The 71,207-nt window shown below is 39.7% G+C and overlaps 3 protein-coding genes across 3 annotated transcripts; 1 reads left to right on the plus strand and 2 right to left on the minus strand.

Moving 5' to 3' along the window:
* The first annotated feature begins 775 nt into the window (after positions 1-775).
* Positions 776-31,845, plus strand: CCDC93 (coiled-coil domain containing 93). The gene is made up of 23 exons (XM_056496446.1): positions 776-917; positions 1,906-2,019; positions 3,716-3,810; positions 6,322-6,433; positions 8,851-8,949; positions 10,008-10,064; positions 13,281-13,381; positions 14,450-14,489; positions 15,839-15,931; positions 16,401-16,451; positions 17,415-17,501; positions 20,492-20,608; positions 21,987-22,049; positions 22,219-22,292; positions 22,851-22,932; positions 23,541-23,612; positions 24,680-24,751; positions 25,021-25,129; positions 26,539-26,621; positions 27,715-27,752; positions 28,652-28,736; positions 29,393-29,506; positions 30,681-31,845. Exons 1-23 carry the CDS (start codon positions 876-878, stop codon positions 30,732-30,734), a joined length of 1,854 nt encoding a protein of 617 aa, XP_056352421.1. The 5' UTR covers positions 776-875; the 3' UTR covers positions 30,735-31,845.
* A 3,625-nt stretch (positions 31,846-35,470) lies between these two features.
* On the minus strand, positions 35,471-43,931 carry LOC130255570 (5-hydroxytryptamine receptor 5B-like). Its single transcript, XM_056496447.1, has 2 exons — positions 42,965-43,931; positions 35,471-36,284 (listed from the first exon to the last, which is right to left on the minus strand). Exons 1-2 carry the CDS (start codon positions 43,736-43,738, stop codon positions 35,952-35,954), a joined length of 1,107 nt encoding a protein of 368 aa, XP_056352422.1. The 5' UTR covers positions 43,739-43,931; the 3' UTR covers positions 35,471-35,951.
* Positions 43,932-49,080: 5,149 nt separating this feature from the next.
* Positions 49,081-58,428, minus strand: DDX18 (DEAD-box helicase 18). Its single transcript, XM_056496624.1, has 14 exons — positions 58,191-58,428; positions 57,900-58,088; positions 56,789-56,926; positions 56,144-56,279; positions 55,744-55,844; positions 55,445-55,644; positions 55,244-55,358; positions 54,272-54,411; positions 53,900-54,061; positions 52,926-53,078; positions 52,150-52,263; positions 51,637-51,693; positions 50,456-50,633; positions 49,081-49,818 (listed from the first exon to the last, which is right to left on the minus strand). Exons 1-14 carry the CDS (start codon positions 58,306-58,308, stop codon positions 49,676-49,678), a joined length of 1,944 nt encoding a protein of 647 aa, XP_056352599.1. The 5' UTR covers positions 58,309-58,428; the 3' UTR covers positions 49,081-49,675.
* Between the last annotated feature and the right edge of the window lie 12,779 nt (positions 58,429-71,207).

Genomic DNA, 71,207 nt, shown 5'->3' on the forward strand with positions numbered 1-71,207 from the left:
AGGATGGCAATGCTGCACTTCTGTTCCTTCACCTTATTGAGATGCTTCCAGCCACAGTTGAGTGCAAGGTTATTTTTTTTAAAATATTCTGTGTGTGGAAAAGAGTCTGGAAACAGAACACCTGTGATAGACTTAAAAAGACATCCCTGTCCAAAGGGTATTTCCAAAGCCTTTGCCAACAAGAATGTTACCCATTAAATGCTGCCATGGTTTGCTGTCAGGCTGTTCAGCCCATCAAATCCCTGTGCATTGATTTAGGGAAGTGGTGGAGCCACCGTCCCTGGAAGTGTTTGAAGAAAGCCTGGAAATGGCCATGGTCCAGTTGACATGGTGGTGTCACCAAAGGAAACACGGCTGGGGGTCATGAGAATGTGTCACGAATGAAGAAGTGTCAGCGCCCAGCGGGGCATGAGCCGCCGTGAAGCGCCTCGCAGTCAGAGCACTCAGTAACTTGTCCTCCATGCTGGGGGAGGCCCCAGGACCCCTTGCAAAAGGAAAAAAGGAGAAAGCGGCGGCGGGCGAACCGCAGCGCCGCGCGGGGGAAGCGGCCGCGCTCCGCGGGCAGGAGCCGCGCTCTGAGGGGCCGCGGGCACGGGGACACCCGGGGGCGCCCCCAAGGGCGCAGCCCGCGGGAGGGGCCGCGGCCGTTGCGCTCCGCGCAGCCCGTCGGTCACATGAGCCGCCGCCCTCCTTCGCCGGCACCCCTCGGCCGCGAATGGCACGGCCCGGATGCGCTTGTACGCAAGGAGGGTGCGGGCGAACCATTGAGCGGGGGCGGGGGAACCCGGCAGCCGCCGGCCGGGAACACCCCTTCGCCGGGGCGCTGCGGCGGCGGGGAGCGGACGTGACAGCGACGCGGCCGGCGGCGGAGGGCGATGGGGGTGCCGCGGGGACAGGAGCGCCAGGCCCCGCAGGAGGTACCGGAGCCGCGTCTCTCCCTGCCCCCCGTCCCCCGGGCTGCCGAGGCGCGGCCGCTGTTCCTCCGGCCCCGCTGCAGCGGCGTCCCCGGGACCGCCGGCCGCTCCTTGCCCCGGCTGCCGGCCCTGGCGGGGAGCGCGGGGCCGGTGCCGCGCAGCGCGCCGGGCGCGGGGAGGCCTGCGGGGCTGCGGCAGGCGCTGTGCGGGTCACCCTCGGGGCTCCGCGCCCCTCTGCCAGCCCGGCTCGCCGGGTTCCGCGGCAGGAGCGGGGAGGAGCGGGCTGCCCGCAGGGTTGGAGGTGGGAAGGGGGTGCAGCTGGGTGCCTGCAGCCCCGTTACCGCCTCTCCGGCCTAGGGCCGGGGTGCTCGGAGCTCTGTGCCTCTAGGAAATCACGTATATCCCCGGGGCTGGGGGGTTTCGTCCTGAAATATGGGGACAAAAGCCCTGGGACGGGCTGGCTGTGCTGGTGAGGCTTCGGAGCACTGAGGCTGTCCCGCTGCCCGTCACACTTTACTTTTGTCACTGTTGTGCTTTGAAATTACACTGCCCAAAAACTGGAATTCCATGTGAGTGTCCCCTCCTGTTTTTGTTGAAGGATTAGAGAAGCCTGTCCTGGTTTCAGCTGGGATAGAGGTTAAATTGAGATGTGTGATTTTATGAACCCTGAAATTGAAAGAAATGTGTGCAATGGAGAATAAATTAACTGGCTTATAGCAATAGGACAATGTCAGTAGCTGGAGGCAAGCAGCGGACCAGGAGTTTGAACAGAAAAAGTAGATTAAAGTATTTAACCAGGTGAAAATATGTGATGTTAAGTCCATGTAGAAATAAATGTAGTTACCTGTTTCTTTAATGTCTTTCAAAAATTAATAAACAAGTTGCTAAGTGGAAGGCAGATTTTCCCTGATACATGGTCTGTGCCAGGGTTAGGCTCAGAAAATACTCTTCAAATGAATGAGAAAAGCTGAATTAGTGTTTTGTTTGTCAGGTTGAAACAAGAGAAGATGAGGAACAAAACATCAAGTTGACTGAAATCTTGGAACTGTTGGTGGCTGCTGGGTATTTTCGAGCAAGAATCAAGGGGTTATCACCCTTTGACAAGGTGAGGCCAGTACAATATTTTTAAACCCCTCTTTTAAGCATAAAAGTTTTATATGTTTTGCTGGTTTGCTTAGCAATTCTAGGTGACTTTATGATAAACAGTTGCAACCTATGAGGCTTCTCTGTGTGAATAGTTCTTCAAATGACCTAGTTTCAGACAGACAGGACCTCCTCAGTCTTGAAAGATGGTTTTGTGCAGCAAGGCCTGTTTTAGGGGAGACAATTGGAAGCAAACTAAATGCTTCCTGGTTTTTTTGTGGGTGCTATGGCCTTTGCTAGAGTTGTGTACAGGGAATTTTCCTTCCTCTCCCAACAGCAGTTAGAATACCTGGTCTTTGGATACTTGGAGTCTTTGGATATTTGGTGATAGCATGGTAATTTTAAAAACAACATTGATGAGAAATGAGGAAGTGTCTGTGTAAGAATGGAACAGTTAGCCTGGTGAGATTATTTTGAGGCTGTTTTTACATATATTCAGAATGTCATATTTGTTAACCTTTCATTGTCCTAGACAGGAAGTATGTGATACTGACAGTGAGCAAAGTTCAGGTTCAGGAGATTTCTGAATTGCTTTAATGCTGACTCTGTGAGAAATTCCTGAACCAAGGCTTGAAAACACAGAACTGCAGCTGCCTTCAAATAGATCCTTCTGTTTTCTGCTCTCTCTTTGATCATAGCACAACCTGACTTTGTAATGATATTTTATTTTGTTCAAACTCCTTGGTATTGCTGACAGTCACTGCTCAGGAGCATGTGCTCACAGAGTAGCTTCAAGGAGACTGCCATAGGATGTAACATTGTTGCATTTATGTGCAAAAATCACTTACAGTTACTTAAATACAATTGCAAAGTTACTATTTCATTACAGCCCTCAACCTCAGCGAAATGAGCCTCACTGCTGGAAATGATCAGGCTGCTAATGCAAAAGGGATAAGTAGGTTATCAGTTCCAGAGGGGAGGGTGAGAGGGGTAATGTGTCAGAAACCTTGTTAGAAACCAAGGTTCCTAATTTGCTGCACGATGTTAGCAAGTTGCTCCACATTTTAATCCCTTTTTCTGTTCTTTGCCTTTGCATGCATTTAGGTTATCTTGCACATGTTTATGCAAGGTTGTCTTTAAATATTCATGTAAAGTTGATGAAATGGCTCAGGAGTTTAAATATTCCTGTGTCAGAATAGGGCCTGAAATAGAGATTTCTGCAGAGCTGGGGATTTCCATTTCTGTGCTGATACTGTGTCTAGCACTTTGTCTTGCATGTGTCAGCAAGCAAGAAATGAGGGTAGCAAAGATGTATATAAAAAGGTAAACATAAAGCTGCATTGATTATGATCCTTGATACAATTTTGATACTGGTCACTTTTTAGAGGGTCATGACATTTAACATGCTGTTGTGTTTTATCCTTTTTTTTGTGTTTGGTTTTCTTTTTTCAATCTGAAAGCTGTTTCAAAACTAATATATAAAGCTAAGGGAGGAATTTAGATTGTCAATTACTGCTGGGTTGGTTTCTGTCTTCTTGTAAATGTGTGTTTTGTGTAGTATTGTATGAAGTTGGTATGGTTATGTTATCTGAATCTGTTTTAGGGCAGAGAGGATACTTAAGGTAGAGAGATTACTGAGATGTAGTCTCTTGAAGATGTGTTTGGGTTCATCTCTTCTGTTTAAAATGGCCCTGACCATGCTGTTTCTCCTTTGCCAGGTGGTGGGAGGCATGACATGGTGTATCACTACCTGCAGCTTTGATATCGACGTGGATTTATTGTTTCAGGAAAACTCTACTATTGGTCAAAAAATGTAAGTTGATTAAATTTTTCTTCTTCTTTGCAAATAAAGAGTGAGCAGGAAGGGGGAAAGTTAAGTGTTGTGTTTCTAAAAGAGAATTTCAGTTCAAATTTCCTGCTTTTGAGGACTTTTTGCAAAGCATTGCACAGATTTCTGGGTTTCTCAGACTGTAGCTCCAAAAATTCTAAATCCAGAAAGAAGCTTATTTCAAAAAAGGCAGGGCTATTCCCCTTGGGCTGCCATGTTCCTATATCTCTGCTAAGCACTGAAAGCATTTATGTGACTCCACACTGAACTGAGTGGGGAACTGATCCAGATTAAAATCTAACAAAAAATCCCAAAATAAACTGAAATCCAAAAAAATGAGGTTTTTTGGAAGGAAAAAAAAAAAAAAAAGAAATAGTTTTAACATGAATGAATTCCTGGATCCAGTTCTCTGTGCAGCTGTACAGATGCTTGTGCTGGCACAAGGGGATGATGCAGAGGCCAAAGCAAAGGGCAGAGGGAGACAGACCACGCTGCTGGAAACTGGAGTGCAACATTAGAAGACCTTCCCCAAGTTCCCTGTTTCTGCAGTCCTGCTGTGTAAATAACCTCTGACTCCTTTTTATGGTTCTGGGTTGGAATTGTAGGCATCAGCAAACAGAATTTAAAGCATGTGACTGCTGCCAAAATAGTTACCTGCCCCAGACTGAGGAGGAGGATTTCCTTCCTCAGGGTGACCCAATGAGAACATTTTGTTTTGATTCATTTCTTATGCATTGAATTTGCTCATAAGCCAGCTAATTCCTGTACCAGGGAGGTTATAGATATTGTTTATGCTGGGAAAGAGAACACATTCTAAACTCCATTATTTCTTTATGTGTATCTGTGATAAAAGAGCCATAATTTAAATTTGCAGGAAATAAAATTAGCCTGACAAGTTACAGTGGCACGAAGAGACTTATTTACTCAGTGTAGTTAAAAAGAACATCTTTCTGTATTTTCTTGAAAGTGATAGAGCATTGGCAGGGCTTTTCAAAATAAATATTTGTGGGTTTTGCAATTGTATTTGGAGACACTCAAATCATCACAGATAACTAACTACATAAAACATTGCTTAGTCAAAGAACTAAGTAAAGACTAGAAATAAAAATGGTGGTGGTAGTTTTTATCTTCATTATCGTTAAGAACAACAGGGTAGGAAGAAGTTAAGTTGTTCTCAAAATATTCTGTTATTTTTCCAGCTGACTGGATGCACAACTGGCAAAACAAAAACCAGGCTCCTCTCCCAAAAGAGCAACAATGATTTATTTGTAAATCTAAAGTGTTCAGAATCATAGGAGCATAGGCTGTTTTGATGTCCATGTAATGTTTGTGTTGGTAGAGGCTCAGGGCTTCCATGGTGTTTCCAGGATAAAGGAAAGTTAAACTGTGTTTTCTCAGTATTATTCCAAAGGGATGGTATTACACCATTGTGATGGTGTCCTGTTATTTAATTGCTGGCCTGAAATAGACATAGAAACATACATTAGAAGAGGATCTTGCATCTATTGGATAAACAGCTTTTGTTTTAATTGCATTTTTGCTTTGATTGTGCTTCCCTTTAGAAAGTAAACTGTTTCAGGCTTTATTTTGGTCACTGTCTCATATCTCTTGATCCCCTTTTGTTCTTCCAGGATCTTAGTTGTCCTTTTAGACAGTACTAAATACCATTGAGGTCAGTACTGGACAAGTTAATTTTTTTCCTTCATGGGGAAATAACTTTGGTTTTCTGAGTTAAGTTTTCATCCTCAGTAGTTACACCTGCTTTAAAAATGTACTTGCCAACATTGACAGCAAAAAAAAAAAATTCTTGCCCTAAAATTAGATATTCACTAGAAACAGGATGAATTTCTTGCAGATGGGTCCCTTGTGGCAGGGTAATCCTTTCATTTAACCAGCTCTTACTGAGCTCTAGAATGAGATTGCTCATTCTTTCAGTTTTAGTCACTTGAAAAGTATGTGAAGTGTACTGTGTATTATTAGCTTTTAAGTGCAGTATGTATTTAAATAAATAAAGTTCCAGGAATAAAATCAAGATATATTTTGAGAGTTCTGCTAAATAAAGTTTTAAGTCCTTATATTTGATTCTGGACTTTCTTGGAGTGCACATCTCTTATTTAACATTGCTTTTCTTAAAGCTACTGTCTCTTCATGTTGGTTGTACACAATAACCTGCTGAGATGTTTGTAGGTGTATCTAATATGGGTATTTTATCTGTCCAGACATGCAGATTTTGAAATTTTCTGTAATAGTTAAAAGCATTTCCAAGGTAAGATGGGCTGTAAGGGCTGTAAGTGGGGTTTAATTACCTCTCACAGACTGGTGATATAAATAGTGCCTGTAAAAGCTGTTTTGTAAATGAGATTGATTGCTTTTCATTATATATAGTGGAAGTCACTAGAAGGAATCTTTGAACTACTTTGTTTGCAAAAATAACCTGTAATTTACAAAAGAAAATTGTAGCATGTATATATCTATGTTTTTGTTGTTTTTATATAGTGCCTTAACTGAAAAAATCGTGTCAGTATTACCAAAAATGAAATGTCCACATCGTTTGGAACCACATCAGATCCAGGGGCTGGATTTCATTCATATATTTCCTGTTGTACAGGTAATAATTTCATGATACTTTGCTGAAAAAGGCCATAAAATTTGCATAAAAAAATAGAACAAAGCTTTGTATTATTGTTTGGCTCTTTATTTAACTTTGGAATAAATAAGCACAGAGAAGTCATTTGAATTAATGTTTTTAAAGAACAAAGTGACATTATGAATGATAGAATTTTTAAGTATTATTTGATCCACATTTAGAAAGTAAACAAAACAAACTCTTGATTATTTGCAATGGAGTCAGATTGTGCCTACTGTGGAATGCCTGCTTAAAGAAACCAAAGTTTAATCTTGTTGTGGAATCTGATAGTCTGCTTTGACAGAGTAGGAAACAGAACAAATACCTTACAGTCTGTGTTTTAAGTTTATGGAGTAAGTTATGCAGATAGACCTTGAATCAGAAGGATATGAGTAAGGCAAAAGCCATTGGGGTAATTTCTTTAAGCATAATTCATCCTTATTTCCTATTGCTTAAAAACTGTGCTTTGACATGTGATCCCCTTACTGTGTATTTGTTGAACACCACTAACTCACCATGTGCATTGTTCTCAAGTTTATTAAGATTTAAGCTAACTCTTGATGTGTTCCAGGTACATGTGGTATTTTGAGAATCCTTGGAATGTTATCATTTTTTGATTTTCCTTTCATCTGTACATGGGGAGGTATCTTTGACAGGGAAAATGAAGACTGTTAAGCAAGCTTCTTTTCCATTAAATATCTCCTTACCTCATGCCCATGAAGGAATTTAGCAAGTAAGAATTGCATCTAAATTTCAGTTTGTAAGAATTGAGGAAAACTTCCTGGTGCTCTTTCCTGTTATCTTTTAGTTGGAGGCTTCTGAGAAAAACCACACTTAACTGCACTCCCCACAGAACATTCTGTGGCATGTGCTACTCTTACACAGCTTTCAGGCTGCCTAAGTTGGAAAGTTTGTATCTTGCTAATATGAGTTTTTTCTTCTCAGCCCTTATTTCCTACACAGAAAAAAAGTAAAATTCAACCCATGTGAGTTTCTTGCCCTGGTCACTTGATGGCAATGAATGGTTACATTTATCAAACACAAGGCTTCTTTCATAGAAAATTTATTCCTTCTGTAAAAACATAGCACTTCTTTTCTCTTACCTGCTTTATCCCAAATCCTGGTTTGGGATATTACTTCTGGAAAGGAGAAATATTAATTCTAAACAGGGAGGAAATCTGCTTCTGGGTTTCCCCAGGAGCAGTGACTCAGTATTTGTAGCTGGCCAGTAGGTGGTAGAGCTGACCCATACATGGTGATTAAGTCTTTTTTTGATGGGTTTTTGTATGTAGAGGCTCTTTGTTTAAAAATTGTGGCTTTCTGTCAGTGCAGTTCTGCCTGCTCCACATGCTGCAGGTTCCTCATTTCATCCCAGCCAAGACAGGCTTTCAAGAAAACTAGTTAGTGTCACCAGAATACTGTGTTCTGAAAAAGACCATGCAAAATATAAAATGACTATGCCATGTAGGAATTACATATTTGATAATGGCACTTTATTCAATGCCCTGTTAAACTCAAGATTCCACTTACTCTCTGTAAATCTCAAATTAGTTTCCAAATAATAGAAAAGCTTGCTCCTAAGCCTGACATTGTGTCCCATTACCTCTTGCACTTGTGCAAGAATTTGGATGGATCCCTCCCTACAGGAAGAAATTAGGCTGAACTGGCTCACTGCCATAGAGTGTAGCAGAACTCTTAAAAAAAAAAAAAAAATCTAACAAATATTCCACTGGGCAGAAATGTCATTGTTCTTCCTAATAAAATCTGCATATGATCACAGGCAAAAGTATGTACACAGTCTTGTGTTGAGATGTGCTTGGTAATTAATAATCTTCATTTTCATCTCTTGTCATCATGTTCCCCTCACTTTCCAGGGGTTCATGATTATAGCACAGGAAACAGTTGCTGGTTCAAACTTGGATCCCACAATTGATCTCATCTCTTCTTTGACCTCCTGCACAGGCTGTCAACAGCCTGCAAGATATATCTCCTCCAACACTGTTTAAAATGTGCTTCAATATTTTGTGGCTTTTTGTGTGGTCTTATAAATGTCAGAAGGAGCCTTTTTTCTTGCACAGGCATGTGGTTCTTCATGAACACTTCATAGGCTTGAAGATACATCTTTTCATGGTGGAGCTGTAGTCTTTTAAACCAGTAGGAGAATTTCATAGCAGAGACATATGCACAGAAGCAGAAGAAGAAATGTTTATAAAGTAGCAAATAGTGACACATTTTCTTAGGATTAGGCCAAAGTGTTGCCATGTTTACAAATAAATCACATGTTCTTGTTTGTGTTCTTAAAAATATGCTTTTAGCTTTTATCATGTATTAAAAAATTAGACAATAGTTTGGTGCTTGCTGCTATTCTTTGTTTTCAGCTGATACAATTTTTTTTTCAGTGGCTGGTGAAACGTGCAATAGAAACAAGGGAAGAAATGGGAGATTATGTCCGTTCTTACTCTATATCACAGTTTCAAAAAACTCACAGACTGCCAGAGGTAAGATCAAGGCAGTTCTTGTTTCTGTTGTATGTCAGATGTTCAGTTGCAGTATCAGCCTCACAGCTCTGAAATCTGCACACTTTTCCAGAGTTGCTTTTGCCATTGTTTTATGAATGAGTTCTGAAGGAATCCCCTACAAAATTATCTGGGAAAAATTGAAGCATTATTGTGACAGAAATTTTGCATATTCTGGTTAATTTTTGCCTAATGATTGCCTTAATTTTTCTGCAATATTCTTGTGTCATTCAAGCTGTTCAGAAACACCCAGCATGCTGTGGAGAAGCCAATGTAGCTAATTGAGAATTAATATGCTGTTAATACTCTATAATTTGGGGTTTCTTTCAGAGTGCTCTAAGATAGCTCTTGTCTTCCTGTGTCCAAACCTCAAAATTTGTTCTTGAAAACTAGATTTGTAAAAACCTTCATTCATAAACTAAACTATTCTTCAGCAATGAGATGAAATTTCCTTGGTAGAGGAGGAGAGATTGAATGAGCTTAGATATGTGCCTGTAGTGCAAAGCCATCAGTTCTGTTCATACATATCACAAGGCAATTTCATTTTTAATATCTAGAACCCAAGTTTTGTCCCCTAGTAACAGGAATAAAGATAGATGTCCCTAGTATTGGGATAGACAGATTTTATTAACTTGGGGTGGTTTTGATTTTAATTTTTTTTTACAAATTATTATCTTCAATGCTTAGAAACTAAAATAACAGTAGAGCAAACTTCTTTTTTCTTCATCAAGGCTATTCCAGCTTAATTTTTTAATAGTGTAATAAAGCTTGGTGATCCCAGTAGTGGGCTAGATGGCTTTTGTGTCAGGTACTGCCTAAGCAGAGAGCAGCCAGGTTTCTGATCTGGACATCTGGAGTTTTAATTACCCATCTGAAGGCAGAAGCAAGATCTTTTCTATTACAGCAAATCACTAACATTTCACCGAATGATTGGACAACTCAGAAACTGTTTGACAGCTTTGTTTCACAGAATCATTAGAATGTGTGAGATGTAGTCACCATTCCTGGTATTTTTAATTACCTACCCTAATGTCTTTCAGGATGAAGAATTCATGCAAAGAAAAGAGAAGGCACTCAAAACAGTTACTGATATCTTTGTAAGTATGTTAGATTTCTTTTTTTTATGGCCAAGCAAGTGGTTTTACTAATGACATGGAGGTGGTTAATTCTGTTTTATGCAGCCTGTCCTGGGTTTTCTCAAGAGAAGATCCCAGCTAAGTTACATGTTGATCTTCATTCTTGAGACAAGTTTCAAATACCAATGTATGAGGTTATAGGTATGCACTGTAAGAGGAGATAAACCATATCCACTGTGTGCACTGTGTCTGGAATCCCACACTATCAAACAAATGTTGCAGGGTAACTTAGACTATTAAACCCTCAGCAAACTTAAATGTGTGTTTGAAGCTATCAGCAGTTGTGCTATTTGACTTGAAATTAATTAATATGGTGATCTCAATTATCTACATTTCAGAATTTGACTTTTTTACTTATAACTAGCAGTGAAAGTATACACCCTACTTCAAGTAGCAGATGTTGTTGGGAAAGGTGGTCTCACCTGTGTTCTCTGTGTTCACATGTAAATCTTCTAACTCTTACATAAACTGTATATATTTTTTGAAAGCTTGTTCATGAATGCTACAGAGAGTGGCACATAAAATACCTAGGCTCCCTCACTCTCACACCTGAATTCAGCTGGCTGACTGGCAACTGGAATTTCTGTCCTTGCTTTCTAGTTTCCCTCTTTGCTTGGGACCATCAGTTCCCCCTTTCTGACTCACAGTAGTTTGCTACTGATTTGGGGTTTTTTTGGACCATCCTGATAAATTCCAGGCCAGCATTTCACAAGAGAGGAGAAATCTGGGTTTGCTTTGAATGGGATGTTTCCAAGGCTCTTCAATAGAAGGTGAAACCCTGCTCTCCTGAGAAAATCACTGTTTTTTCAGACAGCTCTAGCCAGGCACCCTGACCTGAGTGCTGCTGAGCCTAATAAATGTGGTTGAATTACAGCATGTGTTTGTAGAATAGCATTGCAATGGAAGTCTCCAGGTGATGACCAATGCAACTTCTTTGTTAATCTATTTGAATAATTATCCTTGCTTTGGAAATTTCAATTACAGTCTCCAAAGTGTTGCTCTTCATTATTTGATTTTTTTTTTTTTTTAATTATTAGCAGACTTACAATAAGTCTTTTACTGCAATTAGAAACACATGCCTTTCCAGTGAGACATGTATTCTGTTTTACAAGTTAGCTCACCCTCTACACAGGTATCATTGAATCTTTTATGCACCTTTAGAGCCCTTTAAACTGAGAGACAATGCAAACATGTTTGGGAAAGCAAATTTCAAATGTATGTTCTATCAAGTAGCACTTGAAACTCATTTAGTTTCTGTTTATTTTCAAATTTCAGAATAATTGTCCTGATTTTTCAAGTGTGCCCTTTACCTGCACTGTCTTTAAATAGCACTAAAGATTCTGTATCCAAGTGGCTGATCTTGACCTTGTCACTGAAGAGGCAGAAACAAAATAATCACAATACTGTTATGGAACACCAGTACCTAAAATTTCCAGTGTAATTTAAAAAAATAAAGAGGATATTTGATTAACAGTGATGAAGGGTTACCTTTGGTTACTGAGAACCAGAAGTGTTTACAGGGCTTAATGTTTATATTCTATAAATTTGTATTCTGTCTTCTACTGTGTCACAGATCTCTAGGTGCATCTTCATGGTACATGAAGTTTTTACATTTATTCATCATTGCTTGGAGTGTCATTAGCCAAACACCTTTGCCTTAAATCTGTCAGGATCATGTCTTCTACAGCTGGCACCTGATCTTCTTAACAAAAGATTAGTTCATGAGATCTCTTATGGCATTTAGGCATGAGTGCAGTCTAGAACACACAGAATGAGTTTTCAAGGCAGAATGTGCACAAGCTTTCCTATCCATCCATAGGAACTGTCAGGAGGAGGAGGTGGCCACTAGACAAAGGTGCTTTGGCAGGTCACCTTTAAATTATTGGGCATTGGAATTGGAAGAGAAATCCACTCTCCTAAAAGAGGACCAGCAAGTGTGAAAGATCAGTTGTGAGAATTTATTATTGTAACTGATATAAGGACCTACACTTTTTCCTCAAGGGGACAGTTCATTGTCATGATCTCAAGGTTGGAAAAGGGAATGTTAAATATCAGTGATGGTCATTGGAATAAGGACTGCTGCTACTGAAAGGTTCTGGCTGGTGAACTGAGCTTATCTTGCAGTGGTTTTCTTCAACCACTCAATTGCCTGCTGCCAAGACTAATGTTTATGGTGTGATGCCTACACTTCATATAGCACAGGTGTAAAAGAGAATGTCATCAGAAAAGCTGTAATTATTTTTATGACTTACATTGCCTCTTTTTAGATGTGAAAGTCCATTTAGTGGGAGATCCTTGGTCATAAAAAGCTTTTTCATGTGACAGTCAAAAGCATAGCAAGATTGAATAGCTGCAAGCAAAGATGACAGAAATTAAGGTAATAAATGAAATAAAAATTGCAAAGGGCAACCAACAAATTCAGTAGAAGCTTGCCAAGGAATTTTTTCAGTTTTCACTTGTTTGAAATCTCCACTTTGGCATTGCATCTTTGAAAAAGATGGAAAGCCATTTCAGTAGTGTTATGGTGCAGAAAAATAATAGTTTGTGTGGCACAGAAAGCCAAATCAAAAAAGAAATGTTCTCTCTTTTATTTTTAAACTGGAAGCAGCTCTAACAGTGCAGAATAGTAATGGTGAATTCTTGTTTTATTTGATGGATTGGATTACACTTGGATAGCTGGAGATTAAAGTCATTTTACTACCAAACTTCTTGAATCGTTTTTGTTCCTTAAATTGTAATAAAATCTGCTTTAATTCCATTGTAACCTGTGATCACTGAATAAATAATAATTGCATGTAATTATGAGAGTTTAAAAATAGAATGAACTCACAAAAAAGGTAACATTTCTAGACACTGGCATTAGCAAAATCATTTTAACGGATGTTGAGTGTGTTACTTTTTACTCTTCTTTCAAACATGACAGGAGATGGTTGAGGCATTGTTTCATGTTAAATATTCATTTATAATGTTTGTTAAACTTAGATAATTTCTATAACAAATTGCTTAGAAATTAATTCAGTAAGGTTTTGTAATGTAATTCCAAAAAGAGAAAGTGGAGCATGTTTATTTGGGTAAGTATATTGAGTTGGAAAGCCAATGTACATCACTTCAGATAACAATTCCTCATTTATTTTAGAAACCCTTTTACAAGCTCTGAACTCCTTCACTGTCTTGCAGGAGGTTTACAAGCCCCAGAGAAAATACAAACGTCAGACAGGAGCTGAGGAACTGCTGGATGAGGAATCAAAGGTTCATTCTACACTTCTGGAATATGGCAGGTGAAAAGCTTCATTAGCTCTCTCTGGGTTTTATAGTGTGTATTACAAGCAGTACAGATAAAATTTGGATTGTGATAGGGTTTTTCCTACTACAGCATTGAAGTATTTCAGATTTACTCATGTTTGGTAATTTGTAAATTCTCTGAGGACTGGACAGTCCTCATATTTGTGAGCCATATTTTGTACAATGGGATACCAGGTTTTATGCTCCTTCTAGGGTGTGTTTTTTTAACATACTTGTTGTTTTTTTTAAATGGCTTATATACATCATCCTTCCAGGTAGTGTGTATCAATCAATATTGGTTTTTGCAAGCAGTCTACTGAAAATTGGGTGAAAAAGGACCTGCAGTTGCTGTTGTTTCTTTTTCTAGTTCTCATGTGGTTGCCACATCAGAGGGCTGAATCATGGTTGAATGTTTTTTCTTCTCACTTTCCTGCAAAATTTCATTCAGAGACAAAGTTACTAAGGCTTTCACTTTTCCATTATCTCTGAATGTCCCTCTGGTCTACTGAGAGCTCTCCAAACACATAAAAATGAAGTTACAGAGCTTCTATTTCTAGCTTCTATTTCCAGTTTTCTTTTCATAGTTTAGTGGTAAGGGCATCTTGTCTGCTGTCTGAGCTCTTAATGCTTAACTAGTGCAGATGACATCTGAATTCCATTTTGTATCTTCTGGGGCTTCTTTTCCCCCAGAGACATAGATTTTTTTTATTATTTCTCTCACTGTTTTGAGTACTTTCCTTTTAACAGTAACATGAACTTTAGTGTAATAGCTCAGGATTAACTTTCAAATGGGAAGAGGCATTGCTTTTTCCTTTCATGAGCTTTACATGACAGTATTTTATGGAAAGTCAGGATTTGCAAATCCTAGTGGAAGGAATATGGAGTATTCAGATGATGGATCTGAAACCATTCTGTAAATATGGTCCAGTACCTGTTTATTTAGTTTACTTGAAACATTTCAAAACCAATTGATCCTGGCTCTTTGTGCATGCATTACACTGAAAATTTTGGAAGTTATAAACAACCGTATTTTTCCTTCATTTGTTCTTTTATTGTTCTTTTAGGAGATATGGATTTAGCAGACAAGCAGGAAAAACAGAGCAGGTAAAAATATATTAATTTAAAAGACTTAAATTGTGGGAAGAACTGTGTTGTTGAAGTGGTAGTTACATTAAATCTTGAATACAGCTGAATAAACAGCTATAACTGCTGTTATTAACATATCTTAAAAATGGCTAATTGGGACTAAAAATCTGCATGCCATGAAAGGTGGAATTGGTTACCCTTTTTTAAAGGATTTCCTTCATCTCTGCTCACAGATCACATTTTGTCAACATTTTTTTTGTTGTTTAGAAGAAAGAGGATTTGGGCATTGTTTGTTTTGGTTTGACTTTTACTGTTAGATAATGATGGATCTTTTCTGTTTAATATGTTTTAACTGAGTGTTCCATAATGTGATCATTAAAAAGTTTTTCTTTTTAAAGAACCATTCAGCTTGGTAAGAAATATTGTAGAAATTTATTATAAAAACCTTGTTTAATGTGATAGAGAAACCTGATACCATGCCATAAATTTAAGTCATTGTCCTTCTTGAAAATTAGCATCCTTGCTGTGCTTTTGATGATTATGGAATCTTAAAATGTCCATAAAATGCAGGATACCTGCAGTTTTATTATTTCAGTGCAGATATTAATTTGTCTACAAGTTTTTATTACAGACAGAGATAATGAAGATAATGCATTAAACGTGTCATGGACTCAACAATATATTGAGCAGATTAAAGTTGCTCTTCTTCATTATCTTAATACTCCACATACAAATGTCACATTAAATTTTTTATGAATAGGGATATTTCCCAATCTAGTCATGCCTGTTTTCTCCTCAGAGTAACCACTAATCATGTTTATAGAGTTCATTTTGTTTCTTCAAAAATTCTGTTGCCTTTGGGATGTTGTATATTAGATGTTCATCATGATTGTTGTGGAAGCTGAGTCTCCAGTAAGGCAGAAGTGGGCAGTGAAATGTGTTAATTCTCTTTACTTCAGTGGTACAAATTCCTCTAACTGAACCAGACATGTTTGCACTTTTTATGTTGTATGTTTGTTAGACCAAAATTAAATTGCAAAAGCGATTTATGTAGAAAAAAATTCAGTCTTGTCCTGTGTAGTAGACATCATATTCTGGGTTGTCTCCTGAGGTTGGCAGCTCTCAGAAGGCTGTGGAATAAGGAAACTTTGGACCAGATAAGTCCATAGGAAGCCAGAGATACAGTTGGAACAGTTGGAATACTTGTGAGAAATGCATGATTTGGAGGGTGAGGATGCTGAAATCCAGTAGCTGAAATGTAGTCATATAAACAGAACAGCTACATTCCAGTTTTCTCCATGATGTCTTTCTTAACACTTTAGAATAGTGGAATTAGGTATAATAATGTCCTAATTTTCCATTAAAAGGCTGAAGATAAAAAAGCAGTGCTACCTCCAGGGCTTGCTGCAGCAGGGAAGGCTGAGCCTTCTGATGAAGTTGACCTTCAGGCTGCTGAAGAGGTGAGCCCCAGACACAGGAGGCATGGGGGTTATTAACCTGGGGGGAGAGCAGCAATTTTTGCTTCCCAGTCATTCTCCCAAAGAAGGGAAGTTTTCATGTTTAGTTGAAGTGAGAGTTGCTTCCCATGGGAGACATATAGACCCTGAAATTGATGCACAAAATTAATGCTTGTTGATGTTTAATACCCAAAAACTCTTCTTTTTTCCTTGAATCTGAGCATTTTTAAGAAGTTGATTTTTGGTTGACAGTGGGAGCTGAATTATCTGAATGAATGCTTACTCTTACAAGAAATTTTCCTTAAATTTGGAAACTTGAGCCACTTCCTCTTTTCACAAACTTACTGCCCTAAGTTCACATGTTTTAAAATACACATTATATGATACTAATTATAGTATGTGTCCCTGGCAGAAAAATAGCTAAATAATAGAAGTTAAATTGCTATGTATAATTCTTCATATTTTGCTCTAGCTTCGCATTAAAACTCTGATGACTGGAATGGCTGCAATGGCAACAGAAGAGGTCAGTAGCATTTCAAACTGGTACAGCTTTGTTTAAATTATGGTTGATTTTGGTAATTATTCTTAAAATGAGACTGCTGATTTAGGTCTGAAGTCTTGGAATAATTATGTTTAAATTTTCATAAGGAGAGTGCTTAAAAATGGTTGAATTAGGAAGACAGTAAATTTTATAAGGCTTATTAGTTCATCATGTGCCTTGAAATGATAATGATAATATAAATAAATGCCTCTTTTAAATGGTTTCTACAAGAATTTCAGGGGAAAGGCATCACTCTACAGCTACCCAAGATGCACTACCTTACTTTCCATCTTGTGAAGTTATTCAGAGGATTACTGGGGAAAGTGCTGGAAAACTGTGCCTTTCATGGTTCTTTTCAAAGCACTTATACCTAAACAACAACACTAGTCTAAGACAGAAAATACTGGATATGTATCTTTTCTTAATTCATTGTATTTAAAAATATAATGGAACTTGCAGGCTGTTCTTTGATTTCTGGGTGAAAGGACTGGCAATAAATTCAGTTGTTAAACATTGTTTCTGTATATGCTGGAGTCATGGAAGAAAAGGCAATAATTATTCTAGTCCTTGAGTTGATTGACATGCTTTCTACTGAAATCCATTGTAGAATTCAGTTCTGTTTGAAAACTGGTTTTATACATTTCACTCATGTCAAAGGAGAATTCTTGCATATACCTGCATGCTTAGAGGTTTATTAACCAAATGCAAAATTCGGTATAAAGAAAAGTTTCTGAAATATGAATAAAAATTTGCTAAAAGGATTTAAGTGAGAAATTTCTATCAGCAAAATTAGGATTGGGGAGTGGAATGTTTCCTGGACTTTTCTTATGATTAGAGATTGTTACTCCTTGTGCAAATTCCTGTTTAAAATTAGAACTTATTGGAAATTGTCATATAAAAGTACAGAGCAGTTCCAAAACTCCAAGCATTTTGATACAATTGCAGGGCAAACTGACAGCGAGCACAGTTGGCCAGATTGTTGGACTCCAGTCAGATGAGATCAAGCAAATTGTGTCTGAATATGCTGAGAAGGTAAGTGTGTTACCTGAGTGGGTTTAACCACGTGGTGTTTGATAGCTTGTTAATTTAGGCTTTAAGCTGCCAACTTCATTGCCATGATTCTCTTGAAACACACTTTTTATTACATGCTGTGGGCAGCAGCACAGCTAGAGTTCAGGAAACTGCTTTAAAGAGACTTAAACATACCCAGGCTTTTAGTGTGATAGTACATATCCCTGAATTGCATTTGTGACTAATTTGGGTTTAAGCACCTGCCCAAATGCATTCATGAATGAGGAGGACCTGAGTGGTATCTATTCCATCTAGAGGCCTAAATTCTTGATATGCTTTAAAATGTCCAGTGTTAAGTGCAGAAATACAGTTCTGTGGGCCTGCTCAGAGAAGAATCTGGGCCTGCTCAGAAAAAGGTCTAGGCATCCTCCACCCAGGTTTTCAGATCTTTGCCCTGGACTCCAGTTCTCAGTCATGCCCTGGATCTCAAGTTTTGAGTCTTATCTCATCAAACCCAAACCTTTGTTGCTGTGAGAAGTCAGAGCAATTAAATGCTCCAGTTGCTGTGTTCAGCTGTGATTTTTTTTTGCAGTAATGTGAAAAGAAAATCTGGCTCTTCAAGCAATTAATGCATATAATACATCACTGCCACATATGAGTTATAGGTCGCTCTTACTTGTCCAATAGTCTTCTCATATTTCTTCCTTTTTGTTGACACATTTGAGGTATAGAGCTTTCCCATTTTGGAGATAAACCCTATAGTTCAACAGCAAATTCTTGGCCTTTCTTTATTTTAAAAGATTGGAAAAGCAGAAGCCCAAGGGTCATATTTCAATGTTACATTTCTTCTGTTCTGAGAGAAGGGAGCAGGACCTTGACTATTATAGTAGAACAATGATTAATACTCTGAAAAGTAAGAACTGATTCAAGTCAAACCAAAAATAGATCACTTTTCAAATCTATGGGATGTGATTTTAAAAAAATATAGAATTTCTGTGCACGTATGCATGCACCAGGAGAAGAATTAAGGATGTTATCAGAGAGTTTATAGAAACATCAGCAATGTTTGGATATAATTCTAATAGTCTTAACCCCTGGTAATTGTACACAGCCTGAGAAACAAAGCAGTGCTTATTTGTCTTAATAGAATCCACAGGCCCAGTGAAGATACCTGACAAGCCAAATTCTAGGTCTGATGTTGCCATGGGCCAGGTCCTTTCTTACAAGAGGCATTTTTGCAGAAGATCAGTGCTTGTGATTTTCTGCATTTGCCCCTCCATTCTGCTGCCATGTTTACCTGCTGAGTGAACTGGAGGAGGGATTTTAGTGTCATTCCTCACCTTCTAAAAATACTGGCAGAAAATTATTAACAAGTAGCAAATTGATCATCTTTAAACAGTCAGACATATTAGTGATGGTTCTTTCTCATTTTCAAAAAGCAAGCTGTAAAGTTCACTTCTTGAAATATGATCCTCTTTTTTTTAATGCCAAAGCTATACTAAATGGATTCTTACTGTTTTTGCAAATATCAATCTCAAACTGGTTTAGCTCATGTTTCTTTTGCATTTCCATTTTTCTCCAGTTGTATCTTATACATGTAAGAGGGCAAATGTGTGGAGAGAAGGATGAGGTATTGCATTTCATAAAATGATGAAGGAATGTGATTTGACTAAATAATGAGAGGAGTAAGACAGACTGAGTGTGTATTTGTTGAGTAATTCAGGGTCACAGGTGTTCCTTAGAGGCACTTCTTTCCCTAACAAAAGGAACTGTTGGGTTAAGCCATCAGAATTGGTATTTTTTTGCTGTGGATATAAAAACATAACAGATCATTAAGCTGCTCTTCAATATGAATAACATAGAAAATGGAGAGGAGGAAGACAGGTTTTGCCTCTTATTTTCATTTAAAATTAAGCTGCTTATCCATCTGCCTAGAGTGGAACCAGGAGCAAATATGAGTGAAGAGTATATCACACTTCTTGTAGCGTTTTAACTGATTATGCATTGTAGCAGTTGTCAACATTTGGTAATTATTCAAAAAGCACTTAGTATTGAAGTCTTTGACAGGCTGTAAATTAGCACTTGAGGTACTTGAAAATTAACTGGTTTTCTAATGAAATATTGGAAAATGGATTAAGTGAAAAGAAGTCTGAGTGCATGAAGCAAATTACCAAAACAGATGGATTTAAGTATTAAAGACTTTCAAAAGGTACAAATAATTTTTAGGCAAATAATCCCTTAGAGATCAAGTTATTGCTGGTTTTTAATGATTTTTTGTCTACTGCAAATATACAATTTCTATTATAATTTTTTTTTAATAAACAATGTTTCTGTCAGCTTTGCTTTCACAATTCAGAGAGAAGAGGAGATTGGATCCAGATTGCTGTCTCTATTATGCATTTATGAGGCACTCTTGGCAATGCAGGCTGGATTGAGTAGTTCTCAAAGGCTGGTGTCAGCAACACACGTGCACACACACAGAAAAAGCCCCCAGGGTGGTAAATGCATCTACCACACTGAGTATGTCATTGTCATTCAGCATGAAGATGCATCCAAGCCTCTATTTCAGAATACACTATTGTTCAAGGCTTCTGAAAATTCTGGAGCTACTTATTGGAGTATAGAACATTTCTGATTCAACAAGTTCAGTGAATACCAATGCTTAACATGTTTTTTAGTACTCTTATACTTTTTCCACTGAAGAGCTCTACCAGGTTTAACTATAATGCTGATGCAAAAAAAAAAAAAAAAAAGTCTTGTCCTCTAGTACACAGTAATATTTTCCACCTGTCTCAGGGCACCTGACTTTTTTAGCTTACTTTACCTGTAAATTTTGGAATATAATTCAGTCGTTCAGCTGTTTCCTTATTTTGATGTGAGGTAAATCAATAAGTCATTCTTTTGGAGGATAAGGAATATCATAGGTGTGTCCCAGTTTGGTATTTCCTGAGCTGCTGAAGAAGCAGAAAGGAATGTTGAGGTCCAAAAGGTTTTTGTTATTGTTTTTTCAGCAATCTGAGCTTTCTGCTGAGGAACGACCAGAAAGGCTTGGAGCTGCCCAGCAGCACAGAAGGAAGGTGGCATCTCTCAACAAACAGATTTTGCAAAAAACCAAACTCCTCGAAGAGGTAAGCACTGTGTGTGTAGTAAAGAAGAAAACATTGATAAATGTGGTTGATCACAAAGTTTTTACCATCCAGAAAATACCTGCAAGCTATCTTCTGCACCAGCAATTTGTCATGCTGAGCACTGATTTCTCTGAATGTCTTGCTTGCATTGCCCTTGGATTGTGAGAAAAGGTTGTGTTCTTGGGGGCAGTTAGCTCAGCCTTAATTTAGGGGAGGACCATGCTTTTGCCATTTTAACAGTTGAGGGCCCTTTAATTCTGTGCAGCTTGTTTTCAGTACATAACAATCTCAGTGCTGTTTTTATATGGGGAAAAAATGTACTGACAGCTGCAAGCCAAATATAATCCTTTTATCACTTTACTAAAGTAAAAATTTCCTGGCTGAATTTTATTTGTCACTTGCCAAAAGCAGCTTTAGAAATCAGTGACAGTCAAGAACCCCACCATTTAAAAAATATTTGTGGAGTTCTGGCTTCAATACTGCAGTAAGTTTTGGCAAGATTTTTCAAAACTAATAATTCACATCAGTTGAGATGTGGACTGCAGACTTAAATTTTTTTCAGTTAGTAGAATAAGAAACTTTTATAATTTGGCTGTGGAAAGGAAAGAATGGAGCATTAAGTCACAGCTCTGTGTTGTGAACAGCAAACTAAAGCAGCATGAATGGAAGTGGAACTGAGCTACATGTGCATTTTTTGTTCTACTTTTGCTCTACTTTTGTAAACCACATCCCATTTTTGTTCTTACTATTTGCAATGTTATCTTAAATCAAAAAGAGTTTAAAGAGGGATGTTCTTCTAAAATAAGCCTCTGTAAATTAATTGACAAGTGAAATAACTAATATTTGATTATAATACATATTTTGCAAACTGCCTTAATAGACTTTCCATAGTTACCCAGAAGGAAACCATAGAGCAGCTTGGTTATTTGGTGTGAACATATCTGTAGTTTGTGCCATGGTGCTTCTGTGCAAGTCTTGAATTGCCCTGACTTATTTGGAGAAGTATAAAATAGAATTCATTCTTAGCCTGGTGTGAAACTAGGCCAGTACAACCAGGCTAGAAAAGTTTGAGAAATTTATTTAGCAGAAATTCTGTCCAATTTTGTATTTTGTATTTTGTAAAAACTGTTGTTTATTCTGAGACTTTATACACCTAAAAGATTAGGTAGTAAATGTTTGCTGTTAGTGATAAAATATTCAATCAGAATTCTTGCAGTCAGATGCAGGAGTAGCTGACAAGAAAAGACAGTGTTTGTTATGCTTGGCCTGCTGTTTGACAGACAACCATTATGAACAGCTCAAATATTCTCTGTTCTCCATTACAGGTGTAATTAGTGTGAATATAGAACCCAACTCTTTCTTTTCTCTTTCATAACAGTTGCAAGCTAAATGTGCTGATCTGCAGGCAAAATGTACTGAAGCAAAAAAGACATTAACAGAGGTAATCTTTGTTTTTTCTGTGCTGTTTGTAGCTGAAACTTTTCTGAGAAATTCTGTGCATGAAGGGATGTATTAAACAGTGAGGGTGTTTGTCAGCTTAACTCACTGATTTCATGGTGTGGAAAAGTTAATTTATTATTTACCAGTTTATTATTAATTGTAACCCTTAGGTTAAGAGTTACAGTGAAAAGCTGGACAAGGAATTGGCAGCCTTAGAAACAATAGAATCCCAAGCAGATTCTAGGTAAGTATCTTTCTTTGTTACCTTTGAAATTATGAAAAACAATGTTTGTCTGAATGAATCATTCAATGTTTCTTGCTTTGTCAACCTAAACAAATAACTAAAATTTAAAAATTAAAATAATTCTCTAGCTTGCATTCCACAGACAGGGAAATATTCAATAAGATTCAGCCAGAATGAAGTGTCAGTCTGTAGTTCAAAATAATTATAGGTGTTTAAAGCAGAAGAACCCTAGAAACATCTGACAAGTAGATGAGGCCTTCTTGATTGTTTTTGTTCATATTTGAAGCCTTCATCTCACATAATTTAAATAGAAGTCTCTCAAAACTTTCACTGTAATGAGGTTAAAACATAGCAAAGCCATCAGAGTGAGACACTCAGTGTAACATTTCATCTTTATTTTGACCTTGGTATATCAGTGCTGATATGTGGGGTTTTAATTTACCCAGGTTTTATTGTAAATTTATTTAGAGCTAAGCTTGTTTTAATATATGTTAATTTTCCAGCTGTTTAAATTAGAAACTAAAATTCTAACATAATTTACTGGATCTTCAAATTTAGCATATTACAGAGTCTGAGAGCACTGGTGGCCATGAATGAAAACCTAAAAAGCCAGGAGCAAGAGTTCAAAGCACATTGTAGGGTAAGTTCCAATGTCACCTAGAAGGATTCATTTAAAACTTGGTAAATAACTCACTTTACAGGTGTGTTGTTGTTTTACTGCTTAAGTGCTGTGATTGGTGTCCTGCTACTGCTGTGTTAAGGGACTGCCCAGAGATTGGATCAGAGAGAATTGTTTTCATCTCCTTCTGTTCCACCAATAGTGGATAGAATTTAATAGAATCAAAATAATTAAATAGTGTTCTAAGGCCTAGTCTGAGTATTAGGTTCATTCATTTCTCCCAATGCCACATATCACTTTCCCATGTCACACTGTTGTAATGTTGCTTTGCTTTTTCAGTTTCATTTTCCATGTCACTCATTAGTTGTCTTAGCTGAATCTGGTATATTTGCAAGTAAGAAATAAATCTGTTCTTGTGTTTGATAAAAGCAGACGTCAATGCAATGAATATTAATGGCTGCCTTACCCTTACTCAGGGAATGCTGTTTAATATTCCAAATTTAAATATTATCTGAGTGGTCAGCTCTGAAATTTTGTTAGAAGTGTGTGTTGTCAAGATCCTTCTCTACCCTCTTAGGAAAAGAGTTCTCAGTTTAAAAAAAAAAAATCAACTTTTGTTTGTTTTAAAGGAAGAAATGGAGAGATTACAAAAAAATATTGAGGATTTGAAAGCTGAAGCAGCAGAAAATGGAGAGGAACAGGTAAAAAGTCTAAGTTCTTATTTTCAAATTGCATTTTGAAATGTTTAAGTCTTTCTGACTTTTGGGACATTCTTGTAGGCTTTGAAGTATCTGCTGGAATATCTAAAAAGCTCTGTAAAGCCACATAATAAAGGCAAATAATCCTAGAAATACAGGAGTCTGGAAACAGCTACAGCATTATCTGTTATTTTTGCAGAATCCATGGATGTTTTTGTGGCTTTTACTTCTTTCTTTGTAGTATCAGAGAGGAATCTCTGGGTGTTGTGCTAAGAGCTGTGCATATCTCTAACAGAAAGATCATCTTCAGAAAGAATGTCTGGTTTGGTTGGTTTTTTCTTAGAAGTGGGGTTACGTGAGGGATGAAAGCACAAGCTCGGTGCACTGCATGCAGTGAGCAGCTGTCAGAAGTTAGGCTTTAACACAAGTACATCCAGTCTGATGGCAATGAATAATGAATGAACAGGAAAGGAAAAGCTTCAATGACTCTACTTGCAGTGGGTAAACATTTGATGCATTCATGCCTCTGGAACAAGGCAGATTACAACTTCCATCATGCTGCTGTCCTCCTCAACAAAGTGTGAAAAATTAAAATGCAAACCAAAATCTTAAATTTTTTAGCAAGAAAAAGTTACCTTGAAATCCATACTGCAGGAAGTTTAGAACACATGCCAGGGGATTTATATTCTGCTCAGGTGCCTTGTTTATTCTTAACCCTACCACTGAATCAAAGTAAAAACACTCAGACAAGGGGTACTGACAGTCTTTGGATTTGTATCTTCTTTTAAAGTGTGACTGTTGTAAAACAATGAAAAAACTGTTGATATTTTAAAAGTTAAAATATCAAAAATTAAAAGCTATCTAAATGCCCTTGATTACAGCACATAATGTCAGGCTTTTAATACAGATAATGAATTATTATTTTTAAAAACCCCAAACAACCAAGAGTGGTGTTATTATGGGAGCCAAAGATGGGCAAAATCAGGAAACAAACCCAATCTGCCCATTTTTGCACTGCAGCTCTCGTATGCTACTGTAATACATAATTGTTTTGGGTTCTCAACTTCCAGGAGCCAAATAAGATTATAGAAGAGCAGTACAAAGCTGAGAAAGAGAAACTTCAGAAGATCCGCCTGCTACTGGTGAGTAACTCTGTGTTCTTACTTGTACAAAATAGTCAATGTTTGTCTTAGCTTGTAACTTCTAATACTTTGTTTCATTGTTCTAATTTTAACGAGTGTTTCTGTCACAAATCAATTGCAAAAAAAAAAAAAAAAATTGATCCTCAGCCAATGCTTTTTGCTTTTAAAATCAATTCTTTAATAACAAAGTATTGCTTGGGGGGCTTCATCCATTTTAAGAAGAGAACAAGAAGAGGTTTTGTTTTCTCCCCTCCTAACTTTCTATTCAGGCACGAAGGAACAGAGAAATAGCCATTTTACAACGCAAGATTGATGAAGTACCCAGCCGAGCTGAGCTCACACAGTATCAGAAGAGATTTATTGAACTTTACAGTCAGGGTATGTATATCAAGCAGGGCCATCCTGCTGAAGGCTAAAGCCCTGAAAGGAGGGCAGTTGCATTTTAAACATGTGGTATGTAACAGCAGCACTTACTAATTTGATGGTGTTTTAAAGGTTTTTGGTATTCATGTTACACATGGTATTTTCGATGTTTTATAAGCTGGGCTTTAAAAATTTTCCTGAGGGTGAAACTCAGTGTGCAAGATCTCTGGACTAAATTTTGTCTGCAGCAGGTTCTGTCATTTAGGTTAATGACCAGTATGTTTTGAAAGTCCTTAATGTACCACTTACAGATGAGGTTGCTGTAAGTTTGAATTGTTTAATTAATTTGCCTTACCGTTAGATTGCTTTCATTGTTTCCACTGACTTGCCATAACTGGTTCCGAACCTACAAATGTCAAGAACTACAGAGTAAAAACAGTCACTTGAAGGGATTGGTTTCTTTCATTTTTTATTAACACAGTCCTGCAATATATTGGTAGGAGCAGAATACACATTATCTTTAGCTGTTATGATCAGAAATTATAAAATGGGAAAAGATGTAAATGGAATAACATTTCAGAGTTGTTTCATTACACTGATAACAGACCAATACACTTACTGGTGTATATTTAATTAGCTTGTGTGTTAGCAATTCTGCAAATCCCAGACTAATGAGCATGATTTCACTGAGGTTTATCAGTTTTAACCTATACTCTTTTTCCAGCTTCTGGTTTCTAGCCAGAATTAGTTTTGCTGCCTGTTGAACTCTTTCCTTGGGAGTCACAAATATATTGGATTTCCTTAGACATTGAAGAACTAAAGACTAGCACTCAGCAGATTTGAGTACCATCTTGTCTGAGCCTTGCCTTGCCAGCTGACCAACATCTGCTGTAACCACCTAAACTAGAAAATATTATTTAGTTCTGCTCCATGCATAGATTATAAGAAGATAAAAAGACTTGAAAACAGCAAAAGCTTTGTTGGGCATCTTGCACTATAGCTTGACATTTATAGCCTAATGCACTTTTTTTCACACAGTACTCCCAAGATTATCTGCTCTTCCCTGTGCCCCTCCAGCACCACAGGCTGTGGGCAGCACAGCTGCCTGGGTGGTGTCAGGGTAAGGCTTGGGAAGGAAGCAGGAACAGGCAGCTGATGGTGCCAGTGTGTGTTGGCAGAAGGGCTGTCAGCAGTTGGGGCTTAATTTAGACACTGAGCTGTGTTCTTATTAGAGATGATAGCTGGAAACCCTGCTGAGAGAAACTCTGGAAGATATTCCTTCTGCATGTACATTAGTGTGTTCCATTATTGATAGTGGAAAATATGTTATATAAAGCCTACAGGGTATTTTTACAGATTCCATTTCACCTCATATTCTTTTATTATTCTACCCATTTTTTTTTTTTTTTTTTTTTTGTTTGCAGTTTCAGCAACTCATAAAGAAACAAAGCAATTTTTTACTCTTTATAATACACTGGATGATAAGAAAGTATATTTGGAAAAGGAGGTAAGGAAATTTTATTACTATTTTCTAAGTATTCAGTCTGTGGGGAAGGAAGTAAAAAGTTTTTGCTTGGCTTTCACCATATTGAGTCCTATCAGCAGAGTTACTGGTCTTTGTAAACAAAAATGGAACAACTGATTCATAAGAATATTTGTAATCTTGGAGGGGAAATGGTCTGTGTTGTAAAAAAATTGCTGTTAGTGCAGCATATTTAAACCACTCACTGTGCTCTCTAAACATGAATAACATTTGATCAGCAAATATCTGTCTTGCTATCACAGCACCAAATCACCCTTTTTTCTCCTTTTAGTCAATACCTTTTATTATGAACTCAGACCACAGCAAATTCCAGCTGCTGTCAGCAACATCAGATTTAGTTCTCAGGGTCTGAGCTGCCTACAGTTAATTTGCTGGTGATTTTACTGGGTCAGAAGGGTAGTTTTCCTGAAGAATATTTTTTCCCCTCTTCTTTCCCATATATGTAGAGCTCAATTCTTTCTTGAGCATAACTGAGAGATTTCAGTCTTCTTTTTTTGCAATGACAAGTGTATGATTTCAGTAAAGATGGAGAAATAGGAAACAAGAGGAGATTAAAAATACAAAATGTTTTGATACCTCATGTTTCTCTGTTTATTCTAATGAAATAAGAACAGATTAGTGAGTTTTGCATTATTTAGATATGTTTTTTTAGTTTGAGAGACAAGCAGTGGTCAGATTTCTGACTGTGTAAAGACACTTTCCAGTGTCCTTTCACATCCTGTTTTGGAGATCATGAGCAGCCATTTCCTCCCCTTAAGCAGCTGATTCTAATCCATGTTTGGTAGTTTTCATTTTTTCCATTCAGTAAAGCCATATACCATATTTTGAAAAATGCATGAAGTAGAAGCTATATTACTTAACATTACCTTAACTTCTCCCCTACATTAGCATTTAATACAGATTTATTTGCTTGGGGCTTTTGTTTTATCTTCTTTTTTTGTTTGTTTGTTTTTTTGGGTGGGGGGGTTTGTTTTGTTTTGTTTTTTTGGGTTTTTTTTTCTTTCATACCAGAAAAGAGAAATGTGTATTTTCTTCCTTTTTTTTTTTTTTCCATCAGGTTAGCTTACTGAATTCTATCTATGACAACTTCCACCAGTAAGTTATGGTTCTTTATCTCTTAATAGTTGCTAGAGTGGTAGAGTTGGTTGGACAAATGGGAGTAGACATCAGTTACAGAGACTAAAAATTTCTTAGAAGATTTTATAGTCATAAACTGATTTATAGAATAGTTTATTAACTCTGTTTAAGCCAGTTTAGGGAATCATAGACTTGGAATTATGTAACTTTTATAGCCAACATATGTTTTTAATGTCTGACTCTTTAGATGTGGAAATTCAGTCATAATTTTCCTGGAATTAATTTAAATCTTTTCCTTCTTTTTGTGGAGTTGTGGTTATTACATTATGTACAGGGACTGTACATTAGACTGGGACATATTTCAGACATGTTTATTATAAACTACCTCTGTATTTGAAGGTTTTGGTATAGTGTGGAGTCTAGGAAAAATTGTGGTTGCCTTGGAAGTTCATGGTCAAATATCAGTTTGTGAATCAGCCAGTTTATTTTTCTCTAACGATTTCAAGATCTAAAATGACTTCTAGGCTTTCTCTATTACAATGTGAAATAATGTTGTATAACATTTGCTGATCTCCTAGACCTCTATTCACCTTCTTACTATTCACAACAGAGGCTTTTCTTAAAAAAATGTTTTAATTTAGTTATTAGCAGTTGATTTCTGTACAGCTCATGAGAGGAAGGAACAGACTTGAGGAGACAGGGAGAACACCTGAGATGGGCTCTGAGCTCTCTCTGTGCCCATCTCTCTGGTAGCTTACACCAGCTGCACTGTCAGTGGTACCAGTGATTAAAAGGATGAATTTTTGCACAGAACACTAAGCAGTGAGAGCTTTGGAAATGGGTAGATGTGCAAGACAGCTGCAGCTGAGACACAGTGTCCCACATCCCTGTCAGGTGTTCCCTTTTCTTCTTTCCAGAGCCATGGCATCGTCCGGATCTCGGGAGCAGTTTCTGCGGCAGATGGAGCAGATCGTAGAAGGCATCAAACAGAATCGAATGAAGGTCTGGCTCCTCTCACTTTCTTCCATAGAACCTGGGAATTATCTCAGCAAAACCTCGTGGATAATAATTGGGCATAGAAAGATCCATTACATGAGGTGTAAATTAGGCAAGCAACTAACAAGTATTATTTCTCTTCACAGTCGTCAGAAACTTCTCACCACTAAATGTCAATGAATAGAGTATGACAGAGGTGTTATAACACCTCTGTCTTGACAGGCAACTTATACCTCTCAGTTTCATTACTGGCAGTGTAGTGATTTAAATGCCTGAGACAGCTGAATGCCACTGAAATCAGTGAGAGCTCTTCCATTTGGACTGTGTGGGTGCAGTCAGACCTGCACCTCAGGCACAGTTTCTCAGACTGTGGGAACTGACTGAAGCTTTCTGCTGCTGAAGAGGGTCAGGAGCACCTCCGTGTCCCAACCATCATGTGCCCCTTCCCAGTTGCACCTACAGTGCTACTGGTACTGAGACTTCAGCATTAGGCTCTTAATTCTTAAGAGCTGACCTAAATGTTCATTGCATTGCAAGCACGAGCCAGGGTATCAATTATGAAGTATCTGTGTCCCCTTGTGTGTTTTAGATAGTTGTTCTTATGCAGTGTGTCCATGTGTATCCCATACATATGATCTCTTACCCTTCCTGCATACCAACAGATGGAAAAGAAGAAGCAAGAAAACAAAATGAGAAGAGACCAGCTGAATGATGAATACTTAGAGCTTCTAGAGAAACAGAGGCTTTACTTCAAAACAGTGAAAGAATTTAAAGAGGTAAGAACACTTCTGCTACATTCAACTGTTGTGTCCAGTGACCCATTTTGACATGATTTTGCATTAATATATGCACAAGATTTCCTGATGTGATGCTTACCACACCATGTTCCTGATGTATCTTGGTTGTTTTCTCCATGTGAATCTTGGACTCTGAATTTGATCTGGGAGTTCTTTCACTGCTAGATTGGCACCTGTCCATGTTATAGGGAGAGGTTATCAAGGAAATGGTGTATTTAGGGTTTCAAGTGGAATCTCTTGAAGATCTATGAGCAGTTAGGTATTGGAGCAAAGAGGGGTGTGAAAATGTGTGTGAATAAGGAGGAAATGCAGGGTCTTGGTCATTAATCTTCAGGAACCAGCCTTGTTGCCTAATGGCTGTGAAAGCACTGTATAACACTTCATTGATTTAGCCTTTCCCAAGCTTTTAATTATCATAGGCTTCTGTTATTTGCTGTCTCCATGAGAATGAATGAATGAAAAGGAATGCTGCAGGCAGATTTGTCATTTGACTTTGTATGTTTGAGGAAAAACACCTTTGTGTAATTACTCCTGCTTTGTTCTGAGACAGTTCCTTCCTGTTTCACACAGTGTACTCTGCTGAATGGCAGGGGCTGTTCAGCTACTTGTCTGTCATACAAAATTTTACATCCTACTTGTAGAATTTACATAGATTAACTTTTAGGGTTTTTACCTCTTTTTTTTTTTTTCCATTGCCATGTGAGGGTATTTTTGCTCAATTCTGCTACCCTTAAAATAAAAGAAGTCATGGTCGTGGTACTGAACATAGGTGTACTTATGTAATATTTCCTGACTGAGTTGTTCCCTGAGCACTCTGTCCTGCAAAGTTCCAGATCACCTACAGGTAATTTCCATTTCACATTTATTCTATTTATAAGTAAAAAGCTTGAGTTTGCTTTAGCTACATGTAACAACTTCAGATGGGTGGTCAAGTGTTCCTTCTGACTTGCGTGTCATAAAATTTAATGAATACTGCCATTGGAATAACATCATGGATCAATCAGAATTATCTTCAACTCATCACTAGCTCCAGGCTGCTTTGGATTTTGGAGATGTTTCAAAATGAAAGAAAGGGTTTGGTTCTGTTGATGTGGAGATCCAGGTAGCAGAGTTAGGAGCAATTCCTCCTTATGTGTTTGCTCTCTGTTCACAGGAATGCCGTAAGAATGAAATGCTGCTGGCCAAGCTGAAAGCCAGTTCTTCCTGAAGAACTCCAGCTGGGGAAATTTATAGAAGATTGTTCAGTCCATTGAATCTCTTTTGTGAGGTGACAGTTATAACTGCAATGTAGATGTATATATATAGATATATATAAAAAATATATATACACACAGCTGTAAAAGTCTGTTTTTTCCAGTATGTGTTCAGTTTACGTTCCCTCATCACATGGCTGCATTATTCATTATTGCCTCCACTACACAGTAAAGAGTTAACACAGTACAGTAAAATAGAAATACTGACTAATTTTATTTATTTGGGTTTGGGGTTGGTTTGTTTTTTGTTTTTTTCCTGCAGTAAGGACAGTGGGAATGTTTTTTATTTGGGTTTTAAGCTGAATTAGGTGAAAATTCTGGAATAAGTTTACATGTACTGTGTAGTATGTCCACCACCTCACAGGATGAGCACTGCAGAATGCAGTAGTTTGTAAATTTTGGCCCAAAAAAAGCCCACAGAATGAGGGTCTTCAACCAGCTAATAACGTCACATTATTTTAGTTTACAGTCTAGCTATAGATAGTATTCCAAAGGACAATTAATTTCTAATGGCTAAGAAAATGAAAACTTACCTTGGATAATTCCTGGTGTAAAATTATAGATCTATATTTTTGTAAAGTATAGCTGTTGTATAAATTTCTTTGAAATTTCATTTTTATATATAGAGTGTGCTTGTTAAATTAATAGCTCCAGGAAAAAACACCTTAATACTAGGATCACCACCTTATCCCTGGCTGGGATGAAAATCAAAGTCTGTCACCTGTAATATAGGAAGATAAAGATTGAGACATTCTGCTCTAATGAACTGATGCTCACCTTTGAAGACAACAACCTACTTACCCTGCTGAAGATTTGCTCTTGGAAGTTCAGAAACTTTGTGGGACACTTTCTGAGACATTTTTATATCTGTATATACAGTATTTTATAATTCAAACAGTTGCTTTTTGTACTTAACACCAGGATTTTGGACTGACTTCTTAATGTACCTGACACCTTCAGGAGAAAAAAACCATGTTCCTTTTTCCCACTGACACTGATGACAGTGGTGTTCAATTACTTTCTATGGCAGCAAATATAAAATAAAGAATGTTTGGAATCCAGTGACATTCTGCTATTGTGTTTTTAAGGTGGAACTCACCTTAGAAGCTTTCCCAGGCTCTTGAATTCCAAGTGCATTAAAAAATCAATCGTGTCCATAGTCAAATGAGTCACTGTTTTTGTGATGTCCTGTTCCTTCAGCACAAACAGAAAGAAAACCTTCCCACTGAGGCACCCCCAAGGTTTGTGAGAGAATGGATCTGGGCTGCTCCTCCTGCATCTGTTCAAAAAGTCAGTCTGCCCAGGACTAGCAAAATAACAAAGGCAAAATCAGATTCCAAGTCCCTTCAAAGAAGGAAAGCTATACTGAGTGCAGCTTGCAGACTTTCTGTAGTCAGATTTGATATTAGGAGGCATTATTTCTGTCTATACACTTTGCCCTCTATAAAAACTGTAAGGCTCTTTCTAGTTCCTAAATTGAATAACTCAACTTTGGCACCAAGGAGCACAAGCTGTGCTGTGTTTGTGTACTATGTAACTCTAAAAAAACAGCTTGAATGGGCATTTCAATTTAGGATTTATCATTTTAATCACAATTGCTTTTTAGCATCAAGCAAAATTTCCTAGGTAGGGTAAATAATAAATTTGCATGTAGAATAAATGATTATTTGTTCAGTATGTTAAAATTTATGCTTACCTGCTACAAATACAGTAACCTGGAAACTTCCACAAAGAATATAAACATGTGAGGTCCGTTACTCTGACTAGGAGCTTGCAATTTTTGACTAATCTATAAATCTGAGGTTTGTGAAAGATGCAGTTGTTGCTCCCAAAGGATAAATCAGAGTCCAGATCATACTTGACTATCTGCTGTAGATGGAGCCCAGGGCAAATGGCCACTACCTTTGGTGTGAAGCCCATGTGAAAAGGAGAAGAAAGGAGGCTGGTGAGGGTATGAAAGCAGTTCCATTAGCTGTTCCTTGCTTTCTGGCACATTTCTCCTCATACCTGGGGAGGAACCGACAGGGAGAAATCTGCCTTAATTCATCTCAGCTGGTTGCAAGTGAGGAACTGAGACTTTCTCAAAATTTTTCTTCAGTATTGCTAGATTTCCTTGTTGAAAGAGAAAGGTCTTGCCCTGAATTCATTTGGTGTTACCAGGCTTGCCAAGCAACATTTACAGGACTTGCAGCAAAACTTAATTTCTTTTTTAGGATTTATTAGCATTATCTCCTCACACTCATCTTCCAAAGCCCTTTAATTTCTGCACATTCTGGGCTCCCACAGAACAGCTGCTGCAGGATGCAACAATGCCCTTCTGCTGAACAATAGGCTCCAGTAGGTTTTTCTAGGAGCAAATTCAGTGTCAGGAAATAGTTTAAAACTAACAGTCCACTGCTTACAGCAAAGATGATCGGTGTACTCCAAACTGGCAGCTTCAATTGGGGAAATAAATGACCATAACATCTAAGCTGTGCCAAATGATGTCCCTTTAGAATACCTGATTTTTATGTTTTTTCTGTTGGGATAGTCAAGATACTGTGCCATTTATCTTAGTTCACATGGGATCATGAAGCAGGTTAAGCAACTGCTGATAACATATTTTCTTGGCCCCACAGTAAGCTGTGATTAAGAACCAGAATTTTAAATCCTGAATATGTGCTGCTACTCTTCTAAATGCAGTCTGCATTTAGAGCCAGTGTGGGAAGTTGGTTTCTAAATGCACTGTAATGAAATGAAAGCTCTGCTTGGCTCTCGTGTCCTCTGGGTGTGTACCGAGGCCGGCTGTGCGAGCCTGTCACTGTAACACTCACTGCTGGCACAGATGCTTGGGTGGGCAGAGCACTGGCTGCTTATCTTCAGAACTTCTCACAGCAAAATCCCAGAGGCCCAGCCTCGCCTCCTAAGGGAGCTAAATTCATCCTTGAGGAGGAGGAGAGCTGTGTCAGTGCCCTGCTGCAGCTCTCCTGCTTGCTGCAGGCACTCTGCTGCAGGTCAGTGTCCGCAGCAGTGACTTGCACCTGGGGCCTTGCAGCTCTGGGGTGTTCTCCCAAGTTCCAGAGGCCAGGACAAGGTAGAAGGTGCCTTCACAGCCTGTGTTGCTTCAGGGAAGGGTTCTGGAACTGGAGCTGGTGCTGCTCCAGTCAGTTGCAATGTGCAGCTGGAGATCACTGCAGCTCCTGCAGCCACACTGGGATGGGCCAGGGCACCAGGGCTGGTGTTGGATTTGAGTGGTGGTAATGGCTTGGCTTACCAGGCTGAGAGACTAAAATTTGCCCAAAAAATGATTATTAGAAACTTCAGGAGTGCCACATGCAGAAGATTTGTATGCTTTTGAACACCAGCTGAAGATGACCTCTGCATTTCTTCTTTCCATGTCATCTGTTTGAATTTTAAAGGTATTAAAGGTTTTAGAGCATTTCTTCTCCTATAGGAAAAAATTCAATTAACTTGAAAAATTTGTCAGTGGTTCTGAATGAGGCTGCAGGTTTTAGTTACAGTCTCTTACATATGTGCCTTCCTTCTGGTTTAATTAAGCCTCCAAACACTTTGAATAGTAACTATTCTATATGCAGGCAAGTTGGGAGTCACAAGGGAAAATTATTTAAAAGTTATTTAAGTCTGAGTCACTTTCTAACAACTCTTCTAAATTCTAGGTTATTAAAACTTCTGAATTCCCACTGAAGTTGAGAGAAGCATCCTCTGCAGGAATGCAAGACATGCTGTGGCTGTGGCTGCAGGCACAGCAGGTCACACTGGACTGTCACAGCACTGCAGGTGTGAGCTACAGCACTGCCTGACCTCACCATACACTGTGCTCCTGAGATGCAGCCAAGCTCCCTTGAGTTTCCCTGGGACTCTGTGTCAGTAAAAAGCTGTCATGCTAGAAATACTTAGAGATGCTGTCAGCTCTCCCACTCAGAGCAGGGGAGGAAGTGAAACCCACCAGAGAACAAATATGGAGCAAGATGGACTTGGCAGTATGCAAGGAAATAGACTATTTATGTTCATACTGTTGGGTCAGGGGGTTTGTCAGATCCTGGGAAAACGATTGAAGGCTTGGGTTTGAGTCCCTTTGGGTTTTGGGGAGTTACTCAGACCTGATGGCATCAACACCTTTGTTACAGGAGGAAGAAGTTGGTGCCAGCTGACAAATTGTGCAGCCAGGTTGGGTGATGAGCACAGTTGTGGTGCAAGGGCCCCAGACACAGTGCAGGCACTCATCCACTACTGCCAAGCTACTACTGTTGCTGCCAGCACAGCTGGTGTGACTGAACATCCTGTCTGGTGTTTGCAACACAGATGCCTGCTCAGTTTTATGGCAGCATGAAATAACCACGCATACAGTCCCCGCTCACTTGGAGGTGTTGGTGTCTATCTTGAGCTCACTGAGGTTTCTTAAAACAGGGAGAGTCTGAGCCTAGCAGAGTGAGAGAGGACAACACAAGTGAAAAATCCTCACTAGATCCTCCTGTGCAAGCACTAAGAATACATTCTCAGGAGCTCTGTATAATTCTATACTTGCCTCTTAAGTTTCACTTAACCCCAGGGGACACAGCTGACCCCTGTTTGACCAAGCCGGCCCATCGAGCCCAGCTGCTGGCAGAGCACACAGCCCCTCAGTCCTGGCACTGTGTGTTTGTGAGCTGCTTGGTCATCTCCTTTAATTTCACATCAACTCAAGGCCCGATTGACTGCAGCCTGTTTATTCCTTCCAAAATAAATCTGAAAACCAAGCCAGCATGCTGCCCATGTCCGACATGCCAGTATTGCTCAATTAGCAGCCCCCACGGGTGCTGTGTTAGTGAGGAGGCTCCAGAGGGCGCGGCGCTGGCTGGGCGGGACCAGCCGCGCTGGGTGTGACAGACACGGCGCTGGACACACACAGCGCTGCCCTGGCAGTCCCCAGCGTGCCGTGCTTCGAGGAGCAGACGGGAGGCATTCCCTGCTTCCACCTTCTTTGCCAAACACTGGCGTAGCACATGTGTATTTCTAAGGGGGAACTGTAAATTCTTAGTAGGTTTATATCCAGACATCTTCCATCTTCTTTTTCACTGCTCCTAAATCCCCTCAGGTAGCTCTTGTGCATGAAAACTGTATGTATCACAGGCATGTTTCCCTCAAGACATCTCTCTGTTATGCAATAATCATTTTCTCCTCTGTTTCCCCTTTTATCTTTGCTTTACAAAAAGGTTCTTGAAGGCATTGTTGTAATTTTTGTTAAATGCTGTATAAATGAGAGGATTAAAGAAAGAATTTGAGTAGCCAAGCCAAAGAAAGATGCTTTTCCAGACAGGCGGGATGTTGCAGGAGCAGAGGGGACTTATTAATTCTGTGATGAAGAAAGGGATCCAGCACAGTACAAAAACTCCAATTAAGATGCCAACCATCAGAGCTGCCTTTTTCTCTTTCTGTTCTCTCCATGTTTCTCCATCTGTCTGGAAAGTGCTAGCTGCACGACGAGCTGTAAACACCATCTGTGGTTCCTGCGAAGCTTCCTTCACCTCAAACAAAAGCAAACACAGTTTCTTACCATGACAGTTTGTCTGAGTGAAGTATTACTTTTAAATGACAGCACAACATCTGTGCACCTACCACAAAAGGCCTGAACTCCATTCCTTCCATGCTAAAAGAAAGAAAATGCCCCAGAGTGCCAAAGTTACCAGGCTTCTCATTACACTGGAAAAGCTGCCAAGTGTAACTGACAAACAGAGCTAAATGAAAAGTACCTGGTGCCATGTGTGCTGTGGGATTCTTTTTCAGTTTATTTTATTATGTCTTTATAGCTAGAGGGAAATCAGGTTGTTAAGGCAGGCTAACGAAGGCCTGTGGCTGCTGCCTGTCCCTGCACCAGACTCATGCTGCTGTGTGGCCTTTAGACCTGCTCTAGGTAAACTGCTTCAGAAGGGACCTTGGACAGGATGATCTCCAGGGGTCCCTTCCAAATCCAACCATTCTGCTATTCTGATCTTTCTCAAAAAATACTCCATTGCCAGAAAAACACCATTTAAATTGGCCTTCAGTTCAAACTCTGACTTCAGAAGAAGTTATACAGGAGAGAAAAAAAATTCAGCTACTCCAGGCTGTCAAGAGTGCTTCTTGTCCTGTCTCAGTATGGGCAAGACATTGATTTCTGCAGTGAGTACAGCACAGTGCTCTGGGGCAAACAGCTCCTGGGCAGAAGATATTTGTGTGCTTTGAGTCTGACCAGATGAAGACACTCCCTAGTGATTTTAATCTGAAGACTGAAGTGTACGTGATATTAAAGTTCTTCTAGATGCTACAGTTATGAAGAGAGTGCAATAAAAGCAACAGTTTAAGGCTGTAAAATTTGCCTGAGTGGAAATTCACAGGCACTGCAAGACAGCACTCCAGACATGGGTCATTGTTAAATTATCTACATATTCCACATGCATGTGCTACCTTTGTAATAGATGGAGGGCTTCTACTCAGTACAGGCACAGCAATTCAGACAACGAAGCACTGGCAGTGGCTGAACAATCACTCTTCAGGATGGATATCCCTGTCTGCACCCTCAGAATGAGACAGGGCTGCACAATGTAAGAGCAGCAGATTATGGGCACAGGCAAATAATGGAGGAAAATGAAAATCACATCTGTTCTGACAATTAAAATGGGACAGCCCTCATGTAACAAGGATTACACCATTTGTCTGCAGAAGGACTTGCTCTGCACATCCTTAATCACACCCTACAAAAGGGATGAATGTATGACATGGGGACAAATCTGTGACAAGCAGCCCTGAAAGATTATGTCAGCCCTGAGGAATAGTTACCTAAGTGTCTCTTGGGAACAGCCATACAAAGGACTTCCTCACAAGCATCAGGCAGTTTAGTGCTGTATTTAACCTTTACCTCTTGCTCAGAAGATGGAGCTTGCTGTGTGCCATCATCAAATCAGAGCCTTCTCACTACTTCTGACTGCAGAATTTACTAGCAGTGACCCTTTTATCACCTAATTACATATTGTAAGAAAAAGTTATTTCATTTCCTTTGCTAGAAGATACCTCAGTCCTCAGATGTCTTCCACAATGAAGCCTACATGAACAGCCTAGTCCAGCTTCTACAGAAGAGGAGTTTTGACAAACTTTTGGTTGTTACGTCAGGCCTCTGAATACAAAGCAGCAAGTGAAAATAGATCATGGTACATTTTGTAAATTACTTGCTAGAACTAAATGCAGCTCTAAAAGTACCAAACCTGCAGTTCCCTGTGCCAGTCCCAGAGGCTTTGCATGACTCCAGTTTCCAGTGTAAGGCACAACAGCTGACCTTTATCCTGTACCACACAGAACAAAGGATAAGTATAAAACCTTTACCCCCATGTTGGGCTTACTGAAGAGCACTAGCAAGCAGGTGTGACAGCAGAAGAGGTGGTCACAGACTGTAAATTACAGCACTCCACAGAGGTGCCCTGGGTTTAGCTGGAGCCATCTCTGCAGGGTTGCACACTGTTCTCTCTCAGTGTCTAGCAGCACACTCTGCCTCAGGCACAGATTTCCTTCCATCTGCCCAGGCACTGCTCCAGGAGCTGCAAGTCAGGAACGCTGGGGAAATAGCTGGGATGAAAGGACTGCTGCTCTGAGGCCAGAATTTAGTTCTGAACTTATGAAATCAGCCATTTCCAAGACTACAGGCTGTGAGAGTGCAGAGATGACTGCTGTTCTGTGAAAATAAAGAATAAATGAAGGAAATGAGCTCAAGTACAAATCCTTCTACAGTCACAAAGGAGTTTGGTTTCAGTTCCAGAATTTATTATTCTGTACACTGACTGGCATTACAGTGCAATGTCCCTTTTCCTGTCTGTGCCCAGTAAATTACTACTCCTAAATAGCTACATGTTTCCAAGGCTGCATGTTCCCAATTCCTGTGTTCTTAGAATGCCATAGAAAACATGCCACCAAGGAGCTTCTGACAAAATTCCTTGATTTAAAATGTTCCTTATAGCTTTAATGACTGTTATTACTGGTCCTTCGTGGCAGGTGCTCTGTGTATGTTTGTCCTGCACCTGCAGGGTCTGCAATAACAGAACAACAGTAAAGATGATAAACATCAAACAAATCTGGCTTAGTAGCACAAATTCAGAGCTTTGCCTATCACAGTGCAGTTCAGCAAAGGGCATTACTGCCTCAGTGCAGCCCTGCACCCTGCAGGGTGGGCTTCTTGCTCTTTGAACAAGAACACAAGAAACTAAATGCACAACAAAGGATCAAAACATAAATGTCTACACTCTCTTGGATGCTCCACCAACATGACAAACAGTTCATTTGACAGGGAGAAGAACATCTGCTTTCTCTCACAGAATTTTCTTCTGCTGTAAGCAGGACTAACTCTATTGCTCCCAGGAAATCACTAGCCACTCCACGTTGCTTCCTGCCTCACTTTTTTCTGGTCATTTTCTGCAGCTCTTCTGGACAGCTGAACTTTGTTTCCTGACCCATTTCTTCTATTTGTACAGAGGCAGAAATAAGAAATAAAAGGCCTGTGACCCCTTCAGAAAAGGAGAATCTGTTTTTTCTCCCACACTGTCCTGACTGGTTAAGTGAGCTGGAGAAGCTAAATGGGCCAAGGTGCAGAACACAGCACCTGTGAGCCTGATGTTATCCAAAGTGGGAAGGACTCTCACAAAACTCTTAAGGTTTGGATCATGCCTAATGTTTTTATACACTATATAAGTACTCTGAAAGGGAAGAAAGAAAAAACAAAACAAAACAAAAACCCCAAAACCTCCAACAATCATCAACAGAACTTGATTTTTAACTCCTCATATGAAAATTTAAACCTGATTTTGCAATTGCTACATGTAAGTAATCCAGATCCCATCATCCTTGGTTTTGCTGGGATATTCCTCTGCTACAAGGGATTTCATTGATTTTAAAGGGCACTATCCAGCACTATCTGCTGTTTTTCAAGCAGTCTCATTTATTTCAATTGGACTCTTTAGAGAGAGAATTATTGCCTGCTGTCAACAAGGTGTGACAGAGCATAGCTCTCTGTCAGTGATGGAATGTCACTAGATTTTTAATGAGGGTCACCCACGTCAGTGCTGCCTGCAGAACTCACTTTTTAGGGAGTTTCATAATTGGCAAACAAACAACTATAAAAGCACCAGCTTAATTTAGGATCCCAATTTGGCAATTCTTTTATTTCAAAGGAAAGCAAAAAGCCAAGCTCTCATTAAAACCTGAAGCATCTCAGATGTTTCACGCCCATCTCCCTCAGTCGAATTTTTTCAAAGGTTTTGAAAAGTATTTTTCAATAACACAAGTAACATTTTAACCGAAGGATGACTCACAATAGTTATTTTGTACCTATTCTATTTTGCAGCTCTGTAAGAGTGTAGAAACATAAGGCAAGTATGTCAATTCCCAGTTTGAAAGAAATGCCCTTTCTCTGTGAAAAAAACCAAACCATTATATGTGTGTGTGTGTGCAGTGACAATCTGCAAAGGTTGGTATCACCATTTTGGTGCCTGACTGTATTGGCTGACAAACACCAAGGTACCACCCTTGGTGCATTGGTTTTCCAGAGCATCCAACTGGTATCTGAGTGCTATGAACTCAGACCTTTTCTGTCCTTAGACTTGCCAGAATTAACCAGCTGGCCACAAACTGCAGCCCTGCTTTGCAGTTTCAATCCAGCACTCACTCCTGAGTGCAGCACAGACATCTCTCCTAGCAGGGATCCCTGATGTTATTGCTCACCTCCAGACTGGGAGGCACTGCCAGCCTTTGGCATTGCCTGCCAAAAAATCCCTGCTAATACTCCTCAGGTCACTCCTGCAGGGCACCTGGAGTGAGAACTGACAAAGGTGCAGAGGGGAATTCACACCCAGACTCACAGTGACAGAAGGAAAATATTGCCAGGGTGAGCATGACAGGTGAGCGTTCTCTGAGAATGGAGATGGAAGAAAGTAGAGGGAGGAGAGACATCAAGAGAGAAAGAAAGGGAAAATAAGAATGATTTTAAGGGAAAACCACAAGAAGCAGAACAGAATTTGCCCCATCAGAGAGGACAGAGCTGATGCTGACAGCCTGCTCACTCCTGCATGCAGAGAAGCAAAGCTTGGCAATGTGTTTGCATGTTTAAAAAAACAACAAGGTTTTGCCAAAGAACAGTAGTGATGTGTGTGAAGATTCCCCTCCAGAATTCACTGGGGAACTGCTACTCTTCCTGTAGATGTGATAGATCCTACTACCACAAGCTTAAAAAGGATCAGGATAACACTTGGTGAGTAAATCTTAGTATCTTAATTTAGAAAGAAAACAAGAATTGCATGCTGAATGCCAGCTCACTTGATCCATGAGTTCATTTAAAGTACACATGTGCAGCATCAGCTCTTCCTTCTGGTGAGGAGTAAAGTTTGCATCTGAATCACACAAGTCTTTTAATTTAAATCAGCAAATGGAGCTGCTGGGACAACAGAAGAAGTTGCCATTACACACCAATTGCAGATTCAAGAATCCCTGTTAGGAGGAGTTAATATGTCAATCACATCAATATGAGAAAGAAGACCTACTGGCTTCTGGGATTGCAAGAACCCCTCCAAAATGGGTGTTTGGCTCACTCTGACACAGCCCTTTTGTCAGTGCAGCCTAAACCAGCCTGGGTTGCATCAGCACAAGCCCTTCCCTGGCAGCCACGCTGGGCCCACGCAGGGCTCTTGCAGACAGAACCATGACAATTTGCAGCCAGACTCTGTCTTGCTAAAACTGCCATGTGATGTGTCTCTCCACTGGCTTGAGCAGCAATGCCTCAGCTCATTTCACTTCCCAGAATTTTAGATTCCAAACAACTAGTCCTGTATGGGTATGTGTGTATGTAAAAGATAGAGCATGTAAAATCACTACAAACTATCAGCTGGCTTTTGTGCTTGAAGAGATTATACATTAACTCCAAGCAATACTTCCATCATACTTACAACAACTTGAAAGAAATTTGGTGCAAGCTAGGGGCTGAAGATCATAGCGAAAAAATGCCACTAGAAGAGACATTCTCAACTTTTCTAATGATTTGTTTTTTCATAGAAGATACTGTCATAAATCAATATCTATTAAAAGTATCTTCAAGACATTATGATCCAAATCTGTGAGTCTAATCACACATAATTGCCAGTGCTGTTATCTCTTTCACAACCTACAGACTCTTACTTGTGACTATAATATTGAGCTTCCTTGACTCCAAATCAAAGACAGAATTTTGCAGGAGAATGAGGATTAGCCCCAGTGACAGAAATGTTCTCTGTAGGTATCCCTAACATCTACACAGCTCATCTCTGGCTACTGGGAAGGGACTGGGCTTAGGAAGTGCAACATGCAATCACAAAAACATGAAGACTGGTAGGAGTGAGAGTAAGAGTACGTGACAGAAAGCAGGGAAAGTTTACAGAGAGCACAGGAAAGCACGGTGGAGGCATGGAAGGGAAGAGAGCAGCATCAAGCAGAGAGCCTGATTTATGGAGCACAAGGAGCCAACCCCAACCCTTCTGAAGGGACACAGCTTTCCTGTCAGCAAAGTGCATCTCCAAAATGAACAAGACCTCCCAAATGGCGAGGGCACTGCAGGATTACAGACAATCTTTGGGATAAGGTTTTGCAGCCAGCAGGGAATTTTAAACCAGAAACGATTGCTCATTGCTTCAACACTATGCAGTGAGCAGTATTCAGGGTAAAACAGCCCAAGCTACATCCATACATCTATCTATCTATCGTGTGTAATTTGCTTACCAAAATCTATTCAGACATACAAAATCTGTGCTGGTAGTTAAATGTGCATTTATCTTGGTACAGGACCTAGGGGTCTGTTTATGTCTTTTTTTACCCCACCAACACTATAAAAAAAACATAAAGAGAGAAAAAGAAACCCCAAGGAATGGCAAATTCAGAGCTAAGAGACAATTTTCAGATGTCTCTCCTGAGTGGCAGCGAATGCACCTGTATTCTTATAACATAAGGAAAAAATGAGAATAAAGCTCTTCTCCAGGAGCTGCACTTTTTGACTGGCTAGCTCCTGCTCACGCCCAGTCTGTGACAAAGTTAAATTCACACGGGAGTCCCAGGGCATCTCGCAGGTGAGCCGAGCCCATGGCAGGGGAGAGGGCCGGGAGCTGAGAGAAGCAGGAGCTGAGAGAAGCAGGAGCGAGGGGCTCGTCCCCTTGCCCAGCCTTACCTGGGCAGCCTCGGGCAGCGGCACCACGGCGTTCCTGCGGCGGCCCCCCATGTGGAACTTGGACGCCTTGTAGATCTTCCAGTAGACGAAGAGCACCACGCAGAGGGGCAGGTAGAAGGCCCCGCCCGTGGAGACGATGGTGTAGGACGGGTCCTGGCTGAGCTGGCAGCGCTGCTGCTCGGGGCTGTAGGTCTCGCCCCAGCCCAGCAGCGGGGCGAGGGAGATGGCGGCGGACAGCAGCCAGGTGAGAGCGATCATGACATTGGAGATGCGGCGGCGGGCGAGCAGCGTGTACTGCAGCTGCCGGGTGACGGACCAGTAGCGGTCCAGGGCGATGGCCGTCACGTTCCAGATGCTGGCCGTGCAGCACAGCACGTCGAAGCACACCCACACGAGGCACAGCTCCCGGCCCAGCCGCCAGCGCCGCCCGGCCGACAGCTCCTTCACCAGGCTCAGCGGCATCACCAGGGCCGCCACCAGCACGTCCGACACCGCCGTGGAGGCCACCAGGTTGTGGGGCACCCGGTGGAAGGCCTTCACTCGCAGGATGGTCGCCAGCACCAGCAGGTTCCAGAGGAAGGTGGCCACGGTCAGGAGCACCAGCAGGGTCAGGATGAGGACGGTGAAGACGGAGAAGGGCTCCCGGCCCCTCCAGGCGCTGCCGCCCACCACCGAGGAGGAGGCGTTGGTGTCCATGCTGGCGGACGAGGTGTTGGCGCCCATGCTGGGCTGGCACTGGCCCCGTGGGGAGCAGGGGCTCAGGCTCTCCGCCATGCCCGGGACCCCCCAGCCCCGCCGCCGGCCAGCGGAGCCGCACAGCGGGACGCGCTCCGCTCAGCGGCCGCCCGCCGTGTGCCGCCGCGGCTCCCGCCCGCCGCTCCGCACGCCCATCCCGGGCGGCTGCAGAGGGGACGGGGGCAGGGGAAGGCAGGGAGGCGCGGCGGGACCGCGGCGAGGCTCCTGCACGGGCAGCGAGGGCGGGCGGGCGGCACCGGCGCTGCCGCCCCGCCCCAGCCGGTCCGTGAGGGGCGGCGGGAGGCGCCGCCCCCCGGCTGCGGCTCCCGTGAGGGGAGCGAGAGCCGCCGAACCGCCGGGGCTGCAAGGAGATCGGCCCCTGCCACCGCCCTGCCCAGCAGGTCACCAGCACGGTCACCTCGGGCAGGTGTCGCAGGAACGCGTCCAGGTGGGTTCGGAATGGCTCCGGAGACTCCACGCCCTCCCCGGGCAGCTTTTAGTGCGCTGCCACCCTCAGCGTAAAGAAGTTCTTCCTCGCGTTGAGGTTAAACTTGTGTTTTAGTTGATATCCTGCCGCTGGGCACCACTGGAAAGAGTCTGGCACAATCCTCTTGGTACCCACCTTTGAGATTTTAATGTCCGTTAATGAGATCCCCTGTCAGTCTTCCCCAGACCGAGCAGGCCCAGCTCCCGCAGTCTCTCCTCGTAAGAGACGCTCCAGACCCCTCATCACCTTCGTGCCTCTGCTGGACCCTCTCCAGTAGCTCCTTGCCTGTCTTGTGTGGAGGAGCCCAGGTTTGGGGGCAGTGCTCAGATGTGCAGGCAGCGATAGTCTGTGTGTGTCCCACAGACCCAGGTGGTGACGAGACACCCCCTGCTCCCCACGGACCCCGTGAGGCTACAGGACACCCTCCTCTCACAGCCCCTTCCTGCCATGTTCCCCCACTGCTCCCACCAACCTGTTCATTGCCCTCAAAATAAGCAAACATATGATCAAGGGCTTGGAGAAGGATAATAGAATTAGCAGTGAATACAAGGGAATGTCATCTTTCCATCTGGATGTTTGGTGCTTAACCAAATATCACTTCAGGACTCTCTTTAACTGAATCTTTTCGGACTCAGTCTTGTCATAATATTTCTTTCTGTCAGTCTGCAAGTTCTTAGCTTGGCTGAACCCTCCCTGCATCCTTGTAATTGGTGTCCAAGCTCCCCTTTGCTCAGCTGTGCTGAGGAAGTGTCTGTGCTCCCCAGGGAGCAGCTGCCCAGACCAGCTTTGTTACAGCGTCATTTCCAAGCACTTCCAAGGACTGCACAGCTCAGGAACGGCTCTGGAGGGTGATGATTCATCCAGACGGAACAGAATTCCAACCCATTTTGTGAAATGATGCTGTATTTTTATAGCAAATATATAAAATTTAATGTTACATTTTCCAGAAGTTTGTTTTTATCTGCTACAGGCAGATTATTTTTAGACTATTCTAAAGGGATTACATTTGAACTTGACTTTACTTATTTTCCATTTTTTGTTTTAGATTCAAAAGTGCTACAAATGCTTCTAGCAGATTTGTTCCATCCTCTAACAGAGAATCAGCCTCCTTTCTAAAGCATATTTTTAAGAAGTCAGTTATATAAAACCTGCAATTAATTTGAGAAATATATAGAAAAATTCAGCTCAAGACAAAAAAACAACCTTCCAAAGTCCTTTGACAGATGGCTCCAAACTTTTACAACTGAAAATGTGGTAAGAGAATCTAGATGCCAGCTGGTATTGATTTTATTAATAATAAAAACATTCATAGGTGATTGCAACCACTCAGAGAGGAGCCCATAAAGCCCTGGGTGGCTCAACATCTTTAGCTGACAGCAAGAATAGAGAAGAGAGTTTGGAAGTTTTGTAACTGTTATACAAGATTTTGCAGAACCTACAGTTTTATTTTTTTTCTTTCCTTCTATTTAAGTTCCGACCAACTGGGTGAAAATAGTAGATGGTTATGCTTTTCAGTGTTGCAGCTTACAAAAGTGTCTGGGAAGATGGACTGCTACTGAAGAGTATGTGAAGGTTTGGGGATTTTTTTGAAAAGTGAATGCAGTTCTTAAGCTGGATGACACCAATATAGCAAAGTGAATGTGTTTCTAGACAGGACCCCAACCTTCCATGTGTCTTCTTCTAATGGCATCTTTCCTCTACCTCTCCTCACAACTCCATATCAAAAGTTTATCGTGGTGGCTAAGAGGAGGAAAAAAAAAAGTTAATCACTTCCCCACATGCCTGTGCAATAAAGAGATTTGACAGAAGCAGCATCATGGTATTTATGACTTTGATGCAAGCCAGCAGATTTTTTAGCACTAAGAGCATTCCAGTTCAAGAGGCTGGATTCTTATTGTCAGGGCTCAACATCTTCTATAAATCTAAAAGCATCAATCAAACAAAAGTCTCAGAAAGTGTTGCATGAATTCTCATGTCAGCTAAAATCCTGAGAAAAACAATCTAATAGAGCAAAAGCCAGGAGCAGTGATAGACTTTATATGCTTAACCCCTTGATTTATAGACTTATTTCAGCAGTACTTTGAAAAAGAACCCACATCCAACAACCAACCCACCTTTCAAGAGCTAATACCTGGCTGTTTTCAGGGCTCTGTAAAATCCCTTCTAAGTTTTGGACACTTGAAGTGACTGACAATATCTTCTGACACTGTCCTGAGCAGGGCAGTGGTAGAACTAAACCGAAAGTCACAGACCTCTGCAGTATCCTCTCAGCACCATGTCTTCCTTCACAGTGGGATCTCTACTAAAATACTGTTTTTTAAAATCACATAGCACTTTTCACCCTTCCTGTGAGTTGCTTTCCCTGAGCCTCAAGTCACTGGTTGAAAGCAAAACATCAGAGCTTTGGTAGCATACTTAAACTGAGTCGTCAAGTCATACATCAAACAGAAAGGCTGATTACTGCCAAAATATAAACACAATTCTTATTTACAGCAGACCTCAGTGGATAATATCTTACCCAGTTCTTAACTATTCTTGCTCTACAGTGTCAATCAAGGTGTCTTCTACCTGTGACATTCACCCTGAAAAATTTGATGGTAACATTTTCTGACCAGTGCTGTGCTTGTCTGTAGCTTGGCAGCTTTATGGCACAGGAAACTTGGATCATGACAAGATTTTTCACAATTATGAGCATAACTCGGTGGCAGAGTGCTCCTTTATGGGCCTGTTCCAAGAACTGTCAAAAATATCTTCCAGTTCAAGCAGGACAGTTTTGATCATCCTCTTAAGTGGTTTAAAGAGTCCAATTTCTTTGTCAAGGTTCTCAGAGGAAGAAAGCAATTTCTCAAGGCACATGGTATTAGTCCCCAAGTGATTGGTCACTGTTATGAGACAAGCCTTGAGAGCAGCCTGATGGCTGAGGTCTATTAACTGCTCACAAGATTGATAACAGGAGAAGCTGCAAAGGAAACCTTAGATTTCCAGTTTGACAATCTTTTGCACTTCTTGCAGTACCATGGTGGAATAGATGCTGCCCAATACACAGATATTTAATCAGAAACTGTCATTTACGATTTCATAAACAAAGCAAAAGGTAATTTCATCTGCACATGAAAGGAAGCTTTTAATTACCACTTAGCTCATGAATTTCTCTTCTGCTTAATCAGGGTATTAGAGCTGGCTTTGTAGCTACTATAGGCAGGGTGGAGTCATTACACATCTATGTTTAAGTAACAGTTTTAACGTTTTCTTCAGTGTAAGCTACTATTACTCTAGAGCAATATCATCTAGTCTTTACATCTCCTCCAGAAGTTTGCTTCAAAGATTTCTTTGTATTAGAAAATTAGGAAAATACAACCCAAGCATCACTGGGAGGAGTTGTGCAGGCTCTTTGTCAGTTCTCCATGTATCAATCTTTAGAAGTGGCAGGAATTTTAATGCACTTTTAAGCCCAACCAGTTCTGGCCATGAGCACGTGGTCAGACAGGTGGTCACTGACTCCATATCCCAACTCTTTTCCACACTACTGCAGCCACCGCTTGTGCTCACATAACCACACTCTGATCTTCACAGTGGTTTACTGCATTTTGCTTACATCTCTTTCCCAGTAATTAATTTTGCAGTTAGTCTAATGAGTCCCTCAGCGTTTCTTTTGTTTTAATGAAAGTTAATTCCCATACAGTAACTGCACAGCTGGCAGGTATAAACAGAAGCCTTAAACTGTATGATGATGTAGATCTCAGAGAGAACTCCTAAGATGTGCTATTACTAAAGACATGAAAATTACTTTGACATCTATTATTTATAAATTTATAAGAAAACACAGAATCAAAGATTAGAACTCAATGAGACAGGCATCATACTTAGCACTGCTTATGCTTCAGAGGAGATTTTGCTATTTCATTGCAAGCTTAGAAGCACAAGACATTCAAATTCTAGTAACAAAATTATTTTGATATTAAAAATCTTAAAAGCCCATTAGGGTCTAAAGTCAGCCATTTCATGAGGAAAAACCAGACAATGCTCGGTTCTGAATAGTGGAAACATTAGAAACAGAATGGTCCTATTATTTCTCCCCATCTCCTTTCCCCAAAGATGAAAAGAAAGTTCACTGATTTTTTTAAAAAAATGCTTCAATGCATGTATCAGATTAAATCTGACATGCTACCTCAGAAGATCTAAGAAATAACAGCCCAATTTATACTGGAATAACTACTTATGCTTTTGTGTTTGTAATTGCTTCTGGGTTACATTTTAAGTGTAAATTAAAAGCTGTTTTACTGTAAGCACACATGGCCCACATTTCTGGATTTTGTGGCATTTTAATCTTCCCTTAACACATTAACACAGTTTAAACAGTTCCCACCATCACTGTAGCCTCATAAGAGCAGTTGTCTACTGCTACAATGGCAGAGAGATGGAAATAATATATGTAATACAATTACTCTTTTACCAAAGCCTGTCTGCAATGTGTATTCCACCCTCTTCCATCTCAGTTTTTTATATTCCTCCTTCAAAGTAGCCCTCTAGTTTATTTATACCCCATTTCACTTTTTCACTTGAGTCTCTCCACCCCACCAGTCCTGTGGCATTATCTTTGACTCTGCTCATTGCTGATCTGATGTACTATGACCTGAAAGCAATGCACTTTTGGAATTGACAAGATACAACTGCAGAACTTTCACTGCATCAAGGTTATGAAACATCTTAAAAAACACTACCTGGGTTGAGTGCTTTAATTTATGTAATCTGCTTTCCTTAATTCTTCACAGACTATATCAGATGTCACCAGATTAATAAATTCAGATTTAAACTGAACATGAAGGAAACCAAGTATTTCACTGTAGTGTCACCATTATATCACATGAAACCAGCATAAATCATGTCCCAAAACTGATGCAAGAGATTTGTTTTATTTTGGACACTGTACTTACTATACAGATACCATGCCTGAAATTATTCACAAGCTCATACAGCCTTAGTTATTCATCCATGGTTCAGTTCTAAAGCAATCTTGGTATATTCTTCAGCATGTTTGATAGCCAAAGCAGAGTTCTGTAGCATTAAAATCCCTTGCAATGATTCAGGTAAGCAAATTCTTTTAATCTCACAATGTCCTTATGTTGTCCACTCTAACAACTTTGAGAGGTATGCTTAGAAAGAAGGGTAAATGTAAAGCAAATTCTTCTATAAAACCTAAAAGTATTCTTTCTTTCTTTAATAAAAATCTCCGTAGTATTGACTTAAGGTAATTTAAATTATCTTCTTCCTTACAACCAGCATGGCAAAATTCGCTGGCCATATTCTCCTTTAGCTTCAGTTCTGAAGAGTTTTCCTGAAGTGAAAAATAAAAGATGTTCCCAGAAAAAAACAAAATCCTTAAAGAGATCTAAAAATGGGAAAGGAGCTGTTTTAACTGGAAGTAACTGCCAGATGGTTTTGATCAAGGTAGGCTACTCCAAGGCCCTGAGGCATTTTAATGACCACAATTAGCGAGAAAACTGCCGATTGTCAGATTTCTTGCTGATGTGTTTGAAGATTTTTGCTTTGTGGACATTCTTTGATTTCTGGTAGCCAAATCCTCCACCTCCACCTCTTTTCTGTAGTCTTCTGCCATGGTTGCTGTTCACATCTGAAATTTTATTGGTTAAGGAACTTAAAAAGGAGTAATTTGAAATACTGTATTTTGGGTTTACTAAGGGTTACTGATGTGAGAAAAAATAATTACACAAAAAGATGAGCTGCCTAATTACAGAGAAACCCAGAACTTTGTTCCTGTGGTTCTAAATACACTCCTCCAGCTGTCCAATTAAACTGTCCAATGTACTACTGCTTAAAATCCCATCTACTGTGTGGTTTGACAGTAATTAGATACAGTCTTCTAGTTCCTGCTTTTGCCCCTCTATGCCAATATTTCATTACTATGAAACTTAAGCAAGTACATTTCAATGAAAATAATTTTGCATGGAGAACAATACTTTGGAACATGGATGTATTCCAGAATCTGCCTGACAGCAACTGAAGCCTGTACAGCATGGACATGTGCTAAAAGAGATGTTTGTAGGCATTTTTGCAGTTATCTTATTTGCAATATTTACATTTTCTTTGATAAAGTACTGTTGGAACATGATGCATTTTTATAATTATTAGCAGAAAAACTCCAACCCCAATAAAACAGCAGAACTTGAGATCCCATAGGAATTCAGCAAGTTGCACCGAACACTTATAATACAGAAATTCAACTTTGAAACACTTCAGTAAAAGGATACTGAGGTCAACAAATGGAGGAACTTTAAAACCAAATGAAAGGCTGACTTTGGGAAGATCCAAATTGTTGACATCATAGATCTGCTTCAGAGAATGGGAGTCGTAAGCTCTGATGTAAGCTTTGTAAGCCTCCTGGGCTGACTTGTGAAGGAAGTAGTTCTTCTCTATCAGCTTTTCCAGCTGGTGAGGGGAAAAGAAAACCATAAGAGACATAAACAATTATAGCTGTTAAAAGTCTACACATTATACTCATTCATAGTAAAAATGTGTAAATAGTAACAAGTAAATAGTAAACACTGTGTGAGTGGCAATGACATTCACTCCTCACTTCGAAACCCTGTGGCATCAAAGTGCACATACAGGTGTAAAAATGCTTTTATAAACAAACAGAGGAACAAAAAAGCCTGAAGCTGAGTTACAGTACAAACAAAGCCTCAGCAATATAAAAATTTACAGAAATACTAAACAGGGTCCCAGGCAAGTTAATCAAGGACAATACACCATGAAAGTGTATATGAGAACTGCCAGCCTGACATCTGAACTGTCATTCCATGCAATTCCATGCACAGTCTGATTTATTATGGTGCCAATGCATTGTGAAATCAGCAATACTAATTCTAAATCAAAAATGCAGCTACACCAGGGAAGACTAAGACATTTTATTTAATATGGGCCATATTCCCAATACTCATTGGATCATGAGATTCCAGTGCCTCATTTGATGTTTAATATTCATTAATTCAGCATTCTAAAAATAAGCTACATTAGGCGTCATTTCTTCCTGATTATGCTTAATTAGGAACCTCTCTCTGTAAGGACTGTCTTCACTGCTTCCTGCACTTGCTATTTTAAATTCAAGTTACTGCAAAGGAACTTTACAGAACTCTTACCAAAATATTACAGAAGTAATCAACAATAGAAATTCACATCTTCAGAATTATCTATGCTATTCCATTCAACTTTGTGTTCCTTGGCTTATTTGTAGCACAGGAGCACAAAATAAATTTAGCTGATGCTGGGCTTTATTAACATCAGCTAGTTAAAAATACACATGAGCTTATATACTAACATTCCTAAACAAGCACACATATTTTTGAGTTGCAGTCATTATAGACTGCAACATTCTCCATGCAAATTATAATAAGTATATTTAAAGTAGTTGAAGTGTAAAAACATGTCATACCTGAGACTGGATGTCTGAGATTTTTGACCAAGAAAATTCAAATTCACTTAGCGGTACCTTAAAAACAAAAGAAGAAATGAAGTATCAAAATTATTTACACTGTGTAAATACAGAGGATATGTTTAAGACCAAGGACAAATAGAAAACGACCTGCTAGATAACAAATTTTCTTTAATACCACAGCTGTATCTGTAAAGTGCCTTTATATCAATATGATAGTATTATCACTTCCTTTAAGCCAGAGTAATAGAGACACTCAGTATGACACCATTTTTTACCACTTTTGCCTTAGAAGTTAAATCACTTTAGTTAAGTCACAAAACAAGTCCATAAGGAGAGCAACCAAGAAACTCTGTGTAGTTCTATTGAAATGGTTACCTTTAGAAAAAGACAGTGCTTCTTTTGGAATTAAACAAAATGAAACTGGTCTTTAAAAAAATTAAACAAACCAACAGGTTTTGCCTTTAAAAACTGGATGTACAGTAATAAAAATAAAAGTAGACAGAAGTTTACCCTGGCTTGTTTCAGATAACGAAGGAAGCCCAGTTCTTCTGGTCGTAAAATGAGCAGAGCGTGTCCTCTACCGTTTATTCCTCTGGCAGTCCTACCAACACGATGGATATACTCCTTTTGGAAAGAGTAACAAGCAACAAGGTCAGGCAGTCTTAATAACCAACAAAACATACACCAAAGTGAACCTCAATATAATGTCTAATGTCATCATTCACTATTTGTTAAGACTTTTTCTTGGCACTGACACATGGATAAGGGAAAACAAATGCTGAAGGTCCAAAGCAACATCAGGGCAGACAGAGCCCAATAAAACATTTTATCTTTTACTGAAGAAAAAAATGTAGTCTGCAGTAACTGAAAATTAAACCTTGATTTTGGAAGCTATTGAATTTCCCTTGTTTACAGTAGACTTTTATTTATTCAAGTAAGAATATTATCTTTAAACAAAAAGCAAATTTCAACTGGAAAAGCTCAGGGATGCATACGTAAACTCAAACTCCTTTTTGAGAAGGGTTTAGTTGTTTAGCTAATTAGATTTTAATTTCACAGCACGAACAATATTTTAAAATACAATTCATAAGAAGGCAACAAGGTTCTTGGCCAGGATCAGCATTTCATAGGAGCTGGTGATGGGCAGTGAAAGAAACCAGCAGCTGGGTATGACCATGGCTGAATCCTGCCCTCTGTCAAGCAGCAGTTTCAGCTCTTCTCTGCAACTAAGTTTGTAGTCAGGATATGATTTCTTGCTGTGACACTTGTTGATTTCCTTAACTTACCTTTGGATCATCTGGAGGGTCATATTGGACAATCCAGTCAACCTCAGGAATGTCCAATCCTCTGGCAGCCACATCAGTGCAGAGCAGTATTCCAGACTCTGCATTACAGAACTGGAAAAACGTTGTAGTACGTTTGGTCTGTTTCTGCTTGCCCTGAAAGGAAACAAATACACTGGGGATGAAATATGAACAAAAAAAAAATATTTGAGACATCTTTTCAAATTGTAGTCTTGTACAGACCAATCAGGACTATTTTGCAGTGAATAAGCAAAGAAAAAAATAAATGGCACAAGTTTACAGGAAGTTGCATCCTTCAGAGGTTACACTGCATCTACCACTTAAAACATTAAAAATTACATAAACATTATTCTCATGTGCTCAATATGCACATTTCAACTTCAGAAAAAGGACATTTACAAGTCTAGCAATATATTAGGTTACAGGTTAAAAAAGCAAACAACCAAACAAAATCAATATTTGTCACAGTTCTATTGAAGAAATAGCAAGAAATTTCCCACCAAAACAAAATAAATAAAAAAGAACATTTCTGGTTAGTAATATTTCATAGACTTTAAGTCAATTCTTTGTTCTAAACTGCATTTTTCTTTCAACAAAAAATTTACAATACTTATCCAAATGGTAAGAATTGGCATAGTAAATCTAAACATCATCCTGGCCTTAGGAAAAGCATCAAACACTTCAGGCATCAGACTCTAGATTTCTCTGACAAGAAATTTTCTCCACATATTGACTGGTTCAAAAAACAGCAAGTCTGATTATTACTGAAGTGTTATTACACAATCTTGGCTTTATCTCCTTCCTCTATAGGCTTATAAAGACCATCATCAGTTTTGTGAGCAGGGTATCTGTTTATTAGAAACTGAACTGAAACAAACCAGGCAGATGTAAAGCCAGTAACAGCTTACAGGTGTTATCAGAATAATTCAAAATAAATTAATGAATAAGATACTTACATGAATGGCCAAAACAGGCAGATCAATGTAGTTAAGTAATTCATAGTGGTACTTCACTGACATACATGAAGAAAAAAATACCATCAGTTTCTTCTTCCGGTTCTTCTTGAGGAATGTGAAGAGCAAAAGGAATCTTTTTTCAGATGGACACACCACATAACCCTGCAAAAAAATTTAAACATTGTTAAATAAAAGTAGTAAGGAGTAAACTTGTGTTTTAGTAACACAATTACATCAGGAAAGAGTTACTTTGTGAAAAAAAACCCCATCAAATAGTTAAACAGTGAAATACATCTGAAGAATCCCAAGTGAAAAAACCACAGGGCTTGGTGTGCTCAGAGATCTCAACCCTCCCACTGATGTTTGTCTTACCTGTTCCAGACCATCTACTGTTGCTGTCTCCTTGTTATCATCAACCCCAACATACAGTGGCTCTTTCTTCAGAGAGATCTTTGCCAGATCTTCGACCTTTCTGGTTTGTGTGGCAGAGAAAAGCATCGTCTGTCTGCGCTCTGGAAAATATTTGAAAGATAGCCTCACTTTTTAGAGAGGAATTCAAATAGCGAGTCCATAAAATCTCTAACTGCAAACTTCTCTGGGCAAATCTTCCAATTAAATTCTAATTCAAACATACTGCTACTGACAAACAAAGAGGTGAAGCTGTATTATGGGGTGTACACCATGTTTATTTCAGCTATCCCCATCCCCAAAATCCCAACCACTATCAAAACACAGTGTTCCTTCTCTGTAAAAATGTTAATCATCATTTGCAATCAAATTTAGACACAAAACAACAACTTAAAAAGAGATCAATCTTCTAATTCTAAATTAATTTCCATGAATACTACCATATATTTGTTAAAAAAAATGCAAATTGCATTTAATACATCAATTACAAGGAGCAGCTAAATGAAAAACTGGGAAATGAAAAATTTAAGGTAAATACTTAAACTTTTTCAAGATACTGCTCTTGGAGGTATCAAAAAAGACTGAACTGCAAGTCAGAAGAACTTTTTCCTTGTATTTAAACCTTATTAGGAAATAATGAGTTGCAGGAAATAAACAGGCAGAGAAAGATAATGAGAAAATGGAGATATTAAACTAAAAGGATTTTTTATGAACAGAATATCTCTGAAGAGCATTTGAAAACTGTTCTTCAGATAGAAAATGTTAAGCAAGTAATATATGCTGGCTAGCAGAAAAAAAAAGTAAGAGTAAGAAAACCACTATGAAATTCATTTACAGAACTATAAAAATTAATGACTTCTCTTATAATAATTGAGTCAGAAAGAAGACATAATGTTAGTCAAGTGATTTCCAGGAAAGAGATTTTTTTTTTCTTACTTGGTAAAAGTTTTATGATCTGTTTCATTTCTTCTTCAAATCCAACCTCCAAGATTCGATCTGCCTCATCAATTACCAAACACTGCAAGTTCTTGTACATGAAACCTGGAGTGTTCTAGAAGATTAACAAACTCACAGTCAGACAGGGAAAGCAGCTGATTATGTTTTAATAACTAGATTAGACATCAATATTGTACCTACCTGCATATGGTCCAGCAGTCTTCCTGGTGTTGCTACAATGATGTTGATTCCATTTCCAAGCTTCTGTGCTTCTGCTGATCTGTTACTGCCCCCCATTATCAGACCATAGGTGTGAACATGATGATTCATAAGCTCTTTAAGAACTCCGTAGGTTTGCATAGCCAACTCTCGAGTAGGAGAAAGAATAATAACACCTGTTCCTAAAAAAGACATCAATAAGACAGGAGTCAGTTACAACTCATCCAGCCCCTGAATGGCTGCTTTACAGTAAAATTCAACTGTGAAATGAAGAGCCTTACCATTCCTAGGCATGAATTTCAGCTTGTAGATGAGCTCTATTGCAGGAATGAGAAATGCAAGTGTTTTTCCACTGCCTGTTTTTGCAGCTGCCAAAATATCCCTGTAAGCAGCAATGTTAGAAAAATAAGTATTTAGTTGACCATACAAAGAGAAGAACATCTTTCTCTGATCCATGCTGACAATATAAAAACCTAACATGGCTCAAGGAAGACCAGTGGAGTTGGTACTAAGAGCTTGCTGGCAGAGGCAGGCCACAGCAATCGGTCAGTGAAAGGCTGGAGGTCTTTTCCAACCTTAATGATTTTATTATTTGATTTTATGATTCATGTATGTAGCTTGCCAGCAAAATTTACAAAATATCTGGGGTCATTAGAGTGACTAAGAAGTTCTATTTCTTACCTGCCTTCCAGAAGAGGCTTAATACTTTTATGTTGAATTTCTGTCATGTGTGTAAAGCCCATGTCATTTATGCCTTTCAATGTATTCTCACTGACAGATCCAGCCAGGGAAGCAAAGGAATTGTCTTCAAAAGCACCTGAAATGAGGGGCAAAATGAAAAGTATTTAAACTTATTTCTTCTATTTCCTCTGCCATCTGAGATTAACCAGTTCAAATTGACCTATTAAAAAAAAAAAAATCAAAGTACTTGTTTTTATTGCATTCTTCCACAGAATCCAAAGACAGTGGCAAAATACTCTGTATTAATGAATTCATAAGAGAACTACACAGAGCTAATAAGATGCACTGCTTCTTCTGTCAGATTTACTAGTTCTACACCTCCAGCTTGCTCTTCATGAACTTTTCTGTACAGATGTGTGTACATAGATTTAAAAAGTTTAAAATTTCACTAGTAATTGTAGGACCAACAGGTGTGGATATAATGCAAATTTCCAAGAACAGAAGGTGGGTGAGAGCTGTACTGCTGCCAGTGTCAAATCACGTATTCAAACACCTGACTTGCACTTGAAAACTGCAACTTGCTATGGAAGGAAAGTGTTAGACCTAGGGATTTTGCCTGTGTATGAAAAAGAGAACGAAATATACCTGTTAAACCTAGTGGCAAACTGGGTACTTCATCCTCCTCCTCCTCTTCCACTTCTTTCTCTCCAGAGTCCTGCTTATCTCCATCTTCTACCTCTGCAGATTCATCTTCTTCAATTTTCACTTTTTTGGTTTCTGTAGCTGGAAAGTTATAATACAGAAGATAAGTCAGTTAGAAATACAAAGGCCATGGTTACAATGAAAAGTTGTTCCACTGACTGAATTTCCCTTAGTATGTAAACCATGTACAAAGACCATGATTTCCAATGGGGTGGAAGAGGTTTCTGTGGAATCTTCTGAGGCACAGAGCAAAAAACCCCCAAGTTCCTTCCACACTGCCCACTTTACATAGTGGAACAATAAAGCTTGATGTATATCATATGACATCTTGTGTGGAAACAACATTAACTGTCCTTAAACCAGTTACAAAATTCTTTCCCATCTGCAACGCAGACATGAAATTTCCCACACCGTTTGTGCTCAGGATATGTGAAAAGTTGCACTTTATGTACCTGAATCTTCAGAGACAAAAGCACTTCTTCATTGGCATGATGAATAACCATGCATAACCATGATGCATGTCCCAAAAATCAAATATACTTTGGAAGCTTTTATTCCTCATGTATGTCTATATATATATATTTCAATAAATCTATGCATATAAAAACATATGCAAACCTAGCAACCTTTTTTCGGGGTTTTTTGGTCGTTTTCTTCAGTACATTTCAGTTTCATAATATATTGTTGAAGGCTGGGCATATTGCTAAAAGCTGTATTGGCTACACAGCCAAGTGCAGAGAGCACCCACCTACCGGAGCCCTGAAACACAGGGCATGCATTTAAATAATAAAGCAAAACATCCAATCAACGTTACAAAGAAGAATCCTACGAAACAAATAAATCGGGTACTAATACGAATTACGAACTCAAATATCGCAGCTAGCATGAAACAGGTAGAGCTTTAGAAACCTCAGGTACTTTAAAACGCACACCTGACCGGCACATGGCATCTCAAACTTTCCCCGAAGCGGCGGGAACCCTAAGAAGGCGCTTGTGGGGCCTCCCAGACTAACCCAGCCCTGGGAGATACGCTGTTTTTGCTAAGAACACGCACCATCTACTCCATTGGCCACCGCTTTTCTCTTTTTCTTTTTCTTTTTCTTCTTTTCCCCGCTGCGGGGTCCGGCTGCGTCCGCAGGCTCCGCGCCCTCCTCGGCCGCTGCATCCACCTCTGGCACCGCCGCCTCCTCCTCCTGCTCCTCCTCCGGGGGTTCCTGAGAAGCCGCCTCGCTCGGCGAGGGCACTGCACGGGGGAGACACAGACAGAAGGAGAGAGAGCACAAAGTTAGTCACAGCTCCGCCGGCGCTCAGCCGGGAGAGGCTCCGCGGCGCCGGCCGCCCGTACCTGCCCCCTGGGCCGCCTGCAGCTTCAGGTTGCGCTGCCGCAGCTTCAGGTTGCGCTTGTGGATCTTCCTGCGGAGCAGCCGCATGGGCAGGTTGCTGGCAGCAGCCGGCACCGACATCGCGGCAGCGGGAACGCCGCGCTCCGGGACGCTCCGGGACACTCCAGCACACGTGTGAGAGGCCGCGGCCGGACCCGCCGGAACCGCCGCCCGCCCCGCGGGGCCTCACGGGCCCGGGGCAGCGCCCTCTGGGGGCGCGGCGGACGCAGCGCCGCGGGGGCGTGCTCCATCCTTGTCCCGATCGCTGCTAAGCTCCCGGCCCCGATCCTTGTCCCGATCGCTGCTCAGCTCCCGGCCCCGATCCTTGCCCCGATCCCTGCCCTGTTCCCGAGCTCACTCCTTGCTCCGCTCGCGGCCCCGCGCCTCAGCCGCCTCAGCGGAGCCCGCCGCGGGTTTCCCTGAGGAGCGGGCTGCCGTGTCCCACACAGACCCCCCAGCCTCACAACACGTCTGCCCGGCGGTGCTGCCTCCTCCCATGGTTACAAGTGTTCAGCGGGAGAAAGAGACAGAATTAAAGAATCAGGTTGGAAAAGATCACTGAGATCACCGAGTCCAACCTGCCACCAAAATCACCGTGCCGGCTACACCCCCCGTGGCACTGGGTGCCATGTCCAGGCTTTCCTTAAACACCTCCGGGGATGGTGACTCTACCACCTTCACGGGCAGTTCATTCCAATGTTTAATCACAATTTGTGAAGAAATTCCTACTAATATCCAACCTAAACTCTCCCGGCGCAGTTTAAGGCCATGTGCTTTTGTACTGTCACTGTATTTGGGAGCAGAGCCCGACTCCCCCTCCTGTCAGGAAAGGCAGAAGCTCCTTTTTTCCAGGCTAAACACCTCAGCGCCCTCAGCGCTGCTCCTCGGGCTCGGGCCCAGCCCCTCCCCAGGCTCACTGCCCTGCTCTGCGCCCGCCCCAGCCCCTCGGTGCCAGAGCCGGGCACAGCACCCGAGGTGTGGCATCACCGGTGCGAACACGGGGCAAGGGTCACTTCCCTGCCCTTCCAAAGGGTGATTCCCGAGGCGGGCACACGGCGCCCGCCGGCTGCTTCCCGGCAGCAGAGGGCACAGGCAGCCCAGGGAACCAGAAACAGCGCCTTCGGAGAGAGCCGAGACTGCAAACCGAGCGAGGTTCAGCCCTTGACACCCTGCTGTAACACAGAATAAACTGCGAACTAATTCTATGTTAAGTAACGAAAGTAATTTTTCACCATCTGTAATTATTGTCTTGCATGGGTCCTTTGGATCCCCAGGATGAGAATTAAATTTGTCTTGCCAGAGCTTCAGACTGTGATCCATGCCATGCTGTCCGGACTTTCACAGACTGGATAACATGTCTGGCCACTGTTTTAATAAACTGAATAGATTATTGCTATTTCCATCAGCTGCATTTGAAACTGAACTGATCCATCCTCAGCAAGAAAGGCTTTTGGTACAGACTCCAGAGGAACTCAGTTTTGCCTGCTTAATTTTAAGCAGGTGAAAGTTCCTTACTGCATTTCAGTGTAATTTAGGTTCTGTGCGTATTTCCTCCCCAGCTGCCTTATATTGCATATGCAGAATGTATTTTTAAGTAGACATGGGTTTGCTTTTCCTAGTCTGTACTGATTTATATGGATGTGATGAGGTTTACTCTGAATCCAGATTTAACCTGGGCAGTGCTGCTTCCTGGAATATGGTCATTGTACAGATAAAATGTATAAAAATCTGGGCAGCAGGGAGCTGACACTAATACAATGAGGGAGGACAAAGTTATGTCCTTTGGGCATGACATGGTCTTCATGTTCCCATCTTAACCAGCAGTGCCAGGATCATCACTATTTTTGCTTTCACTCATGTCGTCACACCCCAGCTCTGCCAAGTATTAGGACCTGGAAACTCTGGTCAGGTAAAAAACCTTTATAAAAGAACTCACCTCAGTGTCCACACTGGGTTCTGGCTGACTTGGCAAGTCTTTGTGAAATCACATTAGTGTGGCACAAGGCCCACATTGATAAACTGTCCTGCAAAGTATGTCAGATCCCACTGACCTGCTGTGTCTGTTGGCTAAAATCAGCATGGCACACAAGGAAAACTTTATAGACAAAAGATGGTCTTGCATCTGTGTACACAGGTGTCAGGGCATTCTGTATAAGAATTCAGAAATTACAGAGGTTTTTTTTTAGGTGACAAATTACCATAAGCTCTAAAATTAATTTCTCTCAATATCTTGTAAAACATATTACTTAGAGTTAACAAAGAAATGTGCTTCTCTGGAAATTTCAAAACGTTTTTGAGCTTCCTTCTTTTAGTATTTACTTGTATTTCATCAAGCTGTTATTGTGGAAAGGCACAAAAAAAAAAAAAAAAAGAAGACTTGGAAGATAATAATGATAATATTATTGTGACAGGTCTAGACAGTAATTTAAACCACTAACTCCTGCTAATAGCTTTTCTCTGAATTTTGGCACTTCTTAGATAGCAATGAATCCCCTCTAGTACAAGTGTCAGTTTTGTCCAATACATTCAATGCTAATTGCTTGAGTTATCAGGCAGTCATTACTAACAATAGAATTTTCTCAAATGGTTATTGAGTTGTTGTCAAAATGTCTCAAATTTTCTGCACATGATCTTGCAGGAAGGTTTGTTGGGAAATATGTTTTGTGTGAGTAAAACCTTTATGGAGCTGAATAAGTCCATAAAAGATACTCTGAATTTATTTCTGAAGATGAATATTTTTAATGAGCTTCCAATTTTATCTAGTATTTTATCTCCCAGATCTAATTAATCCTTAAAGCTAAATGCAGAATATTTTTGCCTGCTTACCATGAACTAACTTGTGTTGATTAAAATGTAACACAGAAGTAGTCATTGATTTCAGTTGTATAATTTCAAGTAGAAGGTGGTAATTTATAAAAAAGATGCCAAAATCCATCTAGAAAAGATAATGAAACAAAAGTATGTAGTAATTTTTAATATGACAGAGCTGAATTAAAGAAGACAACTTTTATTTTCAGAAATCAAAATTTGTGACAAAATGCTTTTTTGACATCTTTAAGGTGGACATGAAGAAAATCAACACTGATGTAATTTATGCACCATTCAGCTAAAAGTTCTGAACTAGAAAACAAAAGCTTTTATTGCTTGCAGCTACAAACTGGAAAACTGTTCAGAGCTGTCTTTTAATTTTTAGCAAATTATTATTTTCCATATTAAAGCAAATTTATCTGTCAGGCAGTAATACAAAGGGACTTAGCTTAAAATCAGAGTGTTTTTTTTTAATGTGTCTACCTTACCAATCTGTGCACATATGCAAATGATGGCTACAAAGGTATCTACAGAAATAATAAATTTTCTAATTTAGTGGAGATATATAATTCTGAAATGTGGACTTGGACAGAGAAAAGTTACCCAAACCTGAACTGATAGAAATGGCATAGGTAGAGGTATATTCAGATGCATCACATGAATAGATGGCTTGATTTATGGAACATGTCAATGTTAATGTGAGTTAGAAGTTGCTGGTACAAATAATTTCTTTGTAGGGTATCACTGAACCTGTGAGGGAATTCAAAGTATGGCTTACAATGAGAGTAAGGTACCCATGTTTTGAAAAAGCAAGGTATCTATCAAAACTATCACAATCACATCTTTTTAGGGATTTTATTTCATACTTCTTTCAGATAATGTCTGGTCTCAGTTATAAAGTCTAAAAGTCTGGTCTCAGGTATAACTGACATCAGCAGCACTTTGTGGATATGGCAATAGAGCTGGATTCAAATCACATCTGTGGCTTTTTTAGGGAATTTCTCATTCAGCCCATATTTTACAGCTGGAACTGAAACCATTGCAAATGTTCTAATGCATGATCTCCTCTTTGTCACACAGAGGACCAAAGTCCAGGAAATGCCACCTTGTATAAAATGCTGGAGTTCTTCCTTGAAGTAAGAGATTATTTTATGTTTATCACCTACATACTGCAAACAAAAAATCTTCAGGAAAACAAGGTGCTATACACATTTTTATCCTCACAGAGGCAATGAGAGAACAAAAAATACATAATGCAAGAGAAGTTCACAGTTTGTAATGTATCACTGGCAGGCAGGAGGGTACCATGAGAATAACTGGAGTGCAAAATTATGCATGACACACAGCTGAAGAGTTTACATTCTATTTTATTTATTAAATTTTATTTTTATTTATAGTTTGTTTCTGATATTTGCAATTTAAACTTACAAAATATTAAGGGGTCCTCAGAAATTGCTTTTCTGAATCGGATGAAATAATAATCAAACATTTTCTGTTCTATTTTTGGAGGATGTTTACAGTTGTATGCTTCTCCTGTTCCACAAACCCTAGCAGGTGTTGATAAATAGCTTGTTTTGCACATGACAGTAAGCTACAGCCACTTTAATTAATACAGCATGTAAATTCACAATATTCTTTTTTTACCTACAAAGATCCAATATTTAACATTTTCCTGTTTTGAAAAAACTCAGTGAAGGTTTCTCAAAATGCTGCAAAGGCTACAATTAGGATCAAGTGATTTATTAGCAGATTAATCAAATTGCAAGTGTAGCAACTAGTTTATAACTTACAGACTGACAGGTTCATAACCCTTGAAATAATAATTTTCTCAGACATAAAAGGCATTCTTTTACTGTGCCCTCACTAATTTAAAGAATCCTAGTAAATGTATTACTGTCTCCTATTCAGGAGTGTGCCTTTTATATTGCTTTATCATTTACAGATCTTCATTAAAAATAGCTCTGTTCAAATGATATAAAGTCATGATTAAACTCAAAGAGAGTATGAAATCTGATATAATAAGAGAAATGTATAGAGTCAGCTAAAGTTCTCTGCAGCTCTTTTGGAGGTAAAATTTGAAGGGGAGGGATATTCTGTGTGCATAGCAGCTGGATGGAGGCTGATTAGTGGCAGTTTGTGGCTGGAATGAACACAAGATGTCACCCTCGCTGTGAGGGAGCTCCAATACACAAATGCCTTTACCTGAGGAGGAAAGAGAATGAAGGATATTTTTTTTTTTTTTTTAAGTTATCCATCACATGTGTTCCTTCATTTACCTATCCTGGAACATTGTTTCACTGCAAAATTTTATCCACCTTGCTGAGTATTTTTAACAAAATTCTCTCATACCATTTATCAGTTTTTTATATTGTTTTTTAAAAGTAGATTCTGAAATTTGGAATCAGACTTTACTTCCTTGAGTAGTAACTCTATGTTTCTTATGCTGTTGGTGAAAAAGATGATGAAGAACAAAGAGCCATATATTTCTGAGTTTTCTTCAGTAATGTTAATTTTAATACATTTACCCAGAAGTCTTAAAGCTTATAAAAGGATGGAATGGTAACTATTGTGAAAAAACTTTCAGATAACATAATGAGCTGAATTGCCACATTTCTTCCTAAAATGCATAAACCTTTTTGTACTAAAGAGTAATACTTTCTGTATGTAACAGTTTGAAATTCCCTTTACCTTTATTCTAAGCAATGCAAAATTCTTCCTTTGAGGAAAAAGGGGCTTGAAATCTTGAATTAAACAAAGCATTGATTAAATAATGGTGTTAGCATTCTTCTAATTATAATTTAACTCCTTGAGCTCAGGCCTCTGAATTCAGTAATGCAGACAGCATGCCCGTGTTCAAAGTGACATTTATGCTTTAAATGTTTGTTTCTTTGAAGACATCCCAAGTGTGGGATTTGTGAGGACAGACTTCAATGTCTTGTTGAGTTCTAGATGCTCCTGTTACTTTAAGTGGTCATTCTCATTTCATTTATGTCATCCCACAGAGGGAATATCTTCATCAGTAAGGTGAGGATAGCCATACTTCTCCACTCCCACTGCCTGTTTAGATTGCAAGGCCTTGAAGAAAGAGCTATTTTAAAAAAGGTATTTGCATAAAGACAGAGTCTGTATTGGACAGAGAAGGCCCATGTGTATTAGGGAGCTCTGGGCACTATTGCAATATTGATCAAACAAAAGTATGTTATTCTTAACCACCAAAATTTAAATATACAAGTGGCAGTAAAATACTATTTTATTGCAAAGTATTCATATAGTGGGAATAAATTCTCATCAGCCTGGACATAGGAGAAAACTAAATAGGTAACACAGACCATATCAAATAATCTGTGGTACCTTCAGCTGGCTGTTGTTTTAGCGCATTCTTGAACACCTTCAAGAAAATATCAGAAGAGTTCATTGTCACATTTTCCTGGGAGTGGCTCAACCCTCCCTGCCAATATCATTATTATGTTCATACATCCATAGTTTTACAGTAGTCTTCTGCTCTGCATAGTTCTGCATGTCCTTAAACCCAGTATAAATCACTTCTATTCGTAAGACCCTTTCAGATTGGCATTTAAAGGAGATTTAATATCCCTGAGGATGAGAATGGTTGGTTCTTATCAACCATTATGTAATATTGCTTTTTCTGATTGAAAGTCAGCAGAAGGTTGGAGAGTCAGCACTCCAAAAGGGAATGTTTAAGTTACTGGGCTCTGAGCTTTTATGGTTCAGGCCTTTATAAACTGTGTCAAGCTGTGATAGTTATAATTATTGCACACGTTGGCTTAACCTATATCGTGCAGTCATAATGCATTAGCCTTTCCAGCTTTCACTTGCCTGTCCTTTATTAACTGTGACATTTTCCCTTAAAGGTTCAGAGCAAGCATGACTTTATGATCAACCATAAGCTTTAACTAAACCGATTCTTTTTTTTCCCCAAGGAAGACTGTTGAGGAAGAAACCAGGAGATGGCAGTCTTTCTTAATGGATCACTTTTTAGTCTGTTGGTGACTACAATTTCTGTTCTTGTGCCACAGGATAGGGAAAAAATTTAATATGAGATGAAGGAAGGGCCACATTTCTTGTCTTGCTGGCACAGGAAACCATTGCATGCTCTGGTATCTTCCAGAGGCTTTTCTTTCAGCTGTCAGATCTTGAAGTGTCCTATAAATCCAGAGGGGACAGTGGTTCACATTTGCCTTAGTGAAGTTTTCTTACCTGGCTGTTTCAGCTTACCTGAATTACAGTTCTCTGTTCCCTGGTAACACAGAGGAGAAGCCAGTGAGTAGCCAGCCTTGCTGAGACTATGCCCTTGATCTGAAGGCAGGCCATTTCACAGAAAACCAGCTTAGAAACAAAACCCAATTCATTCATGTATATTTAATCAGCAAAAGCATAGTAACCCAGAGACTGTGTGACCTACTCTGTCTCCCTGTTAACTTGTCCCTCAATTTATGTGTCACCATTCTTGGACGACGCAGTGTTTCCTCAGGGGATCAAGATGGTTTTAAGTGCTGTGGTGCTTTTGATCTCAGTTATGTAACATGACAAACGGCAATGTCACATCTGTTTATAACCCAGTGGGATAACACTGTCCTGGTGTGTAATTGTCTATTCTTACTGGAGAAATAATTACATCATGGCAGTATTAGCTACCAGGTTATTTTGAGCTGTTGGCTGCAAGCATGAATAGAAACTTCTCATTTTTCTATATATTATTCTGTAGAGTAAGCACCAGAAAGTGGCACAAGAGAGCACAAATGTGGCTTAAATTAAGTCTTTGTCTTTATTGACACAGTGCAACTCAAACAGAGCCTAGGAAAACCATGATCAGTCTTCAATTATTTACTAGAACCTGTGATAGATTTAATTCTAACAAACTAATAATCTTGTTTCTCCCCAGTCATCATGGCCTTTGGACTCCCAAAGCTGCCTCTCAGCATTGCCACTGCTTCCCTTAAACTGCAGTAAGATGCATGGAAATGGCAAGTGTGGAAAGACCAAGAACTGTTATTATTCATAACCAGGTCAGGCCCATACATTGTTTGGCCAACACTTTGTCTTTCACTGGGGCAAATTCTTGCTTTTCACTTTAAAAATAGTTCAATTTCTCTTAAGCAACACATAACTGACTAATAGAAATATTAACAATAGTAAAATGAATACATTCTTTTAGACAGTGTTAAATAAGGAGGACAGATATAGAAGTTAGCTGATGTTTATTAAGTATTCTAATTGCTACTTGAACTTGTTGCAAAACCAAGCAGAGGGAAAACAATAAATTGGTCCAAATGTCCAGCTATATTCTTAATCATCATATTTGTCAGTAATGTAAGGGAAATGCTTTGATTTTTCAAGTTATTGATAACAGACTTCCAGGTCATGTTTTTGTGTAAAGGTCCTTAACTTTTCTTCTGCAGCTCACCTTCAGTTTGGTGCACATTACTCAATGTCTTGGCACTGTTTTCCTGAGCATCCATGCCTGTAGACATCCTCCAGATGACTGGTTCTCCCAGCAGAGCCCTGTTTTTAACTTGGCATGCAGGAAGATGATCTGTTCACATCTAGAACATAAATGTCTGGAGCTGCCAGGATTCTGCAGGTGAGAATTGTGTACCTGGTAAAGAGTATCTGGGTACAGGTTTGGAATACTGAAAATTTGGGTATACTGGAAGAGTAAAACTCTTTATTATGGCAAGACTCCTTGATGTATGAATGCCACAGAGTATATTTACCAAAATTTGTTATTTTATCTGCGTCACGAAATATCAGAAAGAGTTTATGACATTTCAGTTGCTAGGCAGCATCATGCTACAGGCCTCTAAAAGCCATGTCAAACACTTAGCTTAATCATTTCCCAGAAATGTTTAAAAGCATAATGTCTCATTAATAATTATTAAATCATTGAGTCATTCAAAGAGAGATGTTCTATCATTACTTTCATAGTGGTAAAACACAGGTCATTTACCAGGTATGCAAGAGCACACCAGGTATTATAATTACAGAGTCTTATTGGAGGATATGCATGAATCAAAGAAGAAAGTAATGGTATACAGCCTACATTCTACACTCCCCCATTCTCTGATATCTCCAAACATTCTCGTGTAAATTGATAGGTTTAAAGAAGCAGCATTAATAATATAACCAAATTATTTCTGTGTTGGCTGTAAGACTGGAACTCAGAAAACACATGTGGAGCTTCTACCTTTGCCACAGACATCCCACATGATTGGAAGAAATCATTCATGGTCTCATTCCAGCCATGTAACTGTGGACAGTATCAGAGACCCTGCATTACAGCCCTCACTTCAAGCAGTTCCAATGTCACATGAGCCCCACACTGGTGCCTGTCTCTTTTCATTGGCTTTTGGGAGTACAGAGTGAACAGGCTCTGAGCAGTCCTTCTGTGCAGTTTGGGAAATCATGCTGGATGTTTATCTGGGTTTGTAGGTTGAGAGTTTTACCTGGTTGAGTTGAAATGCTGGACTGCCCTGCAGTGTCACTTATGCCACTTGGATAGAGTTCAGTGACCATTGTGTTTGCTTGTCCATGAAACTCTCAATCCTTGACTGGGGTCCAGGGCATAAAGGGAACCCTGGACACTGCTAGAGACATGGTCTGGAGGGCTTTCTCATGTCCTTCTGCTAAGCCCTTGGGCTCTCAGGGCAGTTTTGGCAGTTTGGACTTAGGGCACACACAGATCTTGGACTCCTCAGAATAGACATTCCCTTTGAATACTCCATTTTCAGTTATGTTCTAGGTACATGATTTTTCAGTACTCTGACTCTGGCTGATGTTGTACAGCTGTTTGTTGGTCACTATGAGGCTTTCTCCAGAGTCTGATTACTTGGAATAAGAATTTATCTGCAAAAGTAAAGATATTTGTGTTTGTGCCACGGAAATAGTGTTACTTTTTCGTTCTTACAGAAGCATTGAATAAGTCTGGCATGGGAGGTGATGCTGAGAGACACTGGGAGATGTATCAAACTGAATTCCATGGCCAGCCTGAGTTTAGTGTGGAATATTTACTTCTTCCAGGGAAGTTAAACTCACCTCTAGCATGCACTTCTACACATTTACACCTTCTTTACACCTTCTAGATAGTTCACTGTCTTTAAGATGTATAAACAAACTAATTGTAAATAATTTCTAGTGTCGTATTATCTTTCTTTTAAACAGCACAGCTTTAGCAGAGACACAGACCTGTGAGACAGCAGCTGTGGATCTGTTCATCTTTCCTTCATTACCATTGTGTGTCTTCATTGATTTTAATACAGATTCTTTGACTTTCATACTCAAATCATCTAGTAGATTAACACACAGGATTTTAAGTGTGAATTGAAAGCTCCCAGTGTCTCCATCTGGCTTCTCTGATTTTGCCTTTCTATGTAGCATTGAAAATGCAGAATGAAGAACTGATCCTGCTTCAGAATTCTGCCTCCTTATTGTTATATTGCACTTAATGGGAAAATGTTTATAATTTCAGCATGTAATTTGCTGCTATTCTGAGTCAGTTTTAGTGATATAAGCATTACTCAATGTGTTTGAGAGATACACTTTCATCAGTAAAGAACAGTCTAGTGAACTAATGGGAAGAACTGTAGAAAGATTAAGATTTTCCTATGCTATTGGAATGGAAATAGACCCTTGAGTAAAATATTTCAGGAAAAAAATCCGGTAGGGTCCAATTTAAAGAGAAAGTCCACTTACATGGATAAGTACAGGTTTCTGACTTTTCCTCTCTTTCAGAATTTCCCCCTAAGTTATAAAATAGGAATAATTACTTCAAGCAAAATTTTCTGATCATTTATTCTACTAGAATTTTCTGGAGTACATTTTCAGATCATGGATTATGAGTGCATTTCTCATTATCACTAATGAGAATTTCAATGCATGATATAATTTTACTGTGCTATTTTGTCTGACTGGTATTACACCTGTCAGTCTGCTTTCTCCTGCTATTTCATTAATATTTAAATATTAATATTTAAAGGTCAAACTTAGCCTTCAGTGATATTAAAATATATTATTCCATTTCATCTGACTTTAGAAGAATATCTCCAGGAAAGTTCTCAGTAGACAGGGAAAAAAGCAAATCACCATATATTTTGCTACCTTTTTAATCCATTTTTTTTCTTCTTTTTGCAAAAGAAATTGAACAGTTTCCATCTCAGAAGGGGAGGAGAGAGGTTTGTTAAGGAACCAAGTGTAATTCACAGTGCAGTCAGTGGGATGAGGTGCCACTCTTCTTTGTGCCTGGAGAGCCTTGCAGTAAAGCAGTTGCAGAACTGAAATGCTTCACAGGATGTTTGTCTAGTAGAGTTTCTTAGAGCACATCTCAACAATGTGGCATCCTGAAATAAAAGGAGATGTTAATTTTTAGTGCATTGGTGTGGTAAAGGCAGTGCTCCAAATTGAGCAGCACTTTTCACACAGATGTATAGATAGCTGAACTCTGTTTCAAATATGGGATTTTGCATTTTAAGCAAAACTTGATTATCCCAAAAACTCCTAATCTGTGTAAATATTTGTGGCATCAGAATTGAAGGTTATAAGGCCAGGTTTGCAAAGAATTATGAGTACAGGGTATAAAGTCCATATGACAATGTTCACTCAAGACTATGCTAATACTGATATTTCCATGTGACTCAATCCCCCTGAAAACACCAAAGATGTTATGAGGCCTTAATTCACTTTTTCCATTCCAGATGTTAGTCTGGTGCTGCTAAGAAGATGGAGGATGTCCTGAATATGCATCACTGCTTCAAAGCTGCTTCTCCTGTGAATTTAAGGGATTCTGCTATGAGAGGAAGGTAAATATTGAGCTGTTAATAAGGTATGTGTGTTGATTGTTGCCTATAGCCTGCACTTGCAGGAGTCCTTTCATTATTTGTGCACACAAAAGGGTCTCAGAAAAGACCTTGTAGATGAGAAGACTTCTTGAGCTCAGCCACTGCTCCAAGAGCAAGCAGGATATGTACCAGCAGACAGCTTAAATGTAGCATATCTGTGCTATCAGCACTGGATACTGATGCATTTGGACTTGTGCTAAGGGACACCAGGGATCCAGCTTTTCCCTCTGTCTTCTTTCAGTACACATCAAGGAATTATTTAAACCCAAATTGTGTCCACGCAACGTGGACACAGTAGTGGTTTGGACTGAGCACAAGTTTGAGCAGATGTTGGTTATAAATAGACACCCCTCTGGTGCTGGGAAGCTGTGCAGCTTGACACATTTTATTGTAAAAGACTGTCAAACAACAGGGAAACTATTTAGTCAAAGTGTCAAATCTCTACCATGGACGTGAAGAGAACATAATTGTTCACTTCAGTGGAAATAAAATCAATTTCCAAGTGCCTAACAGTGAATAATCCTGAGCTGGTCTCCTACATCTGCTCTTGTAGTATTTCACCACTGCTGGTTGCCAGGCTGTATTTCTGTTTTTTGCCATGAATCTACATATTGTGCCATGTGAGAATATATTGGTCTTCTAATGTAAAGAGATCACAGTCTTTGAGCCTTTGAACTTGCCCACTAATGCACTGGAAAATTAAAATGGACTCTTTTGTCCGATACTTTTTACCTAATCTGAAGTTAGAATGTAACTTTAGTTGGTGATTATAGCTGTTGCTATCAGACACAAAAGTAGAAATTGTAAATGTATATACCTTTAATTGGAGAAATTATCTTCAGCCATATAGCTGTTTATCCAAACCTTAATGTAATTCTTATCAACCTGAAGCTGTCTGCTTCTGAAGGTCTGATGTAAATTATAATTAATTTTGTGACTCTCCCCAGCTTAGTATCATTATTCAGTGTGATTTTCTGACCCAGGCTGGTGCTGGATAATCAAATGTCCTTGCTGTTTTTCCAAACACCTCTTTTGGAACAAGGAACAGCAATAAGAAAGTACAGTTGCAGACACATTGAAGGAAATCTTAAAAGTGGGGTATGATAACAAGTTGCTGATCTTTTATCATTTTTTGCATACTATCAAGAAATAAAAAAGATTTTTAATAGGCTAAATAATTCTTCCTAAATTCAACAGTTGAATAATTCTTCTGGGAGGGTGTGTATGGGAAAAATAAACCCCCTTCCTTTCTGCTGCTATAGAAACCAACATCAACCAGAATGTTGTAAATAAAAAGAGCCCCCTCTGGCTTCATATTTA

This window comes from Oenanthe melanoleuca, chromosome 7 (genome assembly GCF_029582105.1).
Source record: "Oenanthe melanoleuca isolate GR-GAL-2019-014 chromosome 7, OMel1.0, whole genome shotgun sequence".
NCBI lineage: Eukaryota > Metazoa > Chordata > Aves > Passeriformes > Muscicapidae > Oenanthe > Oenanthe melanoleuca.

Coding starts and splice junctions, on each gene's coding strand:
- DDX18 (XM_056496624.1), bottom strand. CDS start 58,308: ATGTCGGTGCCGGCTGCTGCCAGCAACCTGCCCATGCGGCTGCTCCGC. Junction 58,089..58,190: donor GCAGGCGGCCCAGGGGGCAG/GTACGGGCGGCC, acceptor TCCCCCGTGCAG/TGCCCTCGCCGAGCGAGGCG. Junction 52,264..52,925: donor ACCCTCCAGATGATCCAAAG/GTAAGTTAAGGA, acceptor TCTTTCCAAAAG/GAGTATATCCATCGTGTTGG.
- CCDC93 (XM_056496446.1), top strand. CDS start 876: ATGGGGGTGCCGCGGGGACAGGAGCGCCAGGCCCCGCAGGAG. Junction 15,932..16,400: donor ACCTTCAGGCTGCTGAAGAG/GTGAGCCCCAGA, acceptor ATTTTGCTCTAG/CTTCGCATTAAAACTCTGAT. Junction 24,752..25,020: donor AGAAGATCCGCCTGCTACTG/GTGAGTAACTCT, acceptor CTTTCTATTCAG/GCACGAAGGAACAGAGAAAT.
- LOC130255570 (XM_056496447.1), bottom strand. CDS start 43,738: ATGGCGGAGAGCCTGAGCCCCTGCTCCCCACGGGGCCAGTGCCAGCCC. Junction 36,285..42,964: donor CGCTGCCCGAGGCTGCCCAG/GTAAGGCTGGGC, acceptor CTTTTGTTTGAG/GTGAAGGAAGCTTCGCAGGA.